The sequence below is a fragment of the Mustela nigripes genome, chromosome 3 (genome assembly GCF_022355385.1).
Source record: "Mustela nigripes isolate SB6536 chromosome 3, MUSNIG.SB6536, whole genome shotgun sequence".
NCBI classification, from domain to species: Eukaryota; Metazoa; Chordata; class Mammalia; order Carnivora; family Mustelidae; genus Mustela; species Mustela nigripes.
This window is the reverse complement of record NC_081559.1, coordinates 189,203,702-189,266,935: the sequence shown is the minus strand read 5'-3', so window position 1 is coordinate 189,266,935 and position 63,234 is coordinate 189,203,702. Positions and strand designations below refer to the sequence as shown.

At 49.7% G+C, this 63,234-nt stretch overlaps 2 long non-coding RNA genes across 2 annotated transcripts; one reads left to right on the top strand and one right to left on the bottom strand.

Moving 5' to 3' along the window:
• Nucleotides 1-31,183: 31,183 nt before the first annotated feature.
• On the bottom strand, nt 31,184-32,425 carry LOC132013285 (uncharacterized). Its single transcript, XR_009402963.1, has 3 exons — nt 32,211-32,425; nt 31,932-32,023; nt 31,184-31,373 (listed from the first exon to the last, which is right to left on the bottom strand). It is a non-coding gene; the product is annotated as an uncharacterized LOC132013285 (long non-coding RNA).
• Nucleotides 32,426-38,950: 6,525 nt separating this feature from the next.
• On the top strand, nt 38,951-41,017 carry LOC132013283 (uncharacterized). The gene is made up of 3 exons (XR_009402962.1): nt 38,951-39,033; nt 39,697-39,803; nt 40,928-41,017. It is a non-coding gene; the product is annotated as an uncharacterized LOC132013283 (long non-coding RNA).
• Nucleotides 41,018-63,234: the final 22,217 nt, after the last annotated feature.

Sequence of the window (63,234 nt, the reverse complement as noted above, 5' to 3'; positions counted from 1 at the left end):
GCACCTGCCGCCATCCTTCCTTCCCCCAGCCAGCCTACCATTTACCCGACCATCCATTAAATGTATTTAACACCTATTTTTCTGCCCAGCACTGTGCTCAGAATGCTGGGACAGAAGCCAAGGACAATAAATGTGATAAATATCAAGATTGCAAAAGTTCTCAGGGTGGGGAGGAGAGGTGGCTGAAGAGGGCACATTAGAAGGATACCGAATCCTGCCCGAGTATGAGATCAGGGAGGTCTTCCTGGAAGAGGTAGTGCTTAAACTGAGTATTTAAAGTTGAGTGGACATTAACACAGCAAACCAGAAGGCTGGGACTAGCATTCTTGGCAGAGAGGACACTTAAAAGCACAAACAGGCTTGGTGGGTTCTGAAGCTCCCTGAATGAACAAGGCCCTGAACTCAGCGGGTCATGGGAATTATTGTCCCAATGTCCAGCAGGATGTGAGGTGCCCAAGGGCCGCAGTTTTACCTTGACCCATTCTCTATCCCCTGAAGCTAGAAAAGGGTCTGACACATAGTAAGGGCTTGACTAATATTTATTGATTAAAGGAATGATGAATGAGTTAACGACGAAAAGGATATGTGTGCCCTTAGGTATGTTTCCAACATTCCTCCATTGTCACCAGCTGGCCATCACTCTTACCAGTTTTCAATAGTAAGTTACCTACAACTTGCTTTCTATTTTATTTATTTTTTATTTATTTTATTTTTTTTGTTTAAAGATTTTATTTATTTATTTGACAGAGAGAAACCACAAGTAGATGGAGAGGCAGGCAGCGAGAGAGAGAGGGAAGCAGTCTCCCCGCTGAGCAGAGAGCCCGATGCGGGACTCAATCCCAGGACCCTGAGATCATGACCTGAGCCGAAGGCAGCGGCTTAACCCACTGAGCCACCGAGGCACCCAACTTGCTTTCTATTTTAGAACCATAACTCCCACCTTTGTTTTGAACTACTTTGACATTGAAATGGACTCAATGCTCACCATCAGTCTGTTCTTACCAGCTTGTTCATCTCCCGATGGATCTCTCTCAGAAGACAGGAATTCCTATCAGCTAAGTTTTCTCTTGTTCTCATTTTCTTTCCCTACGGAGAGCTCATGGCCACTCTGGTTCCTAATTTCTTGCTTGGCTGCAAAGGTCTGTCCGTTGCCTTCCTACCTGAAGGTCAGCTTGGCTGGAATTTACATGTTTGGGCCTCCCTTCCTTCCTTCAAAATTTCACTGCCATTGTTTCTAGCAACTAAAAGTGCTGGAGAAAACTTGAGAGTCAGCCTGGCTTTGTCTCTCTTTTACTTAACTGCTTTTTCTACCTGAATGTCTCCAAGGTCCTTTGCTTATCAGGAAAGTTCAGGAACTGTATCTTGGCATGGATTATTTTTCAGGCTTTATGTGTGTTGGTGGGGCAGGGCAGGAAGTGGGAGTTGGGGGGACTTTGCCCATAGAATCTGCATATTTTTTTAGGAAAGTTTCTCTAATACATATGTGAGTAATTTTTCTCCTGTTTTTCTGTTTTTCTTCTCAGAAACCCTAATTACAGGATGCTGGCTGTCTTCTGTTTGTCTTCCTCCTTTCTCTCTCCCCTGCGTGACCTTCTGTTTCTCTGCTGAAGCCAGGAAAGAGGGGAGAAGATAGGATCAGCAAGAAAAGAACGCCAGCGCACATCACTTTGTAGCCACTGGTTTTTGGCTTTCCCTTTGAGCGAGATGGAAAGCCATTAGAAGGTCAAGAAACAACTGTTATGATTACTGCTGTCTTTGTTGTTGTTGTCAGCAAAATGGTGCTCTATCGTGGACCACTCCAAGTTGACTGTTGGCTGTCTGGTTGAGTTAAACATGACCCTATCTGGGGGCTACAGGGAATCCATCCAATGGTATGACATCTGTGAATGGATCTTGGGTCGTAACCCTTCGCCCATAAAAGCCAAGCTGTGATGCCTCCACAACCCCCCTTCCAGTCCCCCATCCCGAGTAAGCAGCTGGACTCAATCCAACTAGTGGGCACCTGGTCGCACTGGCCCTGTGCTTGGCTGGCCCATCCATTATCCTCTTGAATGTTCCCGCAAACTCGTTGCAAGCATCCAATCTCATGACTCGGCTTAAAGGAAGAGGGAGTGCAGGGAGGCAGAGGAGGGGTGGAGGCAGCATCTGAGGGCCTCTGGTGCAAAGTGAGGATGTCTGGCCTCCGGAAAGTGGCTGGAGCAGAGAAGCTGGGTACGATGGCCGCCAATTTGGCAAAACTGGACAAGACAACGCAGGCAGGTCTTTGCACAAAGATTAGGGCCATGGGGGAAATGGGTGCTCGTGCTAGGAGCTGGAGACCTGAGGGCAGGCCAGGCCAGAGACGTGGGACAAGAGTAAGTGGGACAAGATGGCTGCCTGAGCTGGGCCCCTGGCGTAAAATGTAAGAGGAGCCCAGGATGTTCAAAATGCCATAGCAGAGCCATTGAGTTTCCCAGAATCAGACCTTAACGCAAGGATTTTTGTGCGGGTACTTTACGGGGGAAGCAACCTCAGGAAGCCCCAGGGACTGGGAAGTTGAGGCAGGGAAGAGGACGGATGTCGGGTTCATCCATGAGCAGTCTACCGCAGTGGGCACCTGGGGCTCACTTGGACTGGGGTTCCCCCGAGAGACTGTAAAGAGCAACTGGCACCATCTCACAGAGGGGTGAGATGGTGGGACATCACCTGCCAGCCGTCATGGTTGTGGGGTGGCTCCTGGACCTCCCCGGCTCCTCCCCAGCTTTCCTCAAGCACAGGCTGAGCCTGCTTTTGCTCAGGGGGCTCAGCAGGTCCCGGGAAAAGAAGCCATCATGGGGGAAACCACGTGGGCTCTGTAGGATGCATACAGCCCTGCGCCAAACCCTGGCCCCCTTTTTAACTCCTGATCATCATGGGAAGCTGAGGGAGATCAACTCTGGTCTAAGGGGCCCAGAGTACCACTCCCTCCACTGTATACAGTTTTCTGGAAAAGACATTCCTTTTAATTTATTTAGCAGAGAGAGAGATCACAAGTAGGCAGAGCAGCAGGCAGAAAGAGAGGGGGAAGCAGCTCCCTGCTGAGCAGATCCCAGGACCCTGAGGTCATGACCTGAGCAGAAGGCAGAAGCTTAACCAACTGAGCCACGCAGGCACCAAAAGGCCCAAAGCATGTCTCTTCTCAGCTTTAGCAGGAGAACCTAAACCCACCCCCCAACCACGCCCCATCCAGGCAATTCAGCCCAAAGCCCTGTCTCCTGCCACTGTGGCAGACACGTGCGCTTCTCTCCCCTTTTTCTGACTCCAGGAGCAGCACTTTCACATGAACTAGCATCTGGGAAATACAGAAATGTGGAAAGAAGGAAATGAAGGACACCCGAAATCCATCAGCTGGGGACAAACATTTTTAACGTTTTTGTCATTTACTTTCCAGATTGTTTCTATGACACAATTTTTAGAGGATGGAAGTCATCATTGTATATACATAATTATCCATCCTGCTTTTGAAACCTAACATATCCTGAGCTTTTTATTTTCTCCTAGTTAGATAAGCATTTGCAAACATGACTTTTATGACTGCCTAGTGTGGTTTATCGTTATCTTGTCCTTTCGACAAGTAATAGATGGTCATCAGGGTTGTACCAAATATTTGCATTCTAGCAAACACTCTGCTGCCTCTCCTTGTGCCGGGAGCTATTGTTGCATCTCAGATTATTTCCTGCTTCCCTTTGCCCCTCCCCCCAACCCGTGCTTGCACTCTCGCTCTCTCTATCAAATAAATGAACAAAATCTTAAAATAAAATATTAAATTAATATTATTAGGTACAAAGCATGCTGAGGGAAAGAAGAAAATGAGCTATCGACAATTTTTTTTTGCATGTTCTCTTATGGGTAATAGAAGGAGAGGCTGGAAATGACTTCTAGCTGCTAATATCCATCCCTTTGAGGATATGTCCCCAGTCTTTACGTGGACACATTGCTGAGCAGTTAGGAAACTACATTCCCAGCGTTCCTTTGCACTATGGTGACTATGGGACCAGGTTTTAGCCTGTGGGATGCTAGTACAAGTGTTATAGGCGATGTGGTCGACAGACTGTCATGTCATGGTGGCGAACCCTTGCAATCCTGGGGTTCGCACCTGTGGTGATCCCTTCCCCTGGAGAAGGGCAGAACTCTGACTTGCTTCTAGACATGGAGAATGCAGCAAAGGTCATAGGATGTCCTTGATCGTGTGTGGGATCACATGTACACACGCACATATTTACGTACATAAGATGATAATGTCTGTCTTATGAGGAGTCTCTTCCTCGCTCATTTGATGAAGTAAATATGCCAGTTAAAGAAGCCCACATGACAAGAAACTATGGGTGGTTTCTAGGAGTTGAGGGAAGCCAGAAAGAAACGGAGGCCCTCTATCCTTCAGCCACAGGATTGGAATTCTATCAACAAAGCCCCCTTAGCTTGGAAGTGGGTTGTTCCCTAGTTGAGCCTACAATGAAAAGGTAGCCCTTAGCAGCTCCTAGTTAGAGGGGTCATGAGACCCTGAAGTAGAAAACACAGCTAAGCTATGCCTAGGCTCCCGACCCACAGAAACTCTGGAGTGATAGATGCATGGTGTTTCAAGGAGGTAACATTTTAGTAATACAAGCATGACACTTGCAGGAATTGTCTTGAAGAGAGAATTGTCTTCTTCTGACCCACCTCTTCCTGCTGGTGACTTAGAATTTGAGTGGTGCTGTGGCCGGAGCTGCAGCAACCCTCCTGGGCCATGAGACCTTGAGATTGAAGCTGCGTGCTGAGGATGGAGCAGAGAAATCAGAACCCTGAGTTTCTGGGGAGACTGCTTCAGTGCCTTGCGGGTCCAGGCTGCCCGCGTCTGGCCTTCTTTTATGAGAGAGAGATCACTGCCCTCCTATTTAAGCCACTGTCACTTGGGACTTTCTGGCCCATGCAGCCAGACCTAAGTCTAACTGATGCAGAAATACAGTGGGTAATGACCCAGACTTGGAGCTGACCAACCAGGACTTGAAGCCTGGTCTGCTATTTCCATGCGGGGGAGTCTGAAATTTTCTTTACTCCTCTGGATTCTCCCATCTGCAAAATGCAGGTAAGCATAGTCCCTACTTCATGGTTTATTTAAAAGGACACGAGTAAAGAGCTTAACACAGCACCTGGTTCCATGTAAGTATTCAAAAAATGTTAGCTATCACTACTCTCGGCCATATTATTCACTCAACGAGATGCATATAATGCTCGCTAAAGGCATCGTGCAGGTGGCAGAGAAGAGCAAAATCCCTGTTTCCTAACGGCCTGCGGGCATTAGTGAAATATTAAGATACAAGTGAATGTGAGCAGTCGAGTGCCACGCCGGGGAGATACAGGCTTCCCGGGACCAAGGAGGAGGCACCAACCCTCCTTGTAGAAAGGACTACTCAAAGCAGCCCCATGATAGATTAAATTCCTGCATTAAAAGATGTAGATTGCTGAATACATAAACAAACCAACAGTTTTCTAAGGATGTGCTGCCTACAAAGACTCACTTTATTTTATTTTTTTTTAAAGATCTTATTACTTATTTGACAGGGGGAGAGAGCCAGAGAGCATTAGTGGGGGTGGGGGAAGGCAGCCAGAGAGGGAGAAGCGGGCTCCCTGTTCAGCCCGGATTGAATCCAGGACCCTGGGATCATGACCTGAGCCCAAGGCAGATGCTGAGCCAACTTACCACCCAGGCGCCCCCAGAGACTCATTCTTGATATGAGACACATGTAACTTGATAATAAAAGGAAGGAAAAAGATATTCTGTGCAGATGGGAGCTGAAGGAGACCTGGATCGGCCGCACTAATATCAGACAAGAGAGACTTTAAGTCCAAACTGACGACATCTGGATTAATTCACCAGGGAGAAAGAACAGTTGTAAATGTTGATGCACCCAACCCCAGAGTTCCTAAATATCTGAAGCAAACACTGACAGAATTGAAGAAGAAACAGCCACACAAAAGGAGTAGGAGATTTCAAAGAAGGCTCCATGGGAGGATTAACACTGGAGCTGAGATGTGAAATACCAGAAAAGTTTCTCTCAGCTAAAGAAATGAGATGGGGCTTATTTTCTTAAGGCTACCAGTTGATTTTCTTTTTTTTGGTGTATTTTTTAATTTTTATTTTATGATTGGTTTTTAAATTAGCTTCAGAGGTGGAGTTTAGTGATTCATCATTGTATATGATACCCAGTGCTCATTCCATCCAGCGCCTTCCTTCATGCCCATCCCCCACCTAGCCCATCTCCTACCCACCCCCCCCCCAGCAACCCTCAGGGTGTTTCCTAGAGTTAAGAGTCTCCTATGGTTTGCCTCCCCCGCTTCTTTCTTTTTTTTTTTTTTTGCTTATTTTATTTTTCCTTCCTTTCCCCTCTGTTCAGCTGTTTTGCTTCCTAAATTCCACTTATGAGTGGAATTCACTTTTCTCTGACTGACTTATTTCACTTCACACAATACCCTCTTGTTCCAGCCACATCGTTGCAAATGGCAAGAGCTAATTGTTTTTGATGGCTGAGTAATATTCCATTGTATATATGGAGCATATTTTCTTTATCCATTCATCTGTTGTTGAGCATCAGGGCTCTTTCCATAGTTTGGCAATTGTGGCCTTTGCTGCTATGAACACTGGGAGACAGGTGCCCCTTCTTTTCACTACATCTGTATCTTTGGGGCAAATACCCAGTAGTGCAATTGCTGGGTCATAGGGCAGCTCTGTTTTTAACTTTCTGAGGAACCTTCATACTGTTTTCTAGAGTGACTGCACCAGCTTGCATTCCCACCAACAGTGTAGGAGGGTTCCCCTTTCTCTGCATTCTCAAAAACATCTGTCGTTTCCTGACTGGTTAATTTTAGCCATTCCGACAAGTGTGAGATGGTAGCTCATTGTGGTTTTGATTTGTATTTCCCTGATGCCAACTGCTGCTGAGCATTTTTTCATGTGTTTTGTCATAAGCCCTATGTCCAACAAGGGGCTTAGACTCCTATGCTCTGCTGACTGAGCCAGCCAGGCACCCCAGCATGTCACACCTATACCAAGCACTTTTCCCTAAACTCTACCTGTAAAAATTCATTAAATCATCCCAGTGCCCTTCAGAAGGAGGCATCTGATTTTCCCACCAGACCAATGAGGAAAACAGAAGCTTAGAGAGGCTGGGCCATGTGCTCATGGCCACACGATTAGGAGGTAGAAGAACTGGCATTAGGACCCCATCGGAACCCACCCCATAACCACTGCCCTCCACACCTACACAGGCTGGCGTGGCAGGCAGAGTCGGGGGGGGGGGGGAGTGTGGAAGGAAAGGCACAGACACCTAAATATGGCAAGGTGGTATTCCAGGTGGCCCGAGCAAGGGGGACATAGGGGCCTATTCTCTTCCTCTGTTCATTTCTGGCAAGTCCAAACAGACCATCATCTGCACATGTGTTACCAGCTCTTGTGAGTCAGAACTGCCAACCGAGGTGGGGAATAAACGGCCAGAGGAGCATCCGCCCGTGGAGTAAACAGCCCCACACGTGGCAGAGAGCACGTCCCACTGGGAGCCCAGGGGAGCCTGGGCTGGTCGCCGAGAGCGTGGGAAGCGCAGACTGTCAGGAAGCTCTCAGAAGAGACAGACAAGAAGCCAGGAGGTGCAGAGTCAGGACGAGGGAGTCAGGAAGCCAGGGAGCTCCCGGGGCTCATCGTGGGTGTCTCCTCAGGGCTCATGCCAGGGTCCTGGGGCTGCCATCACAACTTGCCTCAAACTCAGTATATTGAGGCAATTCATGTTCACTGTCCTAGGGCTCTGCAGGTCAGAAGTCTAAAATCAAGGTGTCGGCAGACTGTTTCTTCTGGAGTTTCCAGGGGAAAAATCTAATTTCTGCCCCTTCCACTTTCCAGGGGCCGCCCACATTCCTTGGCTCGTTGCCCGGTGTCTCGCTGCCTTATCTCCCTTTTCATCCCCATAACATCATCTCCTTCCACCCCTGCCCCCTTCTCTAAAGGAATCCTATGATTATATCCGCCCATTCTGAGGTCCTTAACCTAATCCCACCTACAAAGTTCCTTTTGCCATTGAAAAGCACACAGGGCCAGGTTCCTGGATGAGGAATACGGACATCTTTGCTGGGGTGTGAAGCTGAGGCTGGGGAAGGGTCACCCAGGGAGACACTGGCCATCCCTGTCACGCTCTCGTCCCGTGCCAAGGACCATTCTCCAGGACTGACCTCTCGTTCTCCAACATACTACAGAGCCTTCATTACAATATCCTTTTTATACACAAGAAGCAAGGAAACTGGGGCTCAGAGACATTAAAATATCTTGCCCCCGGGCACCCACGGAGTAGGTGGTCAAGTGCAGAAACCCAACCTTAGGAGACGTGACATTCCCTGCAATAATTGAATGAGTGGTAGCTGACTTTGTTTTTTGGTTTTTGGGGAGGAAAAACTCTGTTTTGTTTTCCATGAAATTCAAGGCTGGGTGGTAAAGAAAGGAATCGGATAAACTTGCTCAGGCCTGGAACTTTTCCCAGATCCTTGAGGGCAGAGAACCAAATTGAACAGACACACCCTCTAGTCCGAGAGTTCTTTTCAACAGCGGCTCTGGCGGCTCAGTTCCTGTTTGTAGCTCTGGCAGAGGACTGCCTTGTGGTCAGAGGAGAGGGAGCGACTAGCTCTCATGGGAGGCAGGATGCGACCTCACTCCTGTGCATCCCTGGGCTGAACCTGCCTGAGATACAGAGCAGAGAGAGGTCAAGCAACCTGCCTGAGGTCACACAGCAGGGAGGAGGCTGCTCAGGTACAGATTCTGCCAGACCGCACAGCACCCATGACCCGCCCCTCTGAAGCGACTCTGGGAATAGAAGTAGCTTTGGAATCAAGGCTCACGAGCCAAGGATACCTCCTCAGGGGCTGGAGGAACACACTCTCATTCTAACCTGGACCCAGAGAAGAAACATGTTTCTCCTTTTCTCTGGTTTTCAGAGAACTGAAGTTCCAAACAGGAACTTCATGCCCAGAATCAGGAACTCGGACGGACCCAGCAGACTCTGTCCCAGGAGAAATCAGCTTGGGAGCTAGACCAGAGTCTACATTACATGTTGTTTTTATTGTTTTGTTCCCAGCCCTCTGCGGGCAGCGCCAGCTTGCTCATCTGTAAAAGGAGAATTTCGGGGCTGGGAGGATTCCGGGGAAAGGCTGAACCTGTGCTCAAGGAGCTCAGGGCACCTGGAGGCCACTCTGGGCAGTGTGACTTCAGGCAAGTGGGTCCCTTCTCTGGCTCCAGATGCCTTGTCTGTTAGAGGAAAGGGATAGGAGGAGGGTCAGGAGTTTGCTACAGGTGACACCAGTGGTCTCAGAGTCCTCACCTAAAGAAAAATGTTTCTGTGAAGAGGTCAACCATGACCTTCCCCATCACCCTTTGTGCCTTGGTGTGAAGAAGTTCCTGGCATCTCCAGCAGAAGCAGCCTCTGATCCAGGAAGGTGGGCAGGGTCAGCCCCAGGGCAGATCACAGGGCAGGAAGCCCATCCTGGAACAGGGGCTCCTCCTCTCCCCCTGGGTACAGACACGTTTCCCCTGGCCTGCCTGCAGACTCCCTCAACGCCCACGGCCCCCCGGGCCACACTGGCTTCCTTTCAGTTTCTCAAACCAGGCAACTCCCTCCTCACTTCTGGGTCCTTTCCTCCATGATGCAAAGGTCTAGAACCCAAGCCCCTGACCAGGCTCTTAGCTTGGTCAGTGACTCCCTACATGCCTTAAGCTAACTGCACTGGAGCCTCAGTTTCCTCTTCTGCTCCCAGGGGGCTGCTGCAACTAAGACCCCTCTATCCTCCAGTTGGAGGACCCCATCACCCAAGGGGAGGAGGCACAAGAGAGCATTGTCATCGCTGCTGAGTTGGCTGAGGGCCATCTGTCCCTTCTGCTTGGCATCTCCTAGGGCTCTGGGAAGGGGAGACTGACTGTTCTGCTCCTGTTAGAGGGGTGGGCGGGTTGTCAGAGATGTGAGCCAAAGTCACACTGCCCATGTTCAAAGACTCCCTTGAGGAGCTGGGGAAGCCCAGGGACCCTGTGGTGGGTTGAATGGTGTTGCCCACACCCAAGCGATCCATCCACCAGGAACCTGGGAATGGGACCTTGTTTGGAGGAAGGTCTTCCTATGTGTAATTAAGGATTTCTAGATGAGAGACATGGCACTGAATCTTATGTCGGTTGTTCTTAGAAGAAGAGGGGGGTTTGCAACACAGAGATATGGGAAGAGGCACATGAAGACCGGGGCATACGCTGGAGTGGTGTGTCTAAAAACCATACAGCACCTGGGAGGGGGTGCAGGCAGCCCAGGAGGTGAGTGGGAGGCGTGGCATGGATTCTCCGGAGGAGCCTCCAGGAAGGACCAACCCTGCCCGTACTCTGCGTCATGCTCCAGCCTCCAGAACTAGGCGAGAACACGCTTGCTTTAAGCCACCGGGTTTGCGGCACGTGTTATGGTAGATAGCCCTGGGAAACTAAGGCAGACCCCTCATCTGAAGTCAGCCAAAACAGGCCATCAGATGCCTTGGAGGACAAAGGAAGCCAGATGTAAGAAATTTCCGCATGCCTCCCTTGTGGTGCCCTGGTAATTCCCGTATCCCCTGCTGCAACCCTGAGGCTAAAGAGGAGGTGTGTGTGTGTGTGTGTGTGTGTGTGTGTGTGTGTGTGTGTGTGACAGAGATGTGTGATATGTGGTGTGTGTGTGATGTGTGTGTATATATACTGTTTGTGGTATGGGTGGTGTGTATGTGTGTGTGCATGGTGTGAGTGTGGTAGGCACCTCTACAGTGTGTATGGGTGTGTACCGTGTGTGTATGTGTGTGTGACCTGTGTGGTATGTATATGCATGGTGTGGGGTGTGTGTGTGTGAGATGTGTGTGTGGTGTGTACAGATGCTCTAGGTGTGGGTATGTGCATAGAACTGAGAAGAAAGGCCTCTGAAGGTGAGCCCAGCTTTTGCTCCCTCTGTGTTTCTCCTACCTCTCCCTGCCCCCATATACCCAGCATCTGGGAGTCAAAGCAGTCTCCGTAAACCCAGGGCCAGGCCATTGTCACCAATCAGTAGTTGTCACAAGGGGCAAAATAGAGGCTGGGGCCGGTGGAGGAAATGATGAGTCCTCACAGCCCCATCATAGGCACTGAGCCCCGCTGCCCTGTGTCTCCATGGGCACCACACCACCTCGCTCACAGCCCTTTGAGGAAGATGCCATCATGGTTCCCGGAGGTCTGGCCTGTCCCTGCTCAGGGTCTCTCCCAAGTACATCTGTGTCCTTCCAGCGGATCTGGCAGCAGGTGGGAGGAGCAGGTGCTTGGTGTCCTGGCCACTCCTTACCCCCAGGTCCCCCCCTGCCCAGGGCTGGGCCAGGGGGTCAGGGAGGGGCCTGATGACTGCCCCGACTTGCCCCAGGGCCTTGCCCTGTAGAAGGAGAGGACTGGTGGTTATGTTGTTAAAAATATTGCAGGGGATCACACTTCTCTTTCGTGGTTACAGCTGAGAGGCCTGACCTGAGCTTCTGAGTCTCAGGGCTTATGCCCAGGAGATAAGGGCTGTGACCGGCCCCGACCCCCTCCAGCTTAGGGTTCAGTCCCACAGTCCCACCCACACTGGGGGCTTGCAGATGCCCCAAATCAAAGCTCTGTTCTTCCCCGCCAGCCCTGGGGCCCCAGCAGGCTGGCCTTCTGGCCCTCTTCATTCTCAGCACCCCCACACTCCCCTGGCCACTTCTCTCCTGCCACACCGGCCCTCTTTCCAAACCTTCCGGCCAAGCTCCTTTCCTCCTCCAACCTCTCACCTGTGACCCCCCCTGAAATGCCCTGCTTTCACTGCCGTGCGGCCTTTGCTTCGTGCACCGTGTCTCTGTATTCATTCCGCACTCATTTGTGAGTTCACGTCGATATTGTGTTTAGCCCTCACAAGACCACAAGCTCACCCAGGGCACCGATCCTTCTTTCCTGTCCACAAATCTAGACTGAGTGAGTAGTTTCTGATAGGTAGCAGAGACTCATGTCAGTCAGGAAAAATTAGGTTATACTGCAGGGACAAATATCCCCAGAGCACCAGGACTTAAAGCAACAACACTCAGTGGTTCAGGCTGGTAGGAGCGCTGACCTTAACTTTCTGCTTCCCATAGCAGAAAGAGGGGAATGTGTGGAATCAGACACTGGAGTTTCAAATGTTCACCCAGAAATGACATCCCTCACTTCCTATCACTGACCCACGCTGCTCATACAGTCCTAAAGAATGAGGAGGAAATGGAAGCAGAATATTTCAGAACAGCCCCTTGGAAAATGGCAGAAATGGCCCAAGTTGTCCAGACATTCTGCATCCATGACCCTCCCACCGGGATTTTGCAACGTTGCCATCAGGACATGGAGCCCGTGTCTCCCTCCTGGCCTCTGGGAACACCTATGACACGCTATGGGGAACAGAATGTGGCAGAAGTCATACTGTAGAGGCTCAGATGCCTCCACCCCTTACACGTGTTCTCTCAGAACTTTCGCCACCCTGCTGGGAAAAGACACATGGCCCAGTCACAGCAGCAAGCCAAAGCCTGGATATATGAGGGGGTCCTTGGAATACCAGCCAGCCTCCAGAAAATCTGCCAGAGATCCCAGCCAAGTTCAGCTGACGCCTGACCTGATGATCACCACTACCTCCTGACCCATCAGCTTACAAGCAGTAATAAATGCTTTATTGTTTCAAGCCACTGATTTGTGGGTGCTTTGTTACACAGCAGCAGCAAACTGTTAGAAACCCTAATGACAATATGGCGTTTGGTAAATATTTGTTGAATGAAAGAGGGAGAGCAAAGCAGCCTCTTTCCCTCCCTTGCTTGCTCTGCCAAGTCCAGACTGGGCTTCTAGGAACTGGGAATCCTGACCTAAAATGGCAAGCCTTTTGTGAGTTGGTGGTGAGATTTACTGGAAGGTCTGGATTACATTCTAACTCTGCCATTCCCTTGAGTGGGTCATTGGCTGAGTTCTTCTTCCTTGTGTCTTAGTCTCCCTAGAAGGAAAGTGAGGGGCTTGACTTGTTTTCCAACGGCTCCACCAACCCTGCGGGCTTGAACTCCTGGAAGACAGAGACCACTGAGGGAAAACGAGATTCAGCTGCTTCCCAGTGGTGTCTCAGGGCAACTGGATTGAACTGGAAACCATGGCACCAATCAAGGGAGATGGGTCTGTGTTGCCCTTGAGTATGGGGAAGACAGGGGAGAGACAGGGAAGATTTCTAATTCCTTGAGGGTTTCCTCTGCCCCTCAAAAGCTCACAGCCCAAATCAGAACCCGTTGCCACTTAAGCAAGCCCCTCTACTGAACCCACAGGGTACAGAGATGGTCTTCCCAGCCTCCCAGACTTCCATGAACCCTTGGTGTATGCAAGAGGCAGAGAGGACTGTACCTGGAATTAGGATTATATTTCAGTTCTTCTGTGGAGCCCATCCACTGGGCTTTTTATTCCATATATTGTAGTTTTTGGTTCTAAATATTCCATTGGCTTCTTTTCTATCTCCTTCCCCTCCTTTTTTTTTTTTTTTTATTTTTCTGAGATTTTATGTTCTTTGATGAGGCTTTCTATTTTTTTTCTTTTTTTCATTTGTTTCAAGTGTGTTCATAGTTACTCGCTGAAGTATGCTTAAGATTTCAGCCTTAAGATTTTTCAGATAATTCTAAAACCTCTGTGTTCATGGTATTGGAATCGATGGATAACCTTCTCTTGTTCAGTTTGAGAGCTTCTTGGTTCATCCTGATTCTTGACATGAGGGACTTCCAGTTAAACACTGGACACTTTGTGTATTATGTTATAGAGCCTCTGGATCTCAGGTATACCATCCATTTTGCTTGGCTTTTTCAGATACCACTGCAGTGAAGAATGGTGGGGGTCCTGCCTGATGGAGGGCCAAGTTTAGTTTCACTCTTTGGTCTCTAGTCAGGGACAACTAGGAGTTCCTTATTAATTATTTCTGAGTTAGTCCTGCTAAGACCCTACAGGAGAGGGCAGGTGGATGCAGTTCCTGCCCCAGCTATGGACTTGAAACTGAGGAACAGGGTGGTTCATTACTTGCTCAGTCACATACAGCCTCAATGCATCCATGTGACTCCAAAGCATGAACTCTGTCCCACTCTTCTCCATGGTCTCTCCATAGAGTCTGCAATCATGCCTTACTCATCTCTGTGTCCCAAGGAATTGGGACAGGGCCGGGCTCAGTACTTATGACTCACTGAACCACCTTCACTGGAAATACTGAAGGAAGTTGATACTCAGGGAGCAAGGAGAAGCCCTAATGCAGGGCCAACCCACAGAGTCAGTGTGTGCTCTGTCGAGCACTGAACAGCCCTGAACAGCTCACTCCAGCTCTCCTAGCCTCAGTTTTCCTCTCTGAACATTGGGATTAAGGAGCCTTCAAGTTTCAATAACGTTATTTGTGTAAGAGCATAGCAGTTCCTGAGGTTGCAGTTGGCCATCAGTGTCTCTTCCTGTCCCATGGTGTGAAGTCCCATGGTGTCTAGAGGGAAAACTGTGGGCTCAATGGACAATCACCCACCAAGGAGATGGGGCTCTGAGAGCCTGGGAGGAGATTCAGGGTTAGATCAGAGAAAGCTGTGGGTGGAGATCATGGGGCAGAGGAGGAGAACATCAAAGCAGGAGTGGAGAAAGATCCTCTCTGGGGGCAGGCTCTGGATTCTGACCTCACTCTGAAAAGAGCACAGGACAGGACCTGGGTGGCTCAGTCAGTAGGCGTTTGCCTTTGGCTCGGGTCATGATCTCAGGGTCCTAGAATCCAGCCCCATATTGGATTCCCCATTCACCAGAGGCCTGCTTCTCCCTCTGCCTGCCGCTCCCCCTGCTTCTGCACGTGCTCTCTCTGTCTATCAAATGAACAGATTAAAAGAAGAAGAGGAAGAGGAGGAGTCGGAGCTTAGGACAAGGCAACCTGGGAGGTGGACCCTGTAGGAAGGAGAGACTTTTATGCAGAGAAAGAAGAGACAGGCAGGTTTGCCAGTCCCTGACTCCCGTGCCCTTGGGGTTGTTATACCAGAGTGAGGTGAGTGCTGGGGGGCGTGGTGTCACCACAGTGGGGAGCCTCAGGCCCATTTCCTGCAGGGACCTGCATGCCTCCTTGGAGTTTCTGGGAAGATTTTCAAGAGCCTAGAGCAGTTTTTGAAGGAGATCTGGGCTCAGATCAGGAGAAATAACAGTAGTTAGCTGCTTCTATGGAAGCCAAGGAATGAGGAAGATCATACACACGATGGCACGTGCCTATTTAACAGCATTTAAGAAAGCTTGATTTTCAGTAGCGTCCCAGAATCGTTGACAGTCCTGCGCCCTCCAGGGATCACTGTCTCTGCTGCTCCTCTTCTGACTCTCACAGATTCCTGGGCCCCACCTCAAGGGCCTTCTCTTACTTCCTCTGAGCAGGTCAGCTCCTTTCAGCTGAAGACCTTCGGTTATCCTCCTCCTGCCTGAAATGCTGCCCCTGACTTTCCAGGGATGAGTCCTATCCACCTAAGATTTCAGCCACCATGCAGGCCCAGCAGGCTTCATCCACATCCTCACCACTGCCCTCTGCAGACTCCTGCTTGGCCTTCGGGTCACTGTGAATTCTGTGACTGCTTTTCTTTTCTTGTTGTTCTTACTAGATGTAGTCTGGCTCCAAGTTCCTTGAAATCAGAGACCTTGCATATTTCGGCTCACCAGTGTATCCCCACCAACCAGCATGGTGCCAGGCCCCTCGCAGATGCCCATAGACATTTCTTTTTATTTTTTTTAGATTTATTTATTTATTTATTTGAGGGGGGGAGGAGATGAGGAAGAGTGAGAAAGAGAATCTTAAGCAGACTCTCTGCAGAGCATGGAGCCTGGCGTGGGGCTCGATCCCATGACCCCAAGATCATGACCTGAGCTGAAATAGCCAGACGCTCAACGGACTGAGCTATGCAGTTATCCCTACCCATAGATTTTTGTTGAACAAATGAAGGAATTGTGTGTGGAAGATCTGCTTTTTTCCTAGAAGGGAGGGAACTGAAAAGAACTTGCTAGAAGGGGAAATAAAGTAGGCTAAATAGATAAATACATTCAAAGTCAGGAATCTAATCCAATTCATAAACTCTCTTTTTCCTCCTAACTTTGTACCTTTTGACCACCTCCACCCATTTTATCCACCACCCCAACCCCCACCTTACCTCTGGCAACCACCAATCTGTTCTCTGTATCTGTGAGTTTTGGGTTCTCTTTTCAGATTGCACATCTACGTGAGATCACAAAGTATTTGAGTTTCTCTGTCTTATTTCACTTAGAGTAATGCCCTCAAGTTCCACCCAGGTCGTCACAAGGCAGTGTTTCTTTCTTGTGATGGCTGAATGATATCCCGCCGTGTACACAGACCACATTCTCTTCCTCCGTTCATTCACCAAAGGAAGTTTAGGTGGTGTCCAAATCTTGGCTACAGTAAATAACCTGCAACAAACATGAGAGTGTAGATATCTTTTCAATTTTGTTTTTTGTTTCCTTACAATAAATATCCAGAAGTGAAATTGCTGGACCAGACAATGGTTGTATTTTACATTTCTGAGGAACCTCCATCCTGCTTTTCATCATGGCTGCACCAATTTACATTCCTAACCCTGCTTTGCAGGGGTCCCTTTTCTCCACATCCTCGCCAACACATGTCATTTTCTGTCTTTTTGATAATTCTAACATCCCCATCCTAAAGTCCCCATTCTGACAGGTGTAAAGCAATATCTCATTGTGGTTTTGATTTGCATTTCCCTGATTATGACTGATGTGGAGCATCTATCCAGGTACCTGTCAGCCATCCGTATGTCTGCAGAAATCTCTATTCAGATTCTCTGCCCATTTTTTAAGGGGATTGTTTGGATTTTTTGCTATTGAGTTGTACATGAATCATTTCTTAAAATTAATTAAAGGCCTATTGTATTTCTGCTATATGACGGGGAAGAATGATTAGTTCAGTGGCCAAGGCTTCTCTCTAGCTGGGACATTCCCAAAGATGGCTACATATTTTGACTATCTGCCCTGACACCTATCCTGTGTATGTAATTAAGGAAGCCAGAGTCCTTGATCTCTAGTCAAGAGGAAAGAAATCGATACATGAATAACCATTTATCAGGAGAGTAGTGATAAGGTATATGAGAGAGGTTCAAAGGGCTCCCAAGACCTGGGAAGGGAGGGTGAATTTGGAGTGTGGGCTTTTGGAAGGTTACTGGGGAGAAGGTTAATCCCAGCTGGACTTTAGCAGGACATGGAGCTGAATGGGGGTGTAAGAGGGGAATCCTTAGAAGTTGGCCTATAGAGTTCAAAATGATATAAGTCTAGGTACAGATCAATCTGTGACATGGAATATAAATTGAGAACTGATTTTCCTCCTGATTTGTCATGTTTTATTGGCTCTGTGCCAGAGGAAGCCATAAAAGACCCTAGAGCAGGGGAATGGGTGTGTTCCAAGCTGCCTTTAAGAGAAATCTTTGGGGGGTTGAGCTGGAGCATGAGGTGCCAAAGCCAGAAAGACTGCCAGAGAAGGGAAATAGGGCCAATTCAGGAGACAAGGCACAAAGAGTTTGGATAGGATGTGACATCTGGTTGGATGAGGGGTAAAAATGCAGGGAGAGGGGTCACAGCAGCTGATCATGAAAATAACACAGGACAAAGCCAGTCCTACAGGCAGTTTTGTGCAGGAGTGAGACTGAGGAGGCCCATTTGGGGCATGCTGGGTTTGCAGCAGCACCTGCAGAACGTTCCAGAAGGAGATGTCCAAACCTGAGCCAACACCTGTACCCAAAGCTCAAGAAAGCATAGTCAGCTACTTCCAAAGGAGGTTTTATGGTTGCTACTTGCTTCTGGCTTCTTGGCCATGACAAACGAAGCTCTGTGTCTTGCCAGTAGCTGGAAGATGGGTAACCTCCAGCTCAAGCCAAGCAGGGTCTCCATCTCCAGCCCCTGTCTCTAGGGGGTCCTTTTGCTTCCTGGTCTTGCTCACACTCATTACCAGCGGGAACACTGAGGTCTTGCATGACCCGTTTCTGATTCCCTATCTGAAGGGTTTCTCCATTCTTTCTGCCCTTCAGTTCTGTCCTTTGCCCTTGACTTCTCATATATTGGGCCACCTGGGCTTTGTGTCCACTGAGCCCTGGATGAGCTTCAGGACAGACTTTCTGTGAGTGGGCGTAGCACCCACATTTTGCAGATGAAAAAAACTGAAGATTCCATAATTGAACTGCCTTACTAAGGCTCCCAATCTCTGTCCTGAAGAAACTCATCTAGTAGACAGAAACAAATCCATAAACACCTACAACATTGTCACATTCTAAGTAAACATGAACTCTGTGATTTTGAAGATGGGCAATGTAAAAACACAAAACATTTTCCGTCAATGTGCCAGATGTGAAATAATTCAAATTCCTCACCCCCATTCAAACACATATCAATCTCAGAATTTCCCAGTTGGCAGATGGAGTGAGCTTCAAATTGTGTTTACGCTCTTGGTATGTACCTGTGCTACTTTAGCTGGAGAAAAGAAATGTTCTTCACAACCCTTGGTGGAATTGGTCTTACATTAATTACACACGTTCACAATCATGGGCAATCTTCAGCAGTACATTCCTCTTATGATCTTGACAGTAGGTACTGCAGAAGTATCTGTGTTACACAGGCCACTGATGGTCCCAAGGGAGAACAGGGTTACATCTGCCTGGGAGAGGAGGGAAGGTCAGGGAATGACAATACTAGTAAATGCTTACTAAGTGTCCAGAGCTTTCCATGCATTGTCTTTTAAATCCCCATGCAGCTCTATGAGTTGAATGTTACTCTTATTTTATAAATGGGGAAATTCCATTTTGGCTAGCAGAGATGATTAACTTGCTGTTGTAATTTAAAAATATGTCCATAAATTCTTTTATCTCCCTTCCTTCAAAGGTGGGGCATCATTTTCCAATGTTTGAGTGTGGGCTGTGCTTAGTGAATCTAATGAATAGAATCTGGCAGAAGTGATGGTGTTAGATTTCCAAGAGTAGATCCTAAAAGGCACCATGACCTCCTCGTTGTTTACTCTGTTGGGTCACTCTTTCTGGGGAAGGCCAACTGGCATGTCATGAGGACAGTAAGCACATGACAAGGACCTGAGGGCTCCCACCTCCCACTTGCAATCATGGGAGCAAGCCATTTTGGAAGCCCTGGTTAAAACCTCCTCCTGATTACAGCTCCAGCCAATGTCTTGGCCACACCTCATCAGGGACCTTGAGCCAGAATCACCCAGATAAGCTGCCCTCCCCACCACCCACCCCTGCCCCATCAAATTCTTGATTCATAGGAATCCTGAAATAACAAACATCAGTTGTTTTTCAGTGGATAAGTTTTTGAATAATTTGTTACATGGTGATAGATGACTAATTCTCTTTCTTTAGCCCACACAGCTGGGAAGGGATGGAGCTGGGGTTTAAGGTCAAGTTGATAGCACTTCAAGTCCATGTTCTTAACCTCTGTGACAGATACAAGTTGTCCTCCTGTATCCACTCTTCTCTCCTTTTGGAGTGATAGACTTTTTAATCCGCTACAAGAACACTCAGCTAAAATGTGCATTTCCTGGAGTCTTTTGCTGTTAGGTCATGTGACTAAATGCTGGTTAATAAGATATGTGAGGAGGGGTGCCTGGTGGTCATGATCCCAGGGATTTGGAATTGAACCTTACTTTGGGTTCCCCACTCTGTGGGAAGCCTGCTTCTCCCTTTCCCACTCCCCCTGCTTGTGTTCCCTCTCTGCTGTGTCTCCCTCTTTAAAAATAAACAGGATATGAGAGGAAATATTATGTGTAACTTCTTTCCCCACAATGAGATGGAATAAGAATGTGATGGGTGGGACCAAAGCAGCCTTCTTGGAACATGAGATGTAAGTTTTTATGGAGAATGGCAGGGCAATGAGGTAGAAGAAGCCCAAGATCTGATTACTGTAGTGTTGCTGTACAAGCCCTGGACCACCTAACCTGGTGATATTTATATAGGAATGATCATTAAATTTAAATTTTTGTTTTAAGTCATTATTATTTAAGGGCTATCACTTAAAACAGCCAGACTGACACACTTTGCAATCACTAGTTCTGCTGTCTTGCAGCTTCTTAGGCTCAGTTAGATTGTTTCCCAATCAATAACTGGTACTGTGCAGGAATTCACAAAATGTCTTGGTAGTAACAGGCCTTCTTAGTCAAAGGTCATGGGCTGCTGTCTTGGTTGGGGAGCTGTTATGACAGACATCAGCTCATTACTGAGGAGGTCCTTGGTCACCCACACTCACTGAAGTGAGCAAAGATAATAACAACCCTGACCAAAGCAGGGGTCAGGCTGTTTGTGACTGACCACTGACATGGGATAGACCTGCCCCATGACCTCAGGATTTTGGTCCAATATAAGACCAAGACCTTGGAAGGCAAAGGCACAGCCTGATGTGAGCTGGAGTCCACCTGCAGTCCAGCCCCAACCTGGTGCCATCGACATGGCTGCCTGCATCCTCACCCCATCTGAAGCAACGATATAAACCTCAAGTCCCGAGGTGGCCCCCTGACTGGGTATTCTCACTGCCTGCAGAATTGTCCCCCAAAAAACCCTTGCCTCCATGTTATGAAGCATTTTACATCTAGGTTGGATAGCACAAGAATTCTTCCCAGAGTACAGAGGACTTTAGAACTCCAAGAGAGACTCTAAATGCTCAGAGAGTTTAAAGGAGTCAGCCCAGGCCACAGAGTGGTTAGAGGCAGAGCTAAGAAAAGTTTAGATTCCTCTCCTCTTCATTGATTACGCTTGTCCCACCATCTCCTGGCTTATAGCAAGGCAGCCATTCAAAGGTTGGGTTGGACCATGCTCCTATGACCATGATCATTGGCTTGGTAACTTCATAGTGCATCTAGGCATCATTGAATTTGAACAAAGCCTCAAGGGAAGTGTTGGACCTCTGAGGCTGTGTGTAGACTTGTGCCTTTTCTGATATACTTTCTTTACATCTTACCTTCTGAAGAGTATTGCACGTTCTCAGTCACCCAGCAAAAAAGAGGGCAAGGCTCAGGGTACATGCACATGCTGTGCCAAGTGAAAATACAAACAGAGAAAAGGATCTGCAGGCACTGATCACTGCCAGTGGACCAAGCACTTCATGGAGGTTATTTTACTGATTTTATTGTATTTACTTTCTTGGAGACTTATGTAGTTTCCATCCTATCCTCCTTCCACACGAGGAAATGAGACTAAGAAAAGTGATACAGGAGTCCCTCCAGCCATGAGAACAAGATTGCAATACAAAGCCTATTAGCTTTATGCTCTTTCTACTCCAAAGGACTGCCTGACCTCTTTGTTGCCTAAACTTTCATTCCTATAGATTTCAACCACTAATTTTAACTTTTCTTTGGTTACTGAAATACCTGGTATTTATAAGAGTGAGATTTACTTGCTATGATCCCACTTAGTGGTGACCAAGTCAAGCAGTGTTCATTGGACCATCAGGAGAGACAAAACTCCTGGAGATTATTTTCTTTTGGTCTGTTTTTCTACATATGGTCTCTAGATGAGAGACAGAAAAAGAAAAAGAAGAGGTGGGGAAGATTCTCATGAGAATGTATGTGTTTGTGAGTAAGGAGTCTTTCCAGAAAAAATAAATCAACAATTATAGAGGAAGTGATTTCTTCATTGGTTGAAAACAGGCTGCCCACTTACTTAGCCGACTATTCCCAGTTACTTCTCCCAAATGAGTCCCCAACCCCATCTGCCTGTGCTCCTCTTCTAACTCCAGACATTCCCAACTATAACTGTTTGGCCGTCACTGGGGTTTTTGTGTCCCTCAAAGCTGAATTTGTCAGGGGAGGAGCCAGACTGCTGTGAGATGTCCCTCTTTGGGTCAGGAACAATGGCTACTCTTCTTTGTATGCTCAAAGCCATGCCCCTTGCCTGATAGATGGTATATTCTCCATAGCTAAGTGTCAAGAGCCCCAGATAGATAACACTGAATGCCTTTTTTGTGCCTGCCTTGGTGAGCCCCATCTGTCTTTTGAGGAACTAGACCAGCTCTCCAGGACACCAGGAGTTAGACCTGAGGCCAGGAGATAGAAGTTTCATAGTCGTGATTACCAGAGGTCGTGATTAAAAGTGTCATTTTCAGGGGTGCTTGGGTGGTTCAATGGGTTAAAGCCTCTGCCTTCAGCTCAGGTCATGATCTCAAGGTCCCGGCATTGGACCCCGCATCGGGTTCTCTGCTCAGCAGGGATCCAGCTTCCCCCTCTCTCTCTGCCCACCTCTCTGCCTACTTGTGATCTCTCTCTCAAATAAATAAATAAAATCTTTAAACAAATTTTTTTTTAAAGTGTCATTTTCAAAAAAGAAAACTTTTTTTTCATGGAATCAGATTGCAACACAAGGTAAGAAAGAATATTTTAGTTGCTGGTGCTCTCCAAAGATGAAAAGAAAGGTAGTGAGTTCCCTGTCACCAGAGACTTTCAAACAGAAACTGGTGAGAACTATTTCTACAAAGATTATTTGGATATTCCTTCAACAAATATTTGCTGCCACCAAACACTGGATAAATAGGAATGCAAGGTTTGGGTTAGTTTTTGGAGGATTCTAGAAGTACTGCATCTTTGTTATCTCTGGAACATCAAGTTTCAGAGTCTCTCTTGCTTCATCTATAAAAGGAAGAAGCATGGGAGCCTTAGAAAGGTCAGGACCTTGCCATCCCACTGTGGCAATCTTTTCTGAAAAGCATTAGTGTAAAGATATTTATACCCAATCCCCTTTGCACCAGAATTTATATTACTTGAAAAACAACAACTAGAATCCTCCTCAGTACATCAGTGGGAGAATTGTTAAATAAATTACAGTATGTCCATACTACAGTTTAAGAGCCTTGTATTGGAAAGATTATGTTCGAGATCTGTTTACCCTGGCCTGGGAATTTGACCTTGATATATAGTGATAAGCAATTCCTAAGTGTGGCATAAGCATGACACTGATTGTATGCATGCACAAAGACAGGTAAATCTATCTTTGCTATGAGCATAAAGAAACTTGTGGGAAGGTGTGATTTTGAATACCAGTGATGTCAAGAGGTGAGACAGGAAGGGGAGGAGGCATTATCCATTGTAATGAGACCAAGGACCATCCAACAGAAAACACAACTAACCACCACCACCACAGCAAAGAAGGACATAAGTAAATCAGAGGTTTAGTTTTCTCTCACAAAAGGAAGTCCAGAAATAGATGATGCAGAACTAATGTGGCAGTAACTAGATGGTCATCAATGTAGGCTCTATCTTTCTGCTTTACCATCCTTGACTAGAGGTCTATCCTCAACACCACTTGTGGTCAAAGATGGCGGCTGGTGCTGGAGCGGTCATGTCCAGGAAGGAACATGGAGGAAGCTGTTTTTGATTCTTTCAGGATGCTATCTTGGAAGTCCTGGAAACTATACCTAATTGCAAAGGAGGCTGGGAAATGTAGTCTTTCAGCTAGTCACAATAGTTGCATTATATTATATTGCATCAAAATATATGTTATTATATTGGGCTGCTCCAATAACATAAGAAAATACCAAGAAGGGTATGGAGAATGGATATTGGGTAGTCAAGTAGTGGTCATTGCCAAAAGATGATTAACTTAAAAAAAATAGACTTCTGTATTATCTGGTGAAACATAATGAGAATTCATTGCTTTACGATTTAAAAAATCTAATTGAGAAAGGTTTTTAAAAGAGAGGGAAGGAACTAACTTTTCTTAGCACACACCATGAGCCAATCTGGCATTTCACATGTAAGCTCATTTCATCCTCACGGTGGCCCTGAGGTGGAGGGTGACTACCCTTACCTTTCGCAAAGGGAGAAGTCCCAGACGCAGAAGGAAGGCACAAATTGCCAAAGATCACATTGTTACCGAGGAGCAGAGTCAGGATTAGAATAAATTCTGTACTACAATCTCTAAGGCCATTTTCCGGAAAGAAGATTAAGCAAACAAACTAAAAAAAAAAACAATAACAACAACAGGAAAAACAACTCATGTATAATTCTAGAATGCTTGATTTGAAAGGGACAGTGTTGCCCAGCCAAATCATTAGGACAAGGATAAGACAGTGAACACTGACATTTCCTGAACTGTCTGATCACTGATGAATGTTATCCTACAAACAGACTTACAGCACGAACCTGTTTTTCCTTCTAGGAAGCATTCATTTCCCAGCACCATGAATCTTTCTCATCTTCTCTTTCCTTTTTGTTGCTCTTGTTAATTTTCACGCAAACATTCAGACAAAGAAAAAGAGGTGAAAACTGAAGGAGGTATTTTCATTTTTCCCTCTGTTTCTTAACAAGTCTACTTTCGTAAGAGTGAGGAGGACGAGGTCAGAGTCTTACACAAACACTGGGCTCCTCCCAGATTTTCATCGATGTGAATTTATGAGGGAATCATGGAGGGGAACCTACAGAATAACACCCCACTAGAGCCAAGATGCTGTCCGCTGCCTGCTGTGTGGGAAAACATGAGCACCATGGGTATTTTCCTGGAAGCACTTTCAACTGTAGACAGGACAGAAACAAACATAAAAAGGAGATACTGCATTCCTCTGTTCTGCACCACCTTGAAGCTCAACTGTTGGTCTCTGTCCTACTGGAGATATAGTTTCATCCCTGAAATGTAAGTATTCCTCAGAAAAATAAGAATACCCTCCATGGAGAGCTTTCTCTGTATTGGGTTTTGATTTGTTCCCTACAGATTCCAGTAAGGGACTAGTCCTGCCTTTGGCTGGAAGCTGTGAGAACAAGTTGAAGCTTTCTCACCTACAGAGCCTGTGAACACTTGGCACCTTGCTGGGATTTCTGCTCAAGTGCATTCTGCACTTGCTTGGGAAGGTGGAAGGCAGTCAGCCGGACCTGAATCCCAGCTTCATCCCTCACCTGCCTTGGGAACTTGGGTCAGTTACTGCCCTTGCCCCCTGTCATCATCTGGGATATGGTGATGGTTGTATTCATTTTTCCTCCTCCTTTAGCCTGCAAGTCCTTCATGGGTGGGAGAAGGTGTCTTATCCATCCCTCCAGGCAACAGCCACATCCTTCCAGAAAACATGGCTGCTTCTGGGGCCAGTGCTCAGAGGGGCAGGGTGACCCCTCGAGCTGCGCCCAAAGGGTCTCCAGACCTATGCTCAGTCCCACACCTGTAGAGGTGCCCCCAAGATGGAATTTGGGCGAACCAATGGTTAATTGGAAAACAACTCGCTGGAAACTAGTGAGCGGGGCCAGGATTCAACCTTGACCTCCCAGCTGCCCAGATGGTGTGACCTCAGGTTCAGACAAACACCAGTTAGTGAGGCAAACAACCATTTTCTCAGCAGGGAAGATGTTGTTGGACCGGATCCACTGTGCCTCCGGGGCCAACTCAGGACACTTGAACGTGATGCATTTATGGAGTATCTTGGACTGGTGGGCTATATATGACTTTATCTCAAGCACATTGGACTTTATTGAGCTCCTGCTGTATACCAGCCTTTCATTAGCTTGTTTGTATATTGTCTCAACAACCTAGGTGAGCATTCTGGTCAGTTCTCTGAGCAATTACTCGGCATCTGTGGCCCACTGGTGCTAGAGATGGTCTGCCTGGCTATGAGCCATGGTGACCACTTGCTAACCCAGGGACTAGAGCAAACTGACTTCCTTTCTCAACCCCAAATTTCTCATGGGTAAAGTGGACATAACCATGCCAGTGAGTATAAAAATCTTGGAATACACTGTGTTCTCTACAATGCCACTAAATGCCCCTCCTCACCTCGATGGGCTGGGCCCTGAGGGTGGACAGGCGCTAGAGACCCAGTCCCAGCTCTGAGACGTTTGTGCTCTAGGGGGAAATATGGTGAAATAAGCCTGGAGTCCCAGGGCCCTCCCTTTCCCAAAGGACAACACTGAAGCTCACCAAGTTTCAACCACTCACCCAGAACCGCCACCCCCCACCACCCCAACACAAGGGGAGAGCCAAGGACTGTGCTTGGGCTGCTTTACGCTGACCTGTCTAGTCTAGGCCCGTGATTCTCCACCCTCTCTGTGGCTGCTACCCCAGAAGGAGGTTCTTGCACTTGCAGAATCCCCCCGGGCCACCCGGCCGGTTGGAAGAAGATAACCTTCTCCGCCACCAGCTTTCTGAGTCTGGGGGAGCGCTCAGGCTGTGGGCACAGGCAAGGGCAGGAGTGGCCTTGACTTTGGTGGGTCTGCCATAATCTGGAGGCCTTTTGTTTTGTATAGCCCAGTAGGAGAGGGAAGGGGACTGGGGAGACCCCTTGGGAAAGAAGCGGCTTGAGTCGATGAAGGAGACTCAAGAGAAATGGAGGGGAAGTTTCTAGCATTGGGTGCGGCCCAGGCCTTGCCAACACACTCACCTTCAGAATGACCTGTGGCATCGCGGGATGCTTGGGAGGGGTAGGGTTTGGCAGGGCAATCCAGAAAGAGGGGGACGGGTGCAAACATTGGGGTTCCGGCAAACTCCTTCAAGGTCCACAAACCAAGCATGTACATCAGTGCTTCCTTCAAAAGGCCTCACACACAGCCTTCCTCTGCCTTCTGGGGCTCTGCAAACCCGACGCTAGGTCCTGGCCTCCATCTCCTTATACTACCTCCTTCCAGGCGGGACCCTAGCGGGGAGCAGCTGCCAGAAGGAGCTAATTCCTACACGGGCTGCAGTGTCTAGTGGTATGGTACCCTCGGGCCGGACACCTAGTCTCTCTCCTTGTGGCCCTGCTTGCAAAACGGACGAAACAGGAGCGAGCCCCTGGGGACAAGGAACTGTGGACAGCTGGACTTTATTGCCCACACACGGCCTGAGTGCTTCGTCAGAGGGCAATCATTTCAGCCCGACCACACAAGCTGGGGTACGTAGACTTGTTGCACCTCCCACCCCCGTCCCAGTGTTCATAGAGGCGGGAAGCAAGGCCCAGGGAACTTGGGAGAGTTTAAGTGTCTGGGAAGTGAGCGTGAATAAAAGAACGGGGGAGCTGGGGGCCGAACAGGATGGGGCAGAAGCTGAGTCGGGGCCCTAACCCAAGGCCGGGGGGGCAGAAGGGCAGCTGGGCTGCTGAGTTCGAGTTCAGCTGCCATCGCTGGAAAGGCACTGAGCTCTCTGAGCCTCCATCTCCTCCTTCCGGCAGGTGAAGCAGAGCCCAGAAGGGTTTTAAGCAGGGCGGTGACATACTCTACTCTGTCTTGTGGCTAAGCGTGCTAGCAAGGCTGGCCTGAGAATTGATGCCATGCCCCAGGCTGGCACCCGGACCCTGGGAAGAGATTCCCAACGTCCCATCCTTGCTCCTCGGACAAGTTTTGTCTTTCCAAATCAATTTGCAAAGAGTAAAGAGCTCTCTTCCTTTTGGACCCCCGAGCCTGGGAGGAGATGAGCAATGCTCTAGAAATTCTGGAAGCTGGGGCTCTTGGAGGTGCCTGCCTGAGGCTGAGCCTAGTGGGTGGAGAAGGAGAACAGAAACAGCCTGGGGAAACAAACACAGGAACCTACAAACAAGGCATGTGTTTGTTACAGAGAGAGAAAGGGCCCATTCAGCTCTGGGCCCTGGGTGCCCAGCGCTTCCTCCAGGCCTGGAGCCCCAGGCAGCTCCACATTTATCCAGGGACATGGCTTCTCCAAGCCACCTGTGACCTCTGGCTGCAGAACCCCTGGGAGCTCTGGGGGTTGCTGAGGCCTGACGCATCCCTGAGCCACTAAGGGTGAAGGCAGCTGCCCTTTTCTCCAAGCACTCATCAGACAGGCTGAGACACTAGCCACCTCGGGGCCCTGCTGCACAGCCTGGGTGGGGTTGACTTTTCACTTCCCCTTCCTCAGTTCTGCTCTTGGCCTCCTCCTCTCTCTTTCTTCACCTCAGAAGTCCAGGGGCAAACAGCAGTGCCAGGGCTGGAATGCAGAGAATTACTCCAACCCTCTTGGGGTGGGAAGGGGAGAATCGTGATATTTATTGAGTGCCTACTATGTGCCAGACACACTAGTGGGCCTTTAATCTACTACACCCAGCACAGCACTGCAGTGGTTTGATCTGACTGGAGAGAACATTCTCCTTCCAGCACAAAATCCACCCCCAGGGCTGTGATGGTGAGAACTAGGGTAGGGAAGAGAAGAAGCTGGAATGAACAAGGAAGCACCCAGCACCCATTAGGTGTGTTCAATAAATCCAGCTGTTTCCCTGCTCTGAGCATCGACAGTATGTGCTGAAGACTTGTAAAACTCGAGGAGAGAAAGAAAGGCTGCATAACCGGTTCATTTAGGGTGCATAACCGGTTCGTTTGTTTCATTCCACAAATATTTAACAAATACTTACTGAGCACCTACTGTGTGCTGGAAACTGTGTAGGGAACAGTAACACATCAGTGACAGAGGCAGAAAAATGCACTTGCCTTCCTGTGGTCCACATTCTAGCATAACATCAGGGAGAAGTGTTCATTCCGCACATTTATCTGACACCAACATCTTGAACGCCTACTGTGTGCCAGGTTCTGTTCTCTGCCTTGTGTTCTTGGACTGAATTCTGTTGGCTCAGAGAGAGCATTGCCTGAGGCTGCACTGCACCTTGCGAGGGAGTTGAGAAAAGGGGCCTTTTCCTTTGACGCCTGCTAAAAAAACCATCCTCATCAATATACAGATAGTAACAACAGTGCAATGGGGCACCTGGAGTCGGGTAGCAAACAAGCTTCCCAAGGTGGGTGCTGTACCCAGTGGGCACACTTGGAAGCCGCTGAAGAGATTCTCTAACTCTGAAGCAGTCCCTGCAGTGCTGTCCACACACCCTGGAGTAGCGTGAAAGCAACAGCCATAATTGTTCTGTTTTGTTTTTTAAGATTTTATTTATTTATTTGTCAGAGAGAGAGCGCGCGCAGAAGTAGTGGGAAGGAGTCGTAGGCAGAGGGAGAAGCAGGCTCCCCGCTGAGCAGGAAGCCGATGCGGGAGTCGATCCCAAGACCCTGGGATCCTGACCTGAGCCGAAAGCAGACGCTCAACTAACTGAGCCAGCCAGGTGTCCCAGCAGGAATAATTGCTAATGAAAATTGGAGCTAACCTTTACTCAAGATTCCCTCACGCTCCGGAAACTTGCTATGTGCTCCTGATTTCATTCAGTTCTCCTGGCACCCCATGAAGCAGAGTCCTGGGCTGAATGATGTCTGCCTCAAATTCCTATGTTGAAGTCCCAGCCCCCAAGGCTTCAGAATGACTATATTTGGAGACAGGGTCTTTCAAGCAGGGAGTAAGTTACAGTGAGGTCATTAGGGTGGGCCTGGATCTCATAAGGCCAGGGTTCTTGTAAGAAGATGGGGTTAGGACCCAGGGACAGAGGGAAGACCAGGAAGAACCCAGGGAGAAGACAGCGTCCGCAGGGGAGGTCTCAGAGGAAGGTCCCCGTTCTGAGCCCTTGGTCTTGGGCTTATAGACTCCAGAAAAGGAAGAAAAGAAATTTTGGTCCTTTCAGCCACCCAGTCACGGGAGCCGCAGCAGGCGAACACAGGTAAAGGGTATGTTACCCATTTTACCCACAAACACAAACTGAGCGTCACAGAGGTTATGTAACGTGTTCAAAGTCACACAGCTAAGAAGCCGGGAGATGGGGCTGGAACTTGGATCTGTCTGACTCCAAGTGCATGCCCTTAGCCACACTGCACTAGGCAGATTTTTCTTCTTTGATTCTTTTTGCGCCTTTTGGAGAGTTGCTTTTTGTGTGTGTTTTTTGAGCAGAAAGAGTGTGCGCTCTTGCACAGGGTGGGGAGGGTGGGGCGGAGGAGAGGGAGGGAGAGGACCCGCCGCAGACTCCACACCCAGCACAGACGGAGGGGGCTCAACCCCAGGACCCTGAGATCATGACCCGAGCAGAAATCAAGAGTCGGGCGCTTAACCGACTGACCCACCCAGGCGCCCCTGGGAGATTTGTTTTCGACTCTGTCTCTGCAGGTAAGCATGTCAAGGGGATGGAGGTTGGCACTGAACCTGCCTCCATATCTACAGACCCTTCCCTGAGCAGACCCTGAAGAACCCAGGAAGAGGGCTATGGGCTTGTCCCTGCCCTGCCCTTCCAGCTGTGCCAAGCTAAAGAAATTGTCTATTCATTCTGTTTTGTTTTCTAAATCATCTTGGTCTTTGGAGGCAGTGACCTTTAGAAAAAAGAAAGAAAAATACAAAATATTCCAAAGACAGTGAGTCATCTGAAAAGTCAACTCCAGACCGGGGGCAGCAAGTTTTGTCACAAGTCAGATAGTAAATATCCCAGGCTTTCCCTGTCCCACGGTCTCCATGGCAACTGCTCAACTTTGCCTCTTTAGCTTGAAGCTGACAGAGACAATATGTAAATGAATCAGTGTGGTTGTATTCCAATAAAACTTTATTTATAGATACTAAATTTTGAATCTTACTTCATTTTCCTCTGTTGCAAAAATATTATTCTTCTTTCGACCTTTTTTTCCTACCGCTTGAAGATGTAAAAACTATTCTTTGCTGGCGGACCCTATGAAAACGGGCATGGGGTCGGATTAGGCCTGTGGGTTGCAGTTTGCTAGCTGCTGCGCTAGAGAATTATAGTGAACGTTTCTGGAAGAGATTTTGGAGCTCTCTGTAGGTACCGAAGCACGGCAAGAAAGATTCTGCATGTCCTGAACCATATCAGCCATGCGTGGGATGGCCCTGTTTTCCACAGGCTGTCCCCTTAGCATCAGGCGTTGGGGTCACTTCTGTCTCATGCTACCCAGGGCATTCTGGGTCTGAAACACTGACGCAAAGTTGGGGAGACCGGCCACCCACTAGCTGTCTGAGCTTGTGTGCCTCGTTTACACAAAACAGTTGTAAGGAACAGATCATATTAAAGATGCAAAGTGCTGGGGCACCTGGGTGGCTCAGTGGGTTAAGCCCCTGCTTCCCCCTCTCTCTCTCTGCCTGCCTTTCTGCCTACTTGTGATCTGTCAAATAAATAAAATCTTAAAAAAAAAAAAAAAAGAAGATGTAAAGTGCTTTGGGCAAGGTTTTAGATTATCCTGACCACCAACTTTCCCCAGCCCAGCACTAGGTGATACAACTATTGTGTAAATCACACATGTAATTTAATATGCAAAACATTCTAGGAACCACGTTTAAAGAATGAAAAGAAACAAATGAAATTAACCCAAATTCCGTATTTTTCTTTAATCCAATATCTCCAACATTATTTCAAGATGTAATTAATACAAAAAAAATGAGATTTTATTTTATTTTCCATAAGAAGTCTTTGAAGACTGCTCCGTGCATCTCACTGCTAATGGCAGTCAGTGTGGAAGCTAAATCTTCATCGGACCTTCTCCATCTGTAATCAGTGCTCAGAAAATCTGCGGTTTACAAGTGGAATCACATGCCTGACTTGTTGCAAACAAACTTAAAAGTTTTCCAATACCTGAATTGAGCATCAATTTTTATCTTTTTTTTTTAAGATTTATTTATTTGAGAGACACAGAGAGAGAGAGAGAGAGAGAGAGAGGGGCGCACGTGGGGGGAGGGGAGGGGCAGAGGAAAAGAGAATCTCAAGCAGATTCCCCGCGGAGCATGGGACCCCACTGGGGGCTCAATCCCAGGACCCCCAGATCATGATCTGGGCCGAAATCAAGTCAGATGCTTAGTCAACTGAGCCACTGGGGCGCCCCAGAGAATCAATTTTTACATTTAAATTTCAACTAATTAAAATGAAATCACAACTACAATCTCAGTTCCTCAGTGACACGGGTCACATAGCAAGTGCCCAAAAGCCACATGTGGCCGGCGGCTTCAATACTGACAGTGCAATGCCAGCTCCCTCATTCATTCATTCATGCATGCACGCATACATGCATTCATTCATTCACACCTTCCGGGGGGGGGGGGGGCTGGCCCCTGTGAGCCATAGTGCTCACCCTGGGAAGGAGCAGAGCAGGAGTTGCGGTCCGTGTTAAGGCATCTCTTCTCTCCACACCAGCCATGTCCCTTCTCTGCGTCTCAAGTCTTCCTGTGTGTGAAATGGACAAAACGGAGTGGGGTCAGTCCGGGATCCCCAAAGGTTCTGACCAGCCCCTCTCAGGGTGACGTGGGTGGGGGAAGCACACAGTGGGCTTGCGGCCAGGCTGAGCTGGGTTTGAATGTCAGCTCCTTGCACAAGTTATGGCCCCTGTTTGAACCTGTTCGCCCATCCCCACCTGGCGAGGGAGGTTTGCAGACAGGATTATAGAAGTAGCTTGTAGGAGCTTTCCCTGCACAGCAAACCCCCGGGGCTGCCTAAATGCCCAGGGAGTGAGGGGGCTGGTCAGATGGAGGACGGGGCAGAGGAGCGCGGCACCCCAGGAAAGTGGAAGGAACTGGAGTTAGCAGCCTCCTCCGGAAGGAAGGAACAAGGGCCTTGCAGGTGAGGGGCCTCGCGCCGCCCAGGAGGGAGGGGCCGCCCCGCGCCCGTGCCCCGCCCCCGTGCCCCGCCCCGCGCCTCGTGCCCCGCCCCGCGCCTCGTGCCCCGCCTCTGCTCTGGGCCCGCGTCTGGCGCGTGAGCTGAGTCACATCTTGGCCTTGAGGGATTCCTGGGAGGGTGTGAAGGGCTGCACGTCCCACTGAGGCTGGCAGGAAGGGGGAGAGGGAGGGCGGCTTTCTGTGCCAGCTTCCTCCTCGGCTCCCGCAGCCCCAGGGGAGAAAAAGACCCAGGTTTGCAGGCAGGAGCTGAGCGCCCTCCTGGGGTTCAGGGACCCTAACCCTGCCCTTAGCCACCCCCCCGCCCCTCTTCCCCCCCCCCCCTTCCCCCGCCGGAGCCCACAATTCCATGGAGCAGATAGACCTATAATTTTGTCTCAAGGCACGTGGGCGTTGGTGGCCGGCCTGCCTTCTAGCTACAGTGTCCCTGGCCAGGCTCTGGGCCTCTCTGGGCACAAACACCACCTTCCCTATTGTGAATAATGCTGCTGTAAGCACTGGGGTGCGCGCATCCCTTTGAAATAGTGTTTCTGTGTGCTTTGGGTAAATACCCAGTGTGGATCTGGTTTTAACCTCGTGAGGAACCTCCACACTGTTTTCCAAAAGTGGCTGCGCCCATTTGCATGCCCGTCAAGGGCACCAAGAAACAGACTCTGAACTGCGGAGAGCAAGTCGATTATAAGCTGGTTATCACAAGTGAGGTGGCGGCGGGGGGTTGGGGACTCAGGAAGGGACTTGCGGGGAGCACCCCGATTGCTGTATGGAAGGGTTGAATCACTGTTCATACACCTGAAACCTGTATAACACCATATGTTAACTGGGGTTACAATAAAAACTTAAAGAAACAAAACAAAACCTTCTCTGCCCTGTTCCTTCCAGACTGCTTAGGGCAGGGACTGTTCAGATGGCCAGTGGCTTCCCTACAGGCAAGTGGGGAGGCTTGGTGGAGGCGGGGTGGCTGGGGAGGGGGGAGCAGTGGTACTTCAGGAGGGAAAGGACCTGATTCCCGCAGGACAGCTGAGCCTGGCTTTGCTGCCTTGGGGTCTTGTTTACCCCACCCACCTCTCTGCCAAAGGGGCAAGTTCTCCCTTTCTCTTATGACTGAGTGGATCCTTGAGATGAACTGAGGGAGGGACAGGAGGCCGGCTGACTGCCAGACCAGCCCCATGAGGACGGGGGCCTTCACCGGCTTGTGTTCCACTGTGTCCTCCATTTCTGGGCTTCCTAAGCCATCAGGGAGTGTTTGTTGAGTGACTAAAAGAGAGTGAGTGGCCAAGGGCATGAGAAGAATAGATGTCTGCTGCCCTGGGGAGGTCGCAGTGAGAGCCCAGGTGGGCACCAGGTCTCAGGGCAGTGAGACCAGGCTAAGGGTGCTCCCCCCAAGTTCCAGCAGCCTGAAAACACCACGAAAGAAAAGGAGACTCCCACTCTGTCCCCGCGAGTCCTGGAGAAGAAACTGACATCAGAGAGAGGACACCAGGTGACTCTAGGTGAGGAGCCCCCCTGTCTGCCAAGCAAGGGGACACCCAAAGGCTCAAGGTGGAGGGGCAGGGCAGAGTGCGGGCAGACCCACTTGGGTCTGGCTGAACCACTCCGCACGCGCTCTCTGCCCCTGACCACGTGGGCGGTGGTTTTCTCTTCTGGAGAATGGGTCACTGAAGATGAACACATACTGGGAAGAATGAATGATAACATTGGGGACAACAGATAATGGGGCTCAGATGGTGGGTTTTGCTGCCGTGGATGGACACTCGCGCTTGTTGCTGTTGGACTGAGCAAGAAGCAGGACCGAGAGGAAGATGGACAGAGCGCGCCTCTTCAGTCCGTGCACAGCGACGCGCACGGGGGCCCCAGGAAGCCGCCGGCAGACCCAGACCCTTCCCCACTCCCCAGAGACACCCCGGCTGCCCTGCCGGGTCGGTGGCCGGCCCTTCCCCCTGAACTGATCCCCGGGCCCTGCCTCCCCCTCCAGCATTTGCCTTCTTTGCCCTTCACATAAAAGGAATCCCACAGCGGCTTTGTAGCTTTGTATCTGTGTTTTCTCCCTCTCACCACCGCCTTCTCTTCAGAGGTGCTCCCATCTGCCCTCGGGAACCCAGCCACTCCCCGACTCCGTCCACCTCTTCCTCCCCCAGCCTGGCATCCAGGACCCGACCGGTGTGGTAGCTTCCTAATGCTGCTCTAACAAACCACCAGACGGTTGGTGCTGTAAAACAAATGGATTATCTGGCAACACTGGAGGTCTACAGTCAGAAATGAGTTTCCCCAGGCCAAATTCCGGGGATCAGCAGAGCCGTACTCCCTCTGGAGGCTCTAGGGGAGAACCTGTGTCTTTGCTTTTTGCAGCTTCTAGAAGCCTCTTGGACCTCTGAGTCAGTAGTCATGTCGTCTCTCGCTGCCTCCCTGTTGAAGGACCGCTGAGGCTACTTGGATGGTACAGGATAAAGTCCCCATTTCGGGATGTGAATCTACACCTACAAAACCCACTGCCATGTAAGGTTGCGTCTTCCCAGGTCCTGGGGATCAGGACTCAGATGTGTTTGAGGGGTCATCATTCAGCCAAGGACATCTGGCCACCAGGAACGTTTCATCCCTCTCTCTTGCCCTCCACCTCCCTCCCCTCCCCCTCTCTCTCTCTCTCTCTCTCTCTCTCGGTCTTCCTCTCTCTCCCCTTCACCCCTCCCTCTTCCTCCTCCCCTTCCCAGAGCCACTGCTACGTCCTGCCTGGGACTCCGACCTGTGACTTTTAATCCTGGAGAGTCCTCAACCTACTCGTTGCCGGCTGGGGAAGTCGCCGGCTAACTATAGTAAAATGACTTTGGGCCATTTTAAAATGCAGACCGCCAGGGTGGGGAGAGAGGCAGGAACCTAAATGACTATAATTCAGGGCAGAGGGTGATAAGAGTCTTTTTGAGATGACAGGCCTACTGCTCCAGGCCAGGCCTTGGCCCCTGGGTTGCTGCCGTTGATGGGACAGAGACTGAAACAGGTAATTATGGTGCTGGAGATAAAGGTGGTTAGAGAGCCCTTCGCAAAGGACTGTGGAAGCAAAGGACAGTGGGAGCTGAGGAGAAACCAAAAATCTTTGCCCCAGAGCCCAAGAGGAAGTTTCCAGAAGGAGGGGCCTTATAAGGTGGGGTCTGCGGAAAAATTCTGAGCTTGAAGGGCAGAGATTGCGGGAGAGCTGTCCCAAGCTCGGAAGCAGCATGGCAAAGGTTCAGAGACTGATTTGGGCTAGAAACAGCCAAGACAGCAGGTCTGTGACATCAGGAAGCCTGGATTTACATTCTTTGCTGCCCCATACTTTCTGGGTGGCCCAGGCATGAGCCTTTACCTGTCTAAATGTTTGGGAAGCGAGGAGAGTGGTGCCCACGTCCAAAGCCACTGCTGCAGTAGGGGTGTGGAGAGATGAGCCGGTGGACACCTGTGGGTCTGCTGTTCCCGGGAGCCCCCATCGCATCTGCAGGGCTGTGACACACCAACAGAGACTCGCTAAGCTCCTCAGGACTCCCCAGAGTCCTCAGACTTCTTCCTGTCTGCCGGAATAACCATTAGCATTTATTGAGCACTTACAGTATACTGGCTGTCCTACCTGCCTTATTTCTGACCCTCACAATAACTCTGCAAGTAGAGGCTACGGTCTGCAGTTTATAGACGAGGGAACTGGGGCACAGGGGCACTCGCTGGATGTTTGAATTCATGTAAGTGAAAAGCGGGAGACATAGAATTTGAACGTGAGACCCTGTGGGTGGAGGGAGCAGGATACCCAGGGGTCCCAAATCCTCGCTCACAATCTTTCCAGTGTGCATTCTTGATTACTTTCAGAGATGGGGAGCTCAGTCAGGGAACCTGAGGTTTAAGCAGGGTGGTGGGATTCCAGAAAGTCTCTCTCTGGGCCTCGGTCTCCCCGTCTGAAATATTTTGGTGTAGAGCACTCCTGTGTCTCAGTCCCTGCCCCACAGAATCAGGGAAGCGTGAGCAAACATATTATTGTAGGCAAGGTACCCAAGGCCAAGGTAGGTGGTTCCAGAGCCTGGCGGGAAAGCGGGCCATGAGAGGAAGGAGGAGGTTCCTTCTGTTTGGGTTTGCGCGGAGCAGGGAGGCAGAGTGTGAAGTGTGGAGAGGGGGTCACAGGGCAGCTGCGTGAGGACAGCAGAGAGGGCGAGCACCCCACGATTGCTGGGGGAGCAGGAGGGGAAACTGTCTCCGTCAGGAGCTCAGTTCACCTCATTCAAGTGGTTGTTTCCCCTCCTTTTCTTTTATGGAACAGCTGATGTGTGTGGCACGTCTGCACTTACCTACAAGGACAGAAATATAAACAAGCCTGTTCCACATCCCGACTTATAGCATTCCTCTGTTCCGCTCGCCTGGATTCTGGAGTGGTCGTTCTCTCTTAGGCCCACTGGGAAGGCCAGGCTGGGTATGGAATCTGGAGCTTGGAGAACCCCACTCTACGTGACCTCCAGCTGCTCATGAAAAACCCAAGTCACCTCCCACTCCTGGCAGTTCTGCCCGGTTGGGTAGGTGGGAGTAGGCCCAGGCCTCCCGGGGGACCGAACTTTCAACCAGCCTTCAGCCAACTTTGGGGAGCCCCATGTTCTCTTCCGAAAGTCCCCAGTTGAGCTTGGTGATGGTTATTTTATCTGTTTCCTTGGACCACAGTAACAAGCTACGACAGACTGGCTGGTTTGAACACAAATGTATTCACCTAATCCTGGAGGCCAGAAGTCTGAAAGCAGTTTCACTGGCCACAACAAAGGTGTCCGCAGTGAGGTCCCTACAGGGGCACTAGGGGACAGTCTCCCCTTGCCTCCTCCCGCTTCACAGAGCTCCTGATGTTCTTGGCTTTGTGGACGCCTCACTCCGATGTCTGCCTCTTTTGTCACATCGCTTTCTTCTCTACGACAGAATTTCCCTCCACCTCCCCCAACGAGGACATTTGTCATTGCGTTCGCCGCCGACCTGGGTAGTGCAGGTTCCTCTTCCCATCATGAAATGCTTGATCTAATCATACCTGCAAAATCCCTTTTTTGCCCTAGGAAGAATTGTTCACAAGTTCCAATGACTAAGATCTGATATCTTTGGGGACCATTACTGAGAATGCCAGGATCATATCCCTCGTCCCTCAGGCAGGACAATGGCTCAGAGAAACCAAGTGATACAGAAACCCTGCTTGGCTTCACCCTCTTCTCCGTTGCAATCCAAGTACAACTAGATTTATTTACAGTGATGGGATAATTCACGGGGACAGCTGATAAATGGTAAAGGTCATGTCATATCAGAAAAATAAAGGATATGTTCATGATGGAAAAGAATTCGGGCACTAAAATAATTGCGCACCTATGTGCCAACAAAAAGCTTCATCAGTGCAAAGAGACTCATGCTTCTCACTCTCAGGAAAAAGGAAGAACCGCACCCAGATCAGTGTGCACAGGGATGACTCCCGAGAAAGACGATGGTCTACAGAGCTCACATTGAACTCTATTCTTACAGGGACATGTGAAGTTATAGCTCATTCCAAGAATCAGCCCTTCCTTAATAAGGGGGTCCTGGGCTCCCAGACAGTGATGCAGAGAAGGAGCTGGCAGAGTGAGAAAAAAACAGAACAAAATGAAAAGGAAACCAAAGCAGAAGGAGGGGGGAGGGGGAGAGGGAGGAGTAGGAAGGTGAGGGGGAGAGGGTGGGGGAAGAGGAGAAGAAAAGAAAGAAGAGGAAGAAGAAGGAGGAGGAAGAGGAGGAGGAGGAGGAGGAGGAGGAGAGGGGGAGGAGGGGGGGAGGGGGGGAGGGGAAGAAAACAAAGAAACAGAAAAAAGAAGACTTGGAGACCACAGATGAGCACCAGCAACCCCTCCCCATCACTCTACCTTCACTTAAAGGAAAAGGGAAGCTTCCTCTCATCCATGATATATAGTAATGAGGAACTGTGTTTCCCATTTAGGAGCCATCCATGGGGGAGTCCCTGCGTGGCTCAGTCGGTTAAGCATTGGACTCCTGGTTTCTGCTCAGGCCATAATCTCAGGGTTGTGAGATGGTGCCCCGCATAGGGGCTCCACGCTCAGAAGGAGTCTGCTTGAGATTCTCTCTCTCCGCCCTTTCCCCGCACTTTGTCTCTCTGGCTCTCTAAAATAAATAAATACATCTTAAAAAAAAAAAAAATCCATGGTTTTTGCCTTAACTTGATTTTGTCTGGAGAAGGCTGTTGAGGGACAGAGGTGCTGGCGGAAGCAGGGAGGCAAGATGATGGAATGTGGCATTCCAGAAAGATTCCCTGCACAAAAAGGATTCCGTAAGAGCAAGATCAGAGAGTGGATCCTGGTCTTTGAGTCCCAGCGCCACTTCCCTGCGGCCAAGCGAGGCCACGGGGCTCTGCAGTGGTATGTGGTTGGTCAGCAGAAGCGAGATGGGCAGTTTCCGGGGTGAGTCATGAAGGGAAAGCACATTCTCTGACCTCCCCCTCTCTCTAGCCTTTCCTCCCCGACAGAGGCGATGGTGAGCGGCCGCCCCATGTTACACAGACCCAGGAAGCCCCGTTCTGCTCACACGTCCTGCGCTCATGGCCCGGAGGTTTGTGCAATCTGGGGGCTGATGGTGAATCATCTCCAACTCTGGACTGAAGTAACACCCTGAGGACATCAGAGTGGTGAGGGAAAGAGCTGGTGCTCTCTCCTCAATGTGCATTTCAGCCACCGGGTGCCCAAACCTGGACGGTCGCATGAGAGAGAAATGAAGTTCTGTCTGGTTCTGGTTGGGGTTATTTCTGGTCTCTTTTGTAGCATCTGACCCTATAATCCAGCAAAAGTCAGCTCTGTCGTAGTCTCTCCCTCCAACACTGAGGGGTTTTCTGGTTAAGACAAGACCTTTCTTAAAACAGGCATGACTGGGGCAGCAAATCCCCCCTCCAGAGTCCGTCTACTGCGCCCTTGATGACCAGAGAGAGCAGTTGGCGATGCAAATTCAAATATGACCTGTAAGCCCCAGCAGGGCAGAGATTGCCGCACAAAGCAGACGGTTTTCCTTATTGTTCCATAGCTCGAGTCCGTGGCTCCCATAGCACTTGGTGGGGCTCAGCGGGTACTGGCTCAGTGGAACAGGAACCCAGCTCGTTGGTGAGCCAAGCCTGCACTCGCTCTATCTGAGCACCGCCCCGCATGCAGCCAGCACTCAGGTTCATCCCTGGTCTGGCTCCTTCTGACCGTGCTCCTCCTCTAGGACATCCTCTTCCCCCAGGGACCAGCAGCAGGAGCAGGGTCGCCTAGGAACATGCTGGAAATGAAGATTTGTGAGCTCCACCCCAGGAACTCTGGGATGAGGTGTGGTGATCTACGAGCACACATGTATGTTTTGTTTTGTTTTTTGTCTTTTAAAAAAAGTATATAATTTTATTAACATATAATGCATTATTTGCCCCAGGGGTACAGGTCTGTGAATCGCCAGGTTTACAATTCATAGCACTCACCACAGTATATACCTTCCCCAATGTCCATAACCCAACCACCCTCTCCATACTCCCCTCCTTCCAACAACCCTCAGTTTGTTTTATGAGATTAAGACTCTCTTGTGATTTTTCTCCCTCCCAATCCCATCTTGTTTCATTTTTTCCTTCCCTACCCCTCCAAACCCCCCACTCTGCCTCTCAAATTCCTCATATTAGGGAGATCATATGATAATTGTCTTTCTCTGATTGACTTATCTGCTCAGCATAATACCCTTTAGTTTAGTTTGCAAATAGCAAGATTTCATTTCTCTTGATGGCTGCATAGTATTTCATTGTATATATGAACCACATCTTCTTTATCCATTCATCTGTTGATGGACATCTAGGTTCTTTCCATAGTTTGGCTATTGTGGACATTGCTGCTATAAACATTCGGGTGCATGTGCCCCTTTGGATCACTACATTTGTATCTTTAGGGTAAATACCCTATGACCTATGCTGGGTCATAGGGTAGCTCTATTTTCAACTTTTTGAGGAGCCTCCATGCTGTTTTCCAGAATGGCTGCACCAGTTTGCATTCCCACCAACAGTGTAGGAGTGTTTCCCTATTTCTGCATCCTCGGCAACATCTGTCGTTTCCTGACTTGTAAATTTTAGCCATTCTGACTGGTGTGAGGTGGTATCTCATTGTGGTTTTGATTTGTATTTTCCTGATGCTGAGTGATGTTGATCACTTTTTCATGTGTCTGTTGGCCATTTGGATGTCTTCTTTGCAGAAATATCTGTTCATGTCTTCTGCCCATTTCTTGGTTGGGTTATTTGTTCTTTGGGTGTTGAGTTTGATAAGTTCATTATAGATGTTGGATACTAGCCCTTTATCTGATATGTCATTTGTGAATATCTTCTCCCATTCTGTTCAGTTGTCTTTTGATTTTGTTGACTGTTTCCTTTGTTGTGCAAAAGCTTTTGATCCCAATAGTTCATTTTTGCCCTTGCTTCCCTTGCCTTTGGCAATGTTTCTAGGAAGAAGTTGCTGTGGCTGAGGTCGAAGAGGTTGCTGCCTGTGTTCTCCTCAAGGATTTTGATGGATTCCTGTCTCACATTGAGGTCCTTCATCCATTTTGAGTCTGTTTTTGTGTGTGGTGTAAGGAAATGGTCCAGTTTCATTCTTCTGCATGTGGCTGTCCAATTTTCCCAACACCATTTGTTAAAGAGACTGTCTTTTTTCCATTGGACATTCTTTTCTGCTTTGTCAAAGATTAGTTGACCATAGAGTTGAGGGTCCATTTCTGGGCTCTCTATTCTGTTCCATTGAACTATGTGTCTGTTTTTGTGCCAGTACCATACTGTCTTGATGATGACAGCTTTGTAATAGAGCTTGAAGTCTGGAATTGTGATGGCACAAACTTTGATTTTCTTTTTCAACATTCCTCTAGCTATCTGGGGTCTTTTCTGGTTCCACATAAATTTTAGGTCTATTTGTTCCATTTCTTTAAAAAAAAATGATGGTATTCTGATAAAGAATTCATTAAATGTGTAAATTTTTTTAAGGTAGGAGTCAATCCCATTTACAATTGCACCCAAAGCCATAAGATACCTAGGAATAAGCCTAACCAAAGAGGCAAAGAATCTGTACTCAGAAAACTATAAAGTACTCATGAAAGAAATTGAGGAAGAAACAAAGAAATGGAAAAATATTGCATGCTCATGGATTTGAAAAAAATATATTGTGAAATGTCTATGCTACCTAACGTGTGTGTGTTTTATTAATAGATTTTATTTCGTTTAGCAAGTGGAGCCTCACAGCAAAACTGAGCAGAAAGAACCGAGAGTTCCCGTATCCCTCCTGCCCCACCCATGCACATCCTCCCCCACTATCAGCATCCCCCATAAGGGGGTGCATTTGTTACTACTGACCGTTGTCCTGGGGTCTGCGGCTGACATCCAGGCTCACTCCTGACGCTGCACATTCTATGGACGTGGACACGTGTGTATCATGCAGAATGGTTGCATTGTCCTAAAAATGTTTTGTGTTCTGACTCTTTGTACTTGCCTTCCCTTTTCTCCCTGGGTGAACACCAATGCTGTCACTCTCTCTCTAGTTTTCCCTTTCCCAGAATGTCATAGAGTTGTAATCAGATGGAGCCTCTTCAGACTGGCTTCTTTTACTTAGAACTGTGCCTTTAAGGTTATCCCCTGTCTTTTCACAGCTTGATAGCTCATTTCTTTTTAGCACTGAATAGGATCCTATCATCTGGATGGACCACGGTGTATTTCTCCACTCCTCTATGGAAGGACATCCTGGACACATGACCTGTGTTTTAATACACCTTCCAGGTGATTCTGACAGTAACTAGCATTGGAAAATGACTGCTCTATACCGTAATTCCACAAATTTGACCTTACAGCCATCCCTTTACCTGGCTGCCTCTCAGTCTAGCTCTGCTTACAGCAGTCTCTCTCATATTTGGAGGGCACCTAAAATGCCCCCCTCTTCCAGTTCACCATAGTCTGAAATAACTCCCTGGGAATGTCCATCCCTACTGGAGCTCCCTGCCTCCTCCACTGGCATGTGGGCTCCTGCAGATGGGATTGGGTTTCCCGCAGTCCCAGCTCCTCATTCCAGGCTGGGAATACAGTGGTGCCCAATAAATGCCCTAAGCTTGAACAATACGATAGGGCAGCAAATTAGTGAGCTCCTAAATACAGACTTGCCAACAAGCAAGCAACAACGTGGCAGTGTGATTTTTATCACACTCCTAGGAGTGACATCTTACAAACACATGTCTCTCCAGACCAAAATGCATTTCCAAAAAAAGAACTGATAAAATCATCTTTTTTTTCTAGCCACGGAGAAAAGAAAAAAAAAATTAACATACATCAAGCATTGTCCATTTGCAGGCACCGTTTTTGCTTTTTCTATCTTATTATTCCTCACCACCTAGGTGGATGTGGTGAATTATCTCCAGTGAAGACAGGGATGCTCAGAGACATTCAGTAACTTTCTCTAGGTCACACAGCCAGCGCTTCAATATGGGCCCGGGGACCTGTGATTGGACTGCTTTCTCCACTATGCCAGGTTTACTTGGAGGGAAGGACTCGGTGAAGGGAGGAACAAAAGTTTGGCAGGCACCAACCCCTCCTGGCCTTCTTTGCACCATTCCAAAATTGCCGCCTCTTCTAGGTGCACCGCAGCTCTGGTGGGTTGAGCCAACAGGAGGGCTCGTGTGTGACCATCACAGACACAAGAAGAAGCATTCGTCGTCGGGCAGGAGGTTTACTGGGTCAGGCTTCATCTGGTTCGACTCCAAGTTGGTTTCTAAGGAGAAGTCATAAAACAAGTGGAGTGCAAGGGAACAGACTGTCCCTGCCTGGCAGAAATCAGTTCCAGGAATGTTATCCACAGCTGGTGGCAAGAGGCTGTAGAGAAAGGACACAGAGGTAGGCCCTGCCTGCCCCGGTCAGCATTTCTGGCTTCTCATGCAAACACTCATGTGTGCGTACTGGGCAGTGCAGATGAACTACCAGTAAGTGGTCAAGCCTAGTGTTTACAAGTGTGCTCCAGCTCCCACGGATTGGAAATCTAGGGGCTGCCCCTCGGTGAGGCTTCTGCATTGTTCTAAACCTTGGTTTCCTCACCCACAGCGACAAAAAAAGGATCTGCCTCTGGACGGCTGTGAAGATTTGGGAACATAACACTAAAAGCCCAGCCCCGGGCCTACCCAGGACAATCTTGGTGAATGCCCGTGTCAGCTGTCTCACCAGGGTCTGATCTAGCCCAGGGTTTTCATACATGCTGCTTCCAAATTGTCGCAGCAAAATGGTGAGGAGAATGTAAATCCCAAATCTGCAGAAAGAACAGCATCAGAGGTAGAGCTGGAAAGTAACTGCGCAGCTCGCCAGTTCTGGTCACCGCTCCTTCTCTGGCAGGCTCGGTCTCTGGGGGTTGGCAAGGGGTTGTGTCATTAGCAGCACCCAGACTGGAAAGCTTGGCATGCTGAATTGAGGCAGGAACTATCCCCACACTACTGCTAGGTCCATATTTGGAATCCACGTGCCATGTTTTAGAGCATCCATGGGATGCCTCTCCTGATTTTCCCTGTGAGGCCATGTGAGGGTGACCCTCAGGGAACAAGGGGGAGAGGCATGGCAGCCAAAGCAACTTGGGATCAGTCTGCAGCTCTGCCCCTTACAGTGTGTCCTTCAACAAATCTCTCCATTGCTTCCTTCCCTACACAAGGAGAAGAACCCATCTACTGGAAGAATCCATATAGCCTTCTAGGCACAGAGCAGAGCAGGGGCTGGTGAATGACGGCCCCCCACCTACTTCCCCCACCAAGGCAAAGATATTTAGGGTCTTACCCAGGAACACTGGGGTAGAGAGGAGCAGAGTTCAGAAGTGAACCTCAGAACCAGCTAGTGGGGAATACACTGCTCCAGTACCCCCACTGCCATGGGCCTTGCATAACACAACCTCTGCCCTTAGGAAGTTTCCAGTCTCCCCTGGAGAACAGAAACAGCTCACAGGTGACTTAAATCTAGTGGAATCAAAGGGCCTGCAAAAGGTACAAGAGAAGAGCTATGGGAGATCCCAGGAGATAACGATCCCAGTCTGGAGAAAACATGCAAGCTTCCAGCAAGAGGTGACACAAGGTTCTGTCTTGAAGGGTGAGTGGGTTTGGAGGGGAGGGGGTGTTGGGCCCTGCTGTGCTGGTATCTGCCATTCGGTGTCAGGATGACTCTGTGGTGGGCTTCGGGTGTGCTCCTTTCTAGATTCTTCCGCACATCCCTCCCCACCCCGGCCCCTAGCCCCCCACTTTCCACTCTCTACTGGAGCCCCTGAATTGGTAGAGGAACCAATCTGTAGTACCCCTTTTGACTAGGTACAATGCTAAGTTTTGCGAAAGTAGAGCCAGAACTCTGAAGCATGCGGATCAGATAGAAACCAGAATGGCTTAAAGTCACACAGAGGGCGGGGGGAGAATGAGGATTCCAGCCCCCTTTCCTCCAGTTCCCAAAGCCAGCATCTTCCCATTAAATGCACTGCCTGAAAGGCCAAAAGGGAGCCTTTGTAGTAGAGAGAAACAGAGTCTTGTCGGGGAATGGTTTGGCTTGAACAACTGCCCGGGGGATTACTAACTGCTTGTTAGCAAACATCTATTGATACTAACCTGTATGTGCCTTGAGGGTTTTAGATCTTTCACCTAAATCCTCACTGCTGTTGCCTGTAGGGGAGACACTATTATGATGATCAGCTTCTATTTCACACTGGGAAATTGACAGGCAGAGTTTAAGTAGCTTGTCCAAGGGCACATGATTAATAGGATTTAAAGTTGGATTTGAATCTGCGCAGCCTGAATCCAGCTTCCTGTCCTAACTAGAATGATGTCTGAGGTTGCTCAGGCTGTGCCCTGTACCAGTGGAGGCTGAAATCTGGCCTGAATTCTGCTCTTTGGGCTGTGTGTGCTGGCACGGGGCCTCTAGGAAGAAGGAGCAGCTTCACGTAACTTCTGCACAAGGGCCGCCGAGCAACAAGCTTGTCCTCCTGGCAATGACGGCTGCTGACCCCGAGACTTTTGTTATTTGCATCACCGATTTTTTTTTTTAATCGTGACCTTCTCAAGGCCATTTAAGAGCACAGATTAAAATGCAAAGTGTATGGGGGCTGGGAAAGGTAGCTCTGCCACCAGCCATAATGGGAAAAACCATGTGAACTCAGCCAGCTCAGACCTTCTTCCTGCAGCGGATGGAAGTGAGCATTCTTTCCAGTAAACAGCCCTGCAGGCCTGGCTGGGCTGCATGTCTGCCTGGTTGACCTGGCGGGCTCTCTTCTAGGAACCGATCTGGCCGAAATGCTCATCAGCCTCTGAGAAGGTCTCTGTGGCAGCATTGTTCATAAGGGAAGAATGTTGGCACCTGCCCAGAACAGAGGAGATTGATCGGATCAATGATGGTGTGGCTCACATTTGAAAGACCACACAGGCCTTGGAGTGAGGGTGGTAGATTGACTTGTAATAACAGTGAAAGTTCATGAGATCTACTTCAAGTGTAGGACATTTTGTACTCTGGGAGACTGGGTGAACCATGTTTCCTTGCAGGTGGAAATATTTAATCACGATGTCGAAGGCAACAGAGAGTAGGGTGGAATCCCTCATCCCGGACACTGGCCTGAGTGGGTGATAAAACACAGGTCCCTTGGCTTACTGTGTCTGAGGGTTAAGGGCTCAGACCCAGCATCAGGGGTCCTGGTCTTGCCACTTTCTCCCTGTTGCCATGTTCAGTTTCCCTGCACTGAAAACAGACCTGCTGATAGAGTTTTCCTCCTGAAGGTGTTGAGGATTAAACAAGTAAATCTACATGAGGCTTTCTTTGCTGGCCTGGAGAGCAGTGAGCCCCTGGGTCCTTCATTATGTTGACGCCTGGAAGAAAGGCTGGAGAAATGCACTCAGCCAACATGGGTCATGGCTATATCTGAAGAGTATTTATTGTTGAACGCACACATTCCATAGCACTTAACATTTTTTTGGGAAAAAAAAAAAAAAAGAATGAATTCTTGCAGTCAAAAAGAGAAAGAATTGATTTCAAAAGAAGACACTCACCACTGGCCCTCTAGGAGAAGTCAATGACTCCTTCCACTACATCCCCTGGACTAAAGGGTGGGTAGACTCTTGACTCAACCACAGGACTCCCCACCCAGGCTGCTGACTGTCCCTGCCCCCTCTCCCCTTAAGTCTGGTGCTCATCACTGTCACTGTTCTTAGCCCCTGGGTTGTCCCTTTATAAATATGCCCCCCTCCCCCACACGTCAGGAGCTCTCCAAGGACAGGGATCTCATCTAATCCATGTCTCTGAGTCTGTAGGCCAGGCTAGGGCGTAGCACACAGTAGGTGCTAATGAAGGTTTGCCAAGTACTCAGTCTTGAATGCCCTGCTCAAGGGTTTATACATGACCCAAGGGCTGACTGGAGGAAGTTTCTTGTACAGTCTGGCAATAAACACTTCCTTCTGACCCCTTAGGAATGCTCTTGGCACTTGTTTCCAAGTCAGGCCCTGAAGATGAACACTGTGTGTTAATTACAGAGCAAAACAATGCATTCTGGACTCCACCCCAGGGCGTCCACGTGTGGGGTTAGCTGTTGCTGAGGCTGTCCCCAGGAAAGGGACCTCTGGTCCTTCCAGGCCTGGGCAATAGCTCCTGGTGTCTGGATCCCCCAGGGGCAAACCACAGAAACCAGGGGCCCACTCTGCATATTAACAGGAAGAGGTCTTGTTGCCGTGCATGTGTGTGTGCACCTGTGTCCTTGTGCACACCCACATGCCCCAAGCAAAATAAAAGCAAAACCAAAATATGATGAAAGAGAAAGAAAAAAAAAAGTGGGAAGGACAAGGAAGAAAGGAACAGATAAATGTGTTTGTGGGCCATATAAAGCCCATGAGTGCATAATTCCTAACATCCATCCCCATGGCACAGATGAGTACACTGAGATGCTACAGCTTGCCCGAAGTCACTGGGAGTTAGTGTGTGGTCCATAATGAAGGTTTCTGCTTTCCCTGCCCAGACTCTTCCTTCTGTTCTCCCCGCTGAGACCAAGGTCTGCATGCCCCAGTGGCAGGACCTCTCTAGAGAGGCACCAGGCGCACCTGCCACCCCTCCCTGCCCCTCTCCTACCTCTCCCCAGGAACTCTTTGTGAGAAGGGGTGCCCAGTACCCATGCATCGAGTGGCTGATGCTCCTGTCCCAGGAGAGGGCCAGAGATTAGGGACTTGGGCTATCACATGAATCCTGGGAGATGGGAGATAGAAGCTTCTCTGAAATTGGGGTTCAAGAGCAGAGGGATCGATGTCAACTTTGGTGCTATAGATGAATCTGAATTGGAATGTCAGCTTTTTCCCTTTTCAGCTGGGTGAGTGTGGGTAAGTGATGGAAACTTCTAGGTGTCAGGATACTCGGGTTTAAAATGGGATAGTGCACAAGGCTGTGTGCAAGATCGCGTTCGTATAAATAAGGTCCCAGGCCCCAAGCGCAGGCTCCTAGGTTCAAGAATTCCAGATGGCCAGGCATGGATCTTGCAGGAGAAAATAGTCCTGTGTGGTTGAGGGAGACAAAGCGGTGTTCCCATGCTGGTCAGCACAAAGGAGAATCCCACACTTTATGCGGAGACGGTGTGGTGAGAGTCACCACTAGTACTGGGGAGAGACTCTCAGAGAGGTCAGCTCAGGGCTTACAAGCTCACATCCCAGCTCCCCTGAGATGCGCAGGGGAGGGGAGAGGGGAGATAGGGGACGGGAGGCTTCGGGCTGGGGTAGGGGGACAGTACAGGCCAGGGGGAACAAAGCGGCAGTCCTGCCTCTACCTCAGTGAGCTGTGTGACCTTGGGAAAGTCACTTAGCCTCTCTGAAACCCAGCCTTCAAAACCATAACAGGGAAAGTAGCGTTTCGCAGGCCGGTGAAGAGTAACCAAGTTTGTACAGTGCTGATGCATCACAGGCACTTAAGACACGTGACAGGTGTCCTGCCACACGCTGGCTGCCTGGCAGCTGGTGTCCCCTTCTTTTCCCTGCCCGGGCTCATGTTTGTGTCCCTGTAATATTTACCAATGGCAGTCCTTGGCATATTACATTTACGATTTTTGCCATAATGCAAACACATTTTGCACAATGTATTACTTCGTCAGGTTTTTCAATGTAAGGGAAGCCCTTATAGAAACTGAAATACAAACCCAGTGAAGGCAAACATTGCAGCCCTGGTCTAAGGAGAAGCCGTTTGCTGCTGGTTCAAGAACTGAAGTCTCTGGTAAAAACGGGCACAGCCCAGAGCACTTGGAGGTTCTAAATCCTGCCCCGGAGGGACTTGAGCACAGAGGATGCCCTCTCCTTTCCAGGGAAAAGTAAGGAAGCGTCGGCATTAAAGCGAAATATTGAAGATGTGCTCCTTGATGGAACCAGGAGCATTTAAGGGTTAACTTGGGGGATATTTCCCTCTTCCACAATTTGGTTTTATTTAATGCCTTGAGTACATAACTCAGGAAGTGATGCTAGGGGACCCCTGCCCTCATCTCCATGAGGTTCACACCCCGGGATAGGGGGCCCCCTGGGCGATCCTGTGGGGTCTCCCGCTGAGGCAACCAGGGAATCCGGGGTGGGGGTGGCAGGGCCGGGAAGGCAGAGCGGAATGGGAAGGAAGGCCGGTGAGGTGTGCAGAGGCCTGGAATGGAGGATGGGGAGCAGGGCTTGGGGTGGGGTGGGGAGCACAGGCCTGCAGCCAGGAGTGACCTAGGAAGTGGCTCCCACCAGGAACCAAGTCAGCCTCCATCTCGGACTTCCAGCCCGCAGGATGGAGAGAATCCGCATCTGCTGTCAAAGCCTCCGGCCTGGGCTTGAAAGCCTGAGTGGAGGGAGGCAGGGGCGCCGAGGCCCACACTTGGGTATCAGAAGACTGAATGTTCATTCCTCTTCTGCTGCTGGGACTCGAGGACCTGGTTTCCCTTCTCTGGCCTCAGTGTCTCCCTCTGTAAAGGAAGAAACATTGAACTTGGCATGTACTCATTTCTGATCTTCTGAGGACAGGCAATGCCTGCGCCTTAGCCGACCTGTGCTGAGGATCCGGAACCCGAGGGAGCTTGGTGCTGCCCGTCTGGGAACTACCTAGAAGCACCCGGAGACCATGACGGTGGGGTGGCCCTGGGAAGGAACCTCACACAGCACTTTGAAGGAGGGCCTGGGGCCAGCACACACTCGTGTGCAGAGCTGTGCAGGCCTTGGGAAGCACAGGCCAGACCTGTCTCCTCCCTGGTTCAATATTTGCCTCCTTCGGCTCCTCTCCAGAGCCGTGGACATGGCCTTGGGAACATGTGGGTTTCGGGCTTAGGCAGTACTTTGCTATCTGGTTTTTTTATTTACCGGGAAGACAGATCCGTGGACACTTGCTCCCTCCCTCCTATACGCCCCACCTCACTGGCCAGCTGACCTTGGCTCCACTCAGGACCAAGGTCAGCCAGGGCCTCAGGCCACCTGGCAGGGGAAAGAGCTGGAGTCCTCCTGCTGATCGTGTGGGTCTGCATTCCCGTTCTGCCACTGGGCCAAGTGCATCTGGGCAATTCCCTGACCTCTCTCGGCATAGTCTGTACCCTGGCAAAAAGAGCTCAGGGGTTTGTGGCCTGAGCCCAGTTGGTCTCAATGCTGCCCCCTCACAGCCTGCTCCATGAGCTCATGGCAGGTCTCCTGTGCTCCTGCTTCTTCTTTTTTTTTTTTAAGATTTTATTTATTTATTTTTTTTATTTGACAGAGAGAAATCACAAGTAGATGGAGAGGCAGGCAGAGAGAGAGAGAGGGAAGCAGACTCCCTGCTGAGCAGAGAGGCCCATGTGGGACTCGATCCCAGGACCCTGAGATCATGACCTGAGCTGAAGGCAGCGGCTTAATCCATTGAGCCACCCAGGAGCCCTGTGCTCCTGCTTCTTAACCTTGGCATTTCTGCCTCGGCTACATCTGCCCTTCTCTGTGGAGGCCGCTGGTAGGGGTCGGGCTTGGGTGTGGGTCGTCTCCCAACCTTGATGTCCTGACCGTACAATGAAGGATGACCATCAGGCCTTCTTCTCTGGGTCGCTGGGAGAAGGAAGGAAGAAGATGCTTATTCTGCATTGTCACCAGTAAGAACCTTGCTGGAGACCAGCATCACTGTCAGTGGTACCCTCCCTACGTCCCTCTGCCTGCCCCCTGCCCCCTGCCCCCTGCCTCTAGCCTCCCCCTTTCCTCGTCGTTGGTGGTGTCAATCACCTCCTCCCCTTGCCGCCATGCCACGCTTACCTCTAAAGGCATATGGCGGAACAGGCTGTACCGCAGCCTTTGCTGGTGATGGTGGTGAGCACCCCCAGGGCCAGAACCGGACTCCATTGATCTTCCAACCCCCAGGTCAGCTGCGTTTGATCAGAGCTGGCTTCTTAAATAAACGAATAAGTGGATGAGTGAGTAAATGAAATGACAATGACCTTCCCAGCCCCATGGGGGAAATGCTTTTGGTCTTTACCCATCAATAGTGATCCGTGCCCGACTTTCTAAGTCACGCCCTAGACAACGATCGCCAGGCTCGAATGCATGACACAGGGATCGGTGAACCAGACAGCTAGGCAGGGCAGGGGAGGGGGGCCAGAGAAGTCACATGGCCCCACCTGGGTGCACACGCCTCGCACGAGGGGGGCTGGGGGGAGGGGGGAGAAGGAGCATCGCTATGTCTTGTCCTTTCATTGAGCTCTCCCTGGGCATGAGCTGACCAGGCTCGCAGAATGGCAGATGCCAGCTTTCAAGGAGTTTCTTTCAGGGAGTTGTATGGGAGGCCACCCTGGAGGAGTTTCTTGGATACACAAGACCCAGAGTCCGGCCCCACGGAGGAGAAACCTGTCCTTGCCGTGCACAGACCTTGAAAACGCTGCCACCACTCCGCTTGGAAATGCAGCTCTGCACGGGGCTGGGGAAGCACTGAGACAGACTTAAGGATTGTAATAAAATACCAAGAGAGGAACCAAAGAAAGGCATTATAGCTCATTGTCCTTGGCACCATGCCTGCATTTTATTTTATTCTATTCTGTATTATTTTATTTTATTATTTTTAAAGATTTCGTTTATTTACTCGAGAGAGAGAGGAGAGAGCACAAGCAGGGGGAGGGGCAGAGGGAAAAGGAGACACAGGCTCCCTGCGGAGCAGGGAGACTAATGCGGGGCTCGATCCCGGGGTCCAGAGACTCTAGCCGAAGGCAGAACATTCAACTGCCTGAGCCGCCCAGGTGCCCCATTTCATTTTATTTTTGAGACCACTACAATGGTCATTCTTAACACCTACTTCCTAAGATTCGATAGTGTTCACATTTTAGTTACATTTTTGCTTTTATTTGCTGGAACATTTGAAAGTAAAGTACAGACACCGTGATCACTCACTCCTCAATGCTCCAACAATTGTCTCCAAAAATAAGGGCATCATCTCACATAACCACTCTCTAGATGTTGCATGAGAAAATGAATGATGAATTCCTAATATAATTTAATACTCAGTCCATATTCAAATGTCCAGAATGGTCCTTTAAATAATTTTTATAGCAGTTCTTTCCCCCAAATCAGAATGCAGTCGCAGCCTCCAATGGAGATTCATGTAGCGTTTTGTATAGGACACATTTGAAAACTCTCTTAACCAAGAGGTGTGTCTCCTGCCTGCACCTGTATTTTTATGGTTTGTTTGTTTGTTTTTGTCGGCACGTGATTCCTGACATTGGCTGTTTGTCTAGAGCAAGCCAGATGTCCTGGAGGACGACCCGCACCCTGGACATACCCACTGCTTCCTCCTCTGCCTGCAGCTGGCTCCCAGCTGGGCCTGAACTCAGCCGTTTTCAGATCTTCCTCTGGCTAGTGGTGTTAGTGAAACGGTTTTTGTGAACCTCTCAGAGATAACCGGTGGCACGTGCCTTGGGGGCCCGGGAGGGTCTGAGCAGATGGCGTGCACTGCTGATAAGGCTCTATCTCTGTATCCGAGGGAAGCCAGAGGACGCCAAAGCCGGCAGGTGAGGGCATCTGGATTTCTCTTGACCCCACACACCTGTGTCACCTACTGCTCCTGCCTCCAGCCAAGAGTGCTGCCTCCCTCCCCACCCCACTGTCTTCCCCCAACCCCTTCAGGTCCAGGAAGAACCCTGGGTGCCCACAGACTTTTTCCTCCACCCTGCCCTGGCTCAGTGTCCATTCTGGATTGATAGAAGCTTTCAGGATCACATATAAACACACACACACATACGCACACACTTGAAACAACAGCAGAAATCAAGCTGAATATTATTGTACTTAATTGGGATGAGGAAGAGCTTTACCCATGACCTCAAAAGCTGAAACTGTGCAGAGAAGAAGGAATAGATCTGACTAAATCAATCAGCTCTAATGAGAAGCCAAACCAACTCTGGGGGAATGAATGAACCATGAAAATTAAATTCTGACCCTTAATATCATCAATACAGAGGCTTTGATCTGTTGACTTCACACAAAGAGTAAGCGTTGGGGTTTTCTATTGGGATAGGACAAACTACCCCAAACTAGTATCCTGGGAAAACAATCATCTGAGGCATTTGCTGGTGATTCTATGGCTGGACAGGGCTTGGCACAGCCAAGTCCTCTGCTCAGCAAGCTGGTCACCAGTGGGAGCTCAGCCAGAGCTGTTTGGTGTATCTTCAGTTTCCTTCCTGAGGATTCTCTATGAGGCTAGACTGGGCCTCTGGCCGCATGGGAGTATCACCAGTTCTTGACTGCTGGCTTCCAAGGGAGCACAGGCAGGAGAGGCTAGGCTCTCTGACGGCTGAGTCCTGGAACCATCCCAGCGATGCTTCTACCTTCTTCTATCTATTAAAGTAGGTCACACAAGTAGCCCATACTCAAGGAGGAAGAGGAGCACAGGCACGAGTACCAGGGGCCCCGGGTCATTGGAAATGCCAAAGTAACATTCTGCCACAATAAGACATTAAACAAAATCCCAACAGAAAAATCGCCTATGCCTAAGAATAAATAAAGAGCAAAATAATAAATACAAATGGCCTCAGACATCAAAAAATGTATTCACTCTACCTGCCATTGAAGAAATACCCTTTTTAATTTCACCTAAGTTTTCCCAGCCCATGGGAGGAAGAGGGCATTGGCAGGATTCATAGACCACTGTGGGAATGAAAATCTCTGTAAAGCTTCTGGAGCGAAGTGTTGATACAGTGTATCAAAAATCTCTCAAAATACTAATGCTTTTGAGTTAGCAATTCCACACGTAGATCTTTCCAGAACTTTTTAGGAAGGAAATACTCACAAAATGTGTACAACGTTTTTTAAATTAGTAAAAGACTAAAAGTGGATTAAACAAAGGGTTGCATTGATTTGTTGGAATACAGTGCATGAGATGATAGCCTCATGACCTTGGTTTTTAAGCCAGTGACCTTGCATCAGAAAGTATTTGCCAGCCCTTCCTGCCTCGTGTCATGGGGTTTGGCCATCCGGACATTCATCTACTCATTCACGTAAATGTATTTTTCAGGTACGTTCGCATTCACAGGTCTACTGAGCACCACATGGGGAGAAGAAATGATGCATGTTCCAGTCCCTGGTTGAGGAGTGTTTCCACAGCTTTTGGAGAAAAATAAATAGAAATATTCATTACTAAATATAACACAATATGATCAGATGAATCCACATCGACAAACCCACCTCTTTCATCCAGAAGTCAACTAATAATTAGGTCCAAAAAGGAATAAACTCGTACGTAGTGCAGGTGAGGACAAAGTCAAACAGGTGCCCAGGAGAGAGCATCGTAATTGGTGTATCGTGCTTGTCTTCCAGGAGAAGCTCCGTTAAATCAATTATTACGTATCCATTATGCGGAACTCTGTAACTGACTAGAGAATGGTATTGTTAAAAGAAATTTTTAAAATATTGCTCTTTATTCTATTTATTTTTAAAAACGTGTTTATCCTCTCACCGAACAATTTGTACCTCACGCCCCCAATTGTGTAAAGCATATAAAAGGGAAACTTTAAAAAACATAAACAACCATTGTGTGAGCGGGAACTTCTGGGGAGTGGTCTTTAGAGCTGGAAGAAAGACTCACTTTTCATATTATGCCCTTTGGGCACTGTTAGGGACCGAAAGTTCATGTCCCCCCAAGTTCATAGGTTGACATTCTAACTCCCACCCCCACCTCCTCCCCCCCACCCCCGCTCCCGCAATGTGATGATATTGGGAGGTGGGGCTTTGGGGGGCAATTAGGTTATGAGGGTGGAGCTTAGAGTGTCCTTATAAAGAAGACCCCCTTATAGAGAGACCCTTCACGCCTCTGACCCTGTGAGGACTCCCCTTCCAGCATCAGGGAGCCAGGAAGCGGGCTGCTACCAGACAGCAGATCACCCAGGGCCTTGATCTTGAACTCACAGCTGCCAGAACTGTAAGAAATAAATGTTTTTTGTTTAAACCTCAGTCTCTTGTGTTTTGCTTACAACAGCCAGGATGAACTCAAATAGGCATGATACCAGTTTCTGGTATCTGGTGTGTATGTTTTGTAAAAATATGGTAATAAAAACCTTTAACATGAATCAAAGTGCTTTCACTAGAGTAACTTATGGGGTTTTTGAAATTCACTCACAAATCGATCTGCTTGTTGGTTGATTCATTCAATAATTTGGTGGTTGTCAGATCCCAGGTAGGAAGACACCAAGGACTGGATTCGAGTCTAGGGGGCGACCTGTGGCACCAGGCACTGGGTACTGGGCACCAAGTCAACACTGCTGGGGGGCTCAAGGGATAGGGACACCCTTGGTCAGCTGAGTGCTGTTGTAGAGCTGTGGAGGGGAGCAGCCAGCCAGGGAGGGGCTTCGGGAAGGAGGGGCCATCTGAACCAGGCTTTGAGAGGCCCTAGGAACCCGTGCCAGGTGAGGACGGCCAGACATGAATGTTGGCATCCAACCACACAAACAATACTGTTTCCAAATCAACTGACCTACTTGGCAGGAATGGAAAATTCACAAGCCAAAGGGAAGAGAGAGAGGGAGGCATCCAGATTGGGCAGAACATAGGAGGCATCTTATAGCTCATCACAGAAAGAAACACACCTCTCCTCCTCCCCCCACCAACCCCGCCCCGCTACCCAAGAGAGCAGGAAGCTTTTCTCAATCAAAGACCCTTCTGTGCAGGGTGATGGGCTTTGTGTCTTCTCTCCCAGGGTAGCTGGAGATGCTCCTGAGCCCATCCAGGTGGGCTCTTGGAAGGACAGCCCATACTCTTTCTTAGATGCTGACACACATTTCAGGGATAGAATGGCAGGTGGCTGAGAGGCTCTGGTTGGACCTCTCAAACTTTTGTTATTCAGGGTCCCAGTTAACAGGGCTCCAGTAATCATGGCTCGATTCCTGGATATGTGAACCTGGGCAAGTCACTTTCTCTCTCTGAAGAGCCAGCATCCCAGAAGCATCCAACTCTTAGGATTGGTGCAAAGATTCTAGGGACACTGCCCCTCACCAGTGCCACCCACAGAAAACTCATCCTCATCATAAGCCTGAGCTCTACACTCCAAGCATGTGGATGAAAGTTCTCCACCCGGACACCTGTGGACAACAGCCATCTCCAGCCTCGCAACACTTTCTCTCCTGCCCCTCTGGACTCCCTCAGCCCAGTCCCCTTACTGGTTCCTCTGACCACGGTCTCAGATCAGTCTTCATCTCTCCCTTTCTACGAGATCACCAATTATCTCTCTGCTCTGGTGCTGCCATCACACAAGACACCAAGCCCTTTTGGAAAAACACATGTCTGCCTCTGTCTTCTTCCAGCCCATAACCCTTCAGTGGTTCCCAGTTACCGAAAGGGCAATCAAAACTCCTTATGTGGCATATGAGGACCCAGCTAGCCCCCATCTACCCAACAGACCCAATTCTAGATTTTCCAAATCCCATACTTTGTGCCCAATGAATGCGGTCCCTAACCAGTCCCAAAGCATGTCATGTTTTCTCCCACATCTGTGCTTTTGCCCAGGCTGTTCCCACTACCTGGAAATACCATGTCCTCCAATCCTTTCCTTTGTCGAGAAGAGCTAGCTCAAGGATCGTGTCCCCTCATAGCTGCCTGCCTGGTGGGGCTAGGCGGCCAGGCTCTGTGCTTCCCATAGCTCTCTGGGCTACCTTAGGCCATCACAGTTAGCACACAAGTCTGGGCTTAGCTTTCCTCTGTACCTACCTCCTCCCTGACCTGGGGTAACCTGAGACACCTGGCTCAGGGAAGGTGCTAATTGAATGACAGAATGGATGGTCCGATGCCAACCCAGTGTCTGACTGTGGCCCTTGGCTTACAGTTCCAAACACAGTGGCCCCTGCCTGGGAGCTCACACGGCATATGGAAATGACTGCTGCCACCTTCCTCTCCAGGAAGAATGTTTTCCTTCCAAGGCTATTTCTAGACCTGTGGAATATGAAGGGTTTAATGTCTGCCCATGATTAAGATAGAGATTATTTCTGAGTAAAGGAATTTCCCCTTTCTGTGAATATGTTTAAATTAACATCACCGGGCTTCTGGGGACCAACGGGCCTCAGAACACATCTGGTGAGTTCTGCTTCTGTACCCTGCAGACGGGGAAACTGAGGGTCAGAGATCAGACTTTGAGGCTGGGGCCAGCTGGTGGACAGAGCCAGTCCCGAGGTCCTCCCAGCATGCCTTCCTCTCTGGGCAAGGCCTGATTCTTCTCTCCAGGGTCTGTGGCCTCGCTGTCTGGGGCATGGGGTCCTGTGTTCCAGCGGATCTTTAGAGATCTCAAAACTCTCCACCCCTCAGAGATGGGACTATTAATTCTCAATTTTACAGATGAGGAAACAGGCCCAAAGAAGTGCGGTGTCCTGACATGAGCCAAAGAAGACAATTCAAACCGGGACCGTCCACCCTCCAGCCCTGCGTCTCTCCCACATGCCACCCATATCCATAAAAGCAGTAAAACTTACTTCCAGAAACTAGAGGGCAAAGACACATGGCGATTGCCTGTATCTTAGATGCCAGAGGAAAATATAGAGCAGAAAGCCAGGGAGGAATTATTGGAGGGACATGGAGTAACTTCCCTAAGCAGTGTTTGCATGCCTAAAATTCCACTGTGACACTCTAGAAAACAGTTCCTCTTCCTGACCTATGCAAAGGACTCTGTGCCCCCCTCTAAAAGTAAGTATCTGGCCCTATCTGGAAATCAAAATCATGGTCTGCTCACTCATACAATTAAAAAAAGAAAAACAAAACATGTGATGCTCCTACTTTAACACAAAGGAGGAATAAAAGGAAGACCATCGGTAGCACACCCACGCGGACTTCAGTCTGCAGATATCCGTGCCTGCGTCCATGGAAAACCATAACAAGCAGTCAGATCACCTACACCTATAAATAAAAAATCACCATGAATACAATTACAAATACAGACCGACATGGGTGTGTTTTGCTGGTGACTCAAAGCACTTCTGTGAGTGATGTGATTTTCCAAAACAGTGAACAATTCTTGGAAAAACCCCAGAGCCAACATCCCTTGATTTGCCCCGTAGTGGCATTCTAGAAAATGCAGGGAATGTGAAAGCCATGCAAAACCCCCTCGAGTGTCTACGTCAAATGGAAGTGGGTTCCAGGCTTCGATCATTAGAGAAAACTGTTTTACTTGTGGATGTCTGGGATGAGATTTTTCAGCAGGGTGGGGTCTGGGGGAATCTTTGTCTTATAGTAAATGAGTGAACCGTGCAGGGGATGGTAGCGCACACCAACTAGAACGTGCTACATGCCAGTGGAAAGAGGTACATGGTGATAGTACAGATTAGCACGATTTGCCTACTTTTTACTATGTGTCACGGACTGTTCTAAGCGCTTCTGCTATAGTAACTCACTGAATGCTCACAAAACCCTAGGAGGCTTGTTTTTCTATCAGGCCCATCTTACAGATAAGGAAACTGAGGCACTGCCTTGAGGTCACACAGATAAGAGGTGTTTAGTAAGTGGCCACAAATGCCCATGAGTACCTACTGTATGCATGGGCTGTGCTGGGGGCAGGGGAGAGTTGGGGGTGGGGAGTGAGGGGATGTGGGGGTTCATCAGGCTCGGGGTCCGTGGAAAGGAGAGCTGATGTTTACTGAGTCCCTGTTCTGCACCCAGGTGGGGGCTGGCGGGCATACCAGTAAATCCTTCTCCAGTGCTCTCTGCTCTGTACCTTCCCTCCAGGGGCCCCGCCCACCTGAGGTGGGGACTGGTACCCTCATTTCCAACCTTACCCCCACACCTTTGCCCAGCAGTCAGAAGGCTCTCCCTGCTGCCCCACCGTAGATCTCGAGGCTTCTCCTCACCCGGGATGGGGCCCCGGGCTCCTGGTCAGCCCAGCACTCTGCCTCCAGACCCTGCTCAGCCCTGCCTCTTCCTCATGGCCACCCCACACACAGGTGATGCTTCTGGCCCTGGCGGGTTCCTCCCTGCCCTGAAAGGCAGATCACAGAGCTGATCAGAGGCCTCCTCTGGACCTCTCCCAGAGGTGCTAAGTCCTCTGCGGGCCCAACCTCTCACTCTGGCTCCCTTGGAGCTCCCGTGGCTCTTCCTATCACCTAGTGGTATCACCTGCCTCCTCTGGTCGCTGTACACGGACATCAGGGCAAACACCGGTTCTCCAAGTGCCCCTGGATTCTCTGTATCCAGCACAGAGTCGGCCTCCACATCACGGGCTAAGCAGGTAAAGGCGTAAATGAGGAATAAATGGATATCCCCACTCCGTACTGTGCACACAGGGGAGCTCTATTTTGCTGGTCTGAAGCAGGGGTGACCGAGCCCCTGAGACCAAGCCCACAGCTGCCAAGGTAACCCGGGGGTCACCAGCCCCTGACCAAGCCCAGACTCAGGGTGGGTCCGCAGCCCGGGAGGTGGAGCAAGGGCTCCCACACATGCGGCAGTCAGGCGGGGAGGCCTCCGGGGATGCCGACCTGGAGCTCTTCTCACAGCAGCTTCTCACAGTAGCTTCCTCAGGCCTGACTCACCCACAGGAAAGCTGATGAAACATTGAGAAAGTTACAGGAAGGCCACTAGGTCCATGCGCCGTGGGGCTGCCTGGCTGGCCGGTGCCCTGGGGCAGCAGCCCTGGAAGAAGAGAGGCCTAGAGCTGAGCTCTCCCGGTGAGGGATGAGGGCGCCCACTGGGAGAGCCCAGCTGCTAAATCCCTGTGGCGCCTCGCAAGGCTGAGACCTGAAACCTGGGGGTCCCCTGTTTCTTTAGCTAAGGTTCCGGCCAGTGGGAAATGCTCACAAGTCAGAGTGGAGGGTGATGTCCTCAGCTGAGGAGGGAACCAGGAGACGGCGCAGGTGAGCCGGCAGAGAGTGTGGCATCAGATGGAGGCCTCTGGACTCCTCCTCCAGCCATGGACCTCCTTAGTTTACCTCCCTGAGAAATGGAATAGGTCAGAGTGTGTGCATTCCTGACACATCACTGGATTGCTATGCGATCACGGGAGAGAGATGTGTAAAGCAACCACCCTTCCCTTGTTGGAGAAGTCTGTCCTGCATTAGTGAGACCCTGGCATTTCTCCTTCATGCGGGAACGTTTGTATGCACAGATCCTGCTGTTCTTTACTCACTGGAAGGAACCAGCCTGAACCTTGTTCTACCTCATCTTAGGAAGGCAGTCTGATGGTTCCAGGGCTTGAGAAGAGGGCTTCAGTAACCCCGGAGCCAAGACCACCCCTGAGAGGCAGGCAGGGGGAGGGAAGGGGAGCAGGGAGCAGGCCCTGTGTGCTTTGCCCAGACTTTGCAGAGCACTTTGACATTCTGCACCTCAATGGGCAAGGTAATATGATGGCTATTATAGGCTTAGACGCACAGAGGCACAGAGAGGTTAGTCCCACAGCTTCTTGGGACTCAAAGCCAGGTCTTCTGATTCCAATTCCAGGCTATGCCCTCTGTTTTGAGCATGTTCCAAGAGCATTTGGCATCCTACCTGGTAGCCAGGGAAGGACCACAGCTGTGTGCCTGGCACGTACTCAGTGCTCCATAAAATGCCACCGTCCTCAAAGAGTCTCCTAGTCCTCGAAGGACAGGTGGCTCCCACCTCGCAGCTTTCTCCCCCTGAAACACACAGGAAAGGCCATCATACCAGCGATTCACTTTTGCACAATTCTTATCAAAGAGTCTATGCCTACAATCCTCTCTTCCCTTTCGGGATGCACACCTGCCATGGAAGGAGAATGGCATACGTCAAGGTCATCAAACACTCCGTCCCTGCAATCCGTGTTAATGGTCCAGGGACCGAACACACCCGTGGCCAGGCTGCCTGCACTCAAACCCAAGCCTTCCTGGCGAGCATCCTGGTCTAGAAGTTTCTTCAGCTTCCCTCTTCCTGGCTCTGTCAGCGGTTCATGGGATCATGAGGTGACCGACCTCAGAGGGCTGCAGTAAGGATTAAGAACGTCAGCACACGTGTCTCATAAGATGGCTTTTATGAGTCCCTCAGAGCAGTAAGCATTTCGTACGTCCTACTACCGCGTTGGAAGAAGCATGGGCTAATGGTAACACCGTGCAGCTGCGGTTAGCTATGTGGTCCTTTCAGGGAGGTTTGGGACCGAATATCTCATCTCTGGTCGATAGGCTGTGAGCAAAAGTGACTGGGCGTCCGTTTGAAGTCAGATGCTCCCTCCCTTTCCTCCTTGACATGTGCCTTGCAGCCCACGTGCCCCCGATGGCCCCTGTCCTACATGGAGCAGGGCTGCCCGACCTGGATCTGACTCTGATTGGAGCAAGAAATCAATGCTTATGTGAAGCTCCCGAGACATCAGGAATTATTGTCATTGTGGCATATTCTGGCCAAGCCTGACTAAGACAGTGGAATGCATCAACGCTTACTCAGGCAGAAGAAATTCCTCGTGGTGAAGCCCCGGACTTTGGGAGTGAAGTCATATGGGTTTGGTTTGTATTGCTCAGGCTGCCCTAGACTGCGTGGCAGGAAAACCCCAACTCTCGGCGATTTTAAACCACGAAGGTTTCTTTCTTACTTGCCCGATGTGACTGGTAAGAGCTCACACACTCGCTGCCTTGATGCACTGAGGGGACCGCCCCATCAGGAAGGGGTGTGACCGCTTACAGGGGGAGAGGGAGAAGCTGACAGAACTGTGCCTTCACTCTTAAAGCCCCAGCTTGGAAGCACCAGCCCCCACTTTCTGCTCCCACCCCACTGGCCCAGACTGGTTACATGGCCACACCTCGCTTCATGTGGTCAGGGCAGCCCACTTCTCCAGCAAGCCTGGCAGGAGAAGGGGAACGCTTGGTCGAGGGCATCAGTGAAAGCCTCCAAGTTAGAGAAGAACCTCCATGGATTCCGTCTGCTCCTCTCACTTGGGCTTGAGCCTTTCACTCGAGCTTCTTTAGAAATGCTGCCTCAGTTTCCCTAACTCTATAGAGCTTTCTGAGGCTGTTTGAAACCCCGTCAGCATCTCCCTGCCTCTCAGGGTGAAGGCTGTCCCCACACGTTTGTCTCCATCACCAGACGGAGAACTTCTCAGGGTCGCAGACGGCATTTTGTCCTTCTGTTTCCCCACTTTCCAGGCTGGAAGAGTTTCTCGGCAAATTATTCTGGAGCAAATGAATTCTCATTAGGAGGGTTCAGGCAGAGGAGAGAGCTCCCAGACAGCCAGCAAATACCGCACAGCCTGTTCAGACTTCTGCAGATCTCAGGAGCCCCGACGGAGTGCAAGACTCGCATCCAAGGGCTGTTTTGACGCGTCCTGCTTGGATGTAAGTAACACGCAGGAACAGGAAGTCCCGTGGAGATCGCCTCCTGATGATTCAATCTGATTTTGAGCCTTGTCTGGTGTTCCAGTCCTGCCACTGTCTTAACACATGCCCTGGGCAAGTTCTGTTCCCTGTCTGGATGTGGGTATGTTCCTGAGCACCAAGGGAAGGACTCAGAACATCAACAACATGCTTGTTTGGTTTCTAGGCTGCAGAAGCCCACATCACCCGTTCTTCTGCACAAAAAGTTTTCAGAGACAGGTGAAGCCTGAGCATGTGACTCTTGCAGCTTCTTCAAAGGCCCTGTCTGCTGCCCCAGGGGCTCTGTGCTTGGGCAGCGGGGCGATACCTCAGACCTGATCTAAGCTTGGGCTCTCTCAGTGGGCCTTTGTGACTTCTGCAGAAGCCCGGAGAGCTGGGGGTGGGGGGGGGGGGGGGGGGCGGGGGGGGGGGGGGGGGGGGGGGGGGGGGGGGGGCTGCTGCGGCTTCCATGGGTGCCCAGAGCAGGACTGAGCTCCCTGGGACCAGAGTACATTCCACCCCCTTGTCCCACCTCCCTGGGCCACCTCCCTCCCCTCCATCCCACTGGTCTTTGAAGACACTTTGCTCTCAGTAGTGGGGGGTTGTGCCTACAGCTTTGTGCCCTCTCGGTTTTGATTCCTTTCACTATGGAGCAATTCTTCTTGCTTACCTTCATTCACATGCAAAATATTTATTGAGCGCCCACTATGTTCCAGGCTCTGTTTTATGCACAAAGAACACAGTGGTGACAAAGACAGCTGGGGCCCTTCTCCTCGGGCCTCTCAGTCTCTGTGGAAAACAAGCAATAGACAAACCAACAGGCAGAAGCACCATCTTCCATCAGCAACGACTGCCATGAAGCAAACACAAAACAGATTCATGTGATAGAAGAAGAAGATGGGGGAGGCATCTTTGGAGAGCGGCCATCTGGGGAGCCCCACTATGTGGCTCAGAGTTGAACTGAAATCTGAGTGGCATGTCCTGGTTGAGGAAGGCAGGCACATCCAAACTATCTCTGGAAAGGAGCTTTCTTTTT